The sequence below is a fragment of the Triturus cristatus genome, chromosome 6 (assembly GCF_964204655.1).
Source record: "Triturus cristatus chromosome 6, aTriCri1.1, whole genome shotgun sequence".
Taxonomy (NCBI): domain Eukaryota; kingdom Metazoa; phylum Chordata; class Amphibia; order Caudata; family Salamandridae; genus Triturus; species Triturus cristatus.
The window spans coordinates 1,173,784,596-1,173,856,684 of NC_140589.1; positions in this window are offsets into that span (position 1 = coordinate 1,173,784,596).

The following is a 72,089-nucleotide window of genomic DNA, read 5'->3' on the forward strand; positions in this document are numbered from 1 at the left end:
CCTGACTCCGTAATGGCTTACACATGAGCAAGGTGTCTGCGAGACTGAAAGGATTATAGAGTGCCCATGAGTGCGGCCTATTTTTTACTAAGGTAAATATGTTTGGATAGTGCGGTGAGGCTCTGCCATATGAGGGAAACACACCCCCATGCCAATAATCCCAGTGAAGCAGAGCAAATGAAATATATATATATATCTATATATACATTGCACATTGCACTTTCACACATGGACACACTCTTAATTAATTGGAACAACAACTGGCCATGTTATAGGTATAACACTAACATGCTCATGATTCATTCTCTTATAACCCTTAGCATTCCAGTTGACCCTAAAAGAGAATTGGTTAATGCACACGCACACTCTCATATTTTAGAACATTTCATTACTGCACTTTCTGTACTAGTGAACCTTGTATATTGATTATAATTGTATCAGTCAAATACATGAGGCCAAAATACACACATCTATGTGGCCATATCAATATAAAAGGGAAGAGCAACATTATGCTACTCCAATCACCCCTCCGATGGAGATCAGGCCCTTACAGATAACAATCAGATTCTTATCATATTATCATATGAGACCAATAAAAACCTTGTGGTTTTAAACAAATTTCACCTATACTCCTCTAAACGCGCCATCGTCATACCTTCTCTGGCCGTCCTCCAATTCCACATCCACTCTCTTTCTCTTTGATTCTTGTGTTCCTTGTGTCACAACATTACCTCAGATATATCTCAGAGAAGCAGGCACACTATTTGCAGATACTTCCTAGTAATGATTTTAATATAGAGCATTTTTTAAATTGTGTTTAAATTGTATAAACTGTTAAATACTTGGGGAGGCTTTCGAGTGTGGGGATTTTACCTTAGTCACTCGCTCAGCTTAATGCAACTCTCCGGTCCACCGAAATCGTTCAGACAATTGATTGAGTGGAGGGAGGCTGCCTTTTAGGTTCCTTCAAACTTTCTGGGTGCCATCAGTAGCGCTCTACTTGTTGGGCTGTCGGGGGCAAAAAATCACCACGTTCGTGAATGCGCGCAGCGGGCACGTGCAATGGGCGTGTGCAGCGGGTGAGTGCAGTGGGCGCATCGCTGGCGCACCAATGGCATGCCTAAGGCAAGCCCGTCTGCGCCAGTCCACGCCTGGACGCTGCCAACTGCCAGGAGATGCTGCCTGTCTTCCCACAGGTATCTCCTCACCCATGTTAGGCTACTCCAGAGAGCTGCTGTAGGAGCTGGGGTATTTGGCCCCTAGCGTGGGTTGCAAAGACAATCCCTGAGTGGAGGATGGCATCCTTCAGGGGAAATGCCCACAATGTGGTTGGTCGGTGGCCGAGCAACAGCAAACACTGGGCCCCATACACCTCCCCCCTACAAATAATCGATTAGGTAAGGAACAGCCCTTCAGGGTAGAGAAGCAGACCAAGGGAGGGCAAGCAGCCCCCTTTCAGGAGCTGTATCTCAACGCTAGATCCATTCCAGAGCATGTGGCAGAAATCTGGGATCTGTTGGCCGATCTAAAACCAGATATATGTCTCTTCAACGAGACATGGCTGCACAATGATGCCAAACCGTTCACTGGCAATAGCATTCCCTGCTGAATACTCTGTACGTTTGGATAGATCAGGCAAGAGGGGCGGAGGTGTAGCTATTGCCATGCGTCCACCTTATTACATCAAGACTCTGGACACGGTCTCTTTACCCAATATGGAGTTGATGGTTTTCAGCGTGGAGCGGGCTCAGGCAACTGAATGGTCGGGAGCCTTAGTTTATCACCCTCCAGAAGGAAACAAGAAAGAGTTTTGCACTTCACTATTAGAAAGGTTGGCTCCTTACACACTACAAACTGATAAGTTCCTACTGGTAGGGGACTTTAACCATCATTTGGATGTTCTCTCCAACGTAGATTCTACCTGCTTAGTTGCAGCTATGGAGTCATTGGACCTTTCCTCCAGAGTATATAGTCCCACACATATTGCCGGGCATTTGCTGGACACCATTTTCACTAATATCCCAGAATTAGTAGTTGAACCCCCCATGAAATTGGGACCATTTGGCGCTAAGTTTCTCTTGGACGCTTACAAAATTGGCCGGCCACCCTCAAGCCTGTAGGGATTTCTGTAGATCATGGAAAAAGGTGCCAGACTCTGCCTTTAGTGTGGCCCACACCCCCCCTTCGTTAACGAACTGTGAAGATAGTGACACAGCCTTAGAAAGGTTTGAGGCTTCAGTAACCAAAGCCCTAGACTCCATTGCACCGAATAACAGGGTAGAAATTCAGAATAGGGCAGCCCCAACCCCATGGTATTCAGACACTCTTAAGAGAGATGAGGCCATATGTAGAACCAAGGAAAGAAAATGGAGGAAATCAAAATCAGAGAGAGACAAAGTGCTCTATTGAGTTGCACATAGAGCTTATCTAAAAAGCTGCAACTTAGCCAGAAGAGCATATCTTGGTGCCCGAATTACGGAAGCTAAGAACTCTTCCAAGGAGCTCTTTAAGATGCTTAAGGAATTCACTAACCCGAAGGCCAATAATACTCTACCTCTTCTCACACAAGAGTTATGTGAGGACCTAGCAAGCCATTTCATTCAAAAGATTGTTAAAATCTATAGCTCTTTTTGTCCGAAAGAGCCCGATTATGAGGGAGGACCCTCCAGGACAACCCTCTTTTTCCTAGCCTATAATCTTTTCCTGGTATCACTGGGAAGCAAGAGGGCCCCTTACTAGCCCACATGAAATCTAGATCTACACCAGACCCAGTTCCGCATTTCATTATGTCAGAGCTTGCTCCAGTCCCAGCCGAAGTGCTTGCTGAAGTCTGGAATATCTCGGTAAGATACAGCCATTTTTTCTGCTAAGTGGAAACACGCACGCATCAAGCCATTGCTGAAAAAGGTGCTAGTAGATCCTACTGATCTACAAAATTATAGGCCGATCTCTCTCTTCCCTTGTAGCGCAAAGATACTGGAGACATTAATCAATCGTCATCTCTCTGGTTATTTGGAACAGAATAACCTATTGGACCCATCCCAGTTGAGATTCCGGGCTTGTTATAGCACAAAGTCCGCATTGTTGGAAGTCATTGACTCCATAAGGATGTCACTGGACAGCGGGACCCCCTCGATGCTAGTTCTCCTTGATCTTTCGGGCGCCTATGACACCATCTCTCATCGCATCCTTCTGGATAAGGTACGAGAGATTGGTGTCAGAGGCTTGGCACTTAAATGGATACAAAGTTTTCTGACTGACTGAACACAATGTGTCCAGCTAGATTCCTTTGTGTCTCAGACCACGCAGGGGGATAAGGGGGCCCCGCAGGATCAATCTTAAGTCTTAATTTGTTTAATATATATGTGGCACCGCTGGCCCCAATTATTAGAATCTGCGAGTTCGAGACTATCTACGCTGATGACACGCAGGTGATAGTCCCCATAGAGTCTAACCCTGCAGAGAACAAAGCTAAGTTTAAAAACTGCATGTCAAATATAGCCAAATAGATGACGAAATTTCTTCAGCTTAATTCCATCAAAACAGAGATACTGATGTTTGGTAAAGCTGAGGAACTGTGGACTCTAGAATGGTGGTCATCAGAACTAGGGGAGGCGCCCTTACCAAAATAATGGGCAAAGAATGTAGGCATTAGAATTGACAATAATCTCTCTATGGAGGAACATGTGAAGATGTTGTCAGGTACCTGCTTTGGAATAATGCAGATGTTAAGAAAAATCTTTCCTTGGATCCCTCTTATGGCAAGGAAAACTCTCATTCAGTCACTCTTGGTCAGTAGACTAGATTATGGTAACTCTCTTCTAGTCGGAATCAGGGAAGACCTATTATCAAAATTACAGGTAGGGCAGAATACTGCAGCCCGCCTTGCCTTCAATAAACCGGTAGGCACTCCATCTCTACCTCTCCTACGTCAACTGCATTGGCTTCCTATTAGAAAGCGAGCAGTTTTCAAGCTCCTTTGTAACATTTTTAAGTGCCTTCAGGGGACCGGCCCTGCCTACCTTAAGAAGAAACTTAAGTTGTACCAACCCATGCGCCAGGTGAGATCTAGCGATCGCAACTTTCTCTGCACACGGAGAATCAGGAAAGCCAAAATGGGTGGTCGTGCTTTTTCTCATCTAGCCCCCTCCCATTGGAACAGTCTCCCTGATGAGATCCAGGCCTATTCCAACTGGTCTCAATTTAAGAAAATGCTAAAGACTTGGCTGTTCTAAGTTTCTGTTTCTTTTTAGGTGACCGCTAAGAGATCCCCCTAGGGATGATTCATTGCGCACTAGAAATGATTATAATATTAATTTAAAAAGGATCACTTTTAGGCAGTATACATTCATGGCCCTAGTGAGTCAAACCCACGGAACCCAATTCCCCTCCTCAGGTCAGATGATCCCATTAGCTTCACCTTGGCTGAGGTCAGAACGGTAATCAAAGGATTATCCCAAAATAAGGCCCCGGGACCCAATGGGATTCCTCCCCACCTCTTTTGTTATAATATGGAGGTATGGTATCCACTCCTAGTGAGGGTCTTAAATGTGCCAGCGTCATCGTGTATCCCCTCTTCTTGGTCTCGTGTCATCATCGTTCCAATCTTTAAGAAGGGCGATAGGACTGACCAACACTGTTATTGTCCCATATCCCTTATAGATGCCAATGTGAAAGTTCTTGGGCGGGTTCTCCTTAATAGCTGTCGGACTGGGCAGATGCTAATCGAATAATTTTGGAGGTGCAGTATGGGTTCCGGGTTGTTAAATCCACCAAAGACCAGTGTCTTAACCTTTACCATTTAACTGCTAAATACACTTTAGCTAAACCAGGTGGATTTTATGGATCTCACCGTGGCATTTGATTGGGTGAACCGCAGCAAGCTAGGGAAATTGCTTGGTGATTTGGGGGTTGATGTGGCGATAATTAATGTGTTAATATTAAGCCCGGGCGGAGCTGGTGGAGTTGCACTATGTGGAGCTCCATGGAGTTGGGCAAAAACTCCGCTCTGCACCTCCACCCGCCCAATAAATAAATATTTTTTAAAAATTAGATAAAAAAATTACACTTAACTCTATCGCAGCGTCTCCGGGCTGCCCTTCTTCTCCTCGCCATGGTCTTTTCTGCAAACCGAAACCCCTACGTCAGATGTACGTCTTGTAGGATTGCACGCGCATGCGCAGTCCTACCATGACGTATGTCTGACATAGGGGTTTCCTGCAGGAGAGACCACGGCGAGGAAGAGGAGGGCAGCTCGGAGACGCCGCGATAGAGGTAAGTGTGTTTTTTTTATCTACTTTCTTTATTTAAAAAAAAATATTTATTGGGGGGTGGACCTGGGGAGCTTACTCTGGGGCCCGAGGCTGAACTCCGCTCCGCTGCTGAGTCGGAGCTTTGCATAAACGCCGCGTTCTCTGCGGAATGCGGAGTAGGCAAAAATCAGCAAGCTCTGCCAGTGGAGCAGAGTTCTCTGCTCACACTTATTTAATAGCTCTACATTCTAATTCCACTGCTGTATTAGATATACCCTGGAGGGGAATACAACCGATCATTTCAATTGATCAAGCGGGGTCAGGCAGGGATGTATATTACCCCCTTTTTTGTTCACATTGTATATTAATGGTCTAGATGCATCCTTGATGGACCTACAGGCCGATACCCCTAGGATAGGTGCGAGACCGCTCCCCGTTCTATTGTAAGCAGATGATGCGGTTCTTCTCTCGTGTACACCGAGGGGCTTGTAGGTCTTACTTGACTAGTTCATGTATTTTATGAAGGAAATGGATCTGTCGCCGAACATATCCAAATTATCTGTCATGGAAATCGGTAAACAGGGCACCACACATAATTCTTACAAATGTTGCACACACAGTTTAGCTAAAGTCCCTGCTTTATCCTATTTGGGCATCTTGTTTGATGGGAAGCTTAACTTTAAAAACATACAGGAGGGGAAGCTTGTAACAATGGTAAGATCAACGGAAGCAATTGCAAACTATGCTTACTGATTGGGCACTTGTTTCCCGGGGATAATTCTAAACCTTTACAACTCTTTCTGTATTTTCAAAGCTGTATACAGCAGCGAGGTTTGGGAGCACACAGCAGTTAGTAAACTCCAAACTGCAGAAAATAAATATTTTAGAAGCATCCTGAAAGTTCCACCGAGCAATCCCTAATACTCTATACACGAGGAACTAGGGACCAAGTACATAATGGACATGGTTATGTTGGGTGAAGATCGGATCAAATGCGGAGGCAGGTTTAAACAGACTAATAATTTAGGACTGCCTCTCCATTGACCACGCACTTAAAATACACTTGTTAAAATACATCAAGGATACCTTTACAGCCTTAGGAAGAGCAGATACATTTTCTAGATATGACAAGATGAAGCAGTGGGATAAGAACATCATTAAAGAGATGTTTTATAAGCATACCGCAGCTCACCGCTAGGCACAGGAAATCAGAAAACCCTTGGTAAGAGCGCACATTTTGATCAAATCTGTGCAAGTATTGGAGCTCTACTTATCTGTTTTAACAAGTGCGCACATCATCTATTGGCTTACCCCTCTGGTTTTGTTTTACATACAGAAGATAGAGGTGCCTGCGCTACAACTCAAGGTCTCCTCAGAATACCGTTCATTTTATCTTCTTTTGTACATATTTCTGAAATCCTAGATGAGTGTTTCTCAAAGGTCTTTTAAAGGAACTGGGTTTTGGACAGGTCTGTGTTGCCTTATTGTTTTTACAGCTTTTACCTAATGTTAACACCCTTTTTGTGTTGAGATCTGCCGTGAGGTTGAGATGCACTAGAGGTGATTAATGGTTACCTCCCTCTGCCTATTTTCACATTGTCATGCTGCTACAAATGTAATGTACCCTTGCTGCTGAATGTGGTCCATTTATGTGTTACCTTTAGTCTGTCAATTACTGCTTGAGGCTCTTCTTCACCTTTTGCTCTATTCTTTTAGCTGTTTTGTTGGATACTATGTAAACCTGTATATATGACCATAGTGTAGTTAAGATGTGGATTTGATGTGATGATTTTGTATCTTTTTTAAAACTGTCTCTTTTTATGGCTGTATAGACTGCTTAACAAAGAGTATTATTATTGTTGTCTAACCTGTGTATATTGGCATCCTTTAAAAATCAGGACTAGCAATATTGCACAAGGAACGATAATCACAAAAGGTTTCAAAATGGCATCTGAAAACCCACTTCCCAAGTTACCAAAGCACTTGCCTATAGCAGAAAACCCACTTCCAATGGCTTTGAATCTTTCTTTAGCCCAGATATATTCTTTATATATTTCTCTAAATTCTTACTCTCATCTGGAATATAACTGCAGTATGCTGAACTTCGAGCATCCGACTGACTGCGCTCTCTTTTGCAAGCAGAGCTCTAATTCAAGACTATTCTGCAAACCCATAGACCTTATCGCTCCCAACTATGCATACAAGCAGGAAAGATTTTTCAGTACTAGTGGATAACTTATCCAGAAAAGTAGACACCTTTCCTATATTTAAATCATTCAAAACTACCCCCATAGATAGAATCATGGCACCAAAAATGTCTCCTTCTACTTCTGCTGCAATGGTACCGCTCTTAGATCACAATTTCTTTTCCAAAACAGGATCTTTAAAATGTTCAATATGATCAATCTTTGGAAAAACTTTACCTGAATAAAACGTTCCATGTGTCATCTTGAAATATGCATTCTTTCCACAAATTAAATAAACCCAGTGAATCACAGGATTTTGTCCTTTCAGGTAAGGAGAATGCTTAGCCTTTGCTCCCAAAACATGCTCGCAATCACTTTCTCCTTGAAACAAAGAATCAACATAACTTGGATCAACATGTATCCACAGCTTTCCCTTATTTTGCCAATCTAAAACCAAAGCTGGAAATGTCCCCTTCTCTTGGTGTTCTTTTTCTTCACTGCTCCACTTATGATCTTTCCAGTTTATGACTGCATATTTCTCCACCTACCCTCTTCTAAATAAAAATAAAATCTCCACTTCTGACAACAAACAGGTCAAATTATTATATGAACATATGCTATGTTTAATGTTTTGAGTGGTACATAATATTTGCCCGCAAATTCAGCATAAATGTTTGATAAGAGGAACTTGTTAAAGAGCAACATCATAATACTATGAATAATAGTTAAAACTACCCCCGCATAAAATAGACTTAACAGGAGACTCCAAGAGATACCATATGTCAAGGAAAGGTGATGATAGTTTAACCCTCTGAAACAGAAGCAGGTAATTGGGTACAAACATAATCTCTTACACTAATAGTGTCTACATATTCATAAAGCAAACTAAAATAAACATTTATAGTATAATCCCCTTTAGACCCATTTGTGTGTAACTACAACGCCCCATACTCATTGATCTCTATCTGTAGGATGTGATGTAGTAGGGGCAATAGTAAACCTAACTTCTAATGTTGTATATGTGACTCAATAGAACCCTTTAAGTATAATTATCAATATAACAACTACAGCTATTAATATCACTGTTATGATGTGTCTATGCAATTAATATTGGTATTGGCTTTCATTTCGGTGTTGGAATCTAAGTCTAGTGTTGAATATAACAGCTGCAGAGGTTTCTCTGTCAACTTCCACCTGTGCAAACAACAAAACCAATGTCCAAATGATATCAAGATATATGCAATGTATTCATGAGACTTCCGTAGCCCTTTCTTACCTATAAAATTATGCAATGTCTTTGATAAGGTATGATTTAATTCAATTCACTATCAGTCTCAGAATGTAATGTTTTTGTCCATCAACTAGCACAGGGATCTCAATTGGATGCAAGAAGGAAAATTCAGCCACATCCAAAAGAAGATATTTCAAGGCACTCACTCTTGTCAATAAAGAAAGTTTGAATGTAAGATCAATCTCGAGATGAAGTTCCTGTTGTTTCAATTGAATTTTCACAGTAATCCCAGGACTTGCTCTCCCTGTCATTTGCGAGGAAATATATCCATTCAGGAAATGCATATCTGCAACTCTGTACCTTCACTCTCTTGAATCTTCTAATTCCTGACTCTTCCCCTCCTTCACTCAGATCTGAATCCTCTGTTTCGTCTGGGACACCTGGAAGACCACTTTCTCCTTGTGAAACCAATCTCCCTCTCTCCTGCCTTTCTCAGCCACCACTCCTCAGCTGCCCCCTCCCCCCCTGGGATTCCTTAACATTGGTACCTTTATCACGGTCTGAATCGGATTCTTCACTAGCTACTGGGTTTAGTTCTCCTTCACCAGTTTCACCCTACAATTCTCAAAGACCCTCGTCAGGCTGATCAAGTGGGATTTCAGTTGCTGAATGATCCCTCACAGCTCAACCAACCTCCTCTTTTGGTCTTGTGACCACCACAGGCTCTTCTAGGAAAGGTTCTGGTTCTGTTATTTTTGCCAAGGGGACATGGAACTCATCGAATGTGGGCAGCATAAATCCATTTATGGAGACCTACTCATTTTACAGTGGTTGTCGTCACTAGAATGACTTGTAAGGGTCCATGTCACACGGCTCTACGCATGACTAAGGTCATGGTACTGCTCCTGAAATGGCAGGCTGTAGCAGCTTTAACCTGGTGAGACACAGAAAGCATCACATCAGTGAGTCCCTTACAGTAGTTTAATATCAAGTCATATGTGATATTAACCAATGAATTGGCTGGCCCAGCTGACAATCTCATTGCCCTTCCCATGAGGATCTCATGAGGAGACATTCCTGTCCTATGATCAGGAGTGTTGTGCAGACTCATCAGCACAAGTGGCAAAGCATATAGCCATTTCAATGGTGTTGAAGCACACACTTTCACAAGTCTCAATTTAAGTGTTCCATTGACTTATTCCACCAGATCTGAAACCTCAGGTCGGTAACTACAATACAGCTTTTGGTCAATGTGCAGCGCAGATGACAGCATTTTCAACACTTTGCTATTAAAGTGTGTACCTCTGTCAGATTCCAAAGAAGTCAGAAAGCCAATCCTCAGAATCAGCTGCCTAAACAACAACTTAGCTACTGTGAGTCTCTCCCAACTGCGTGTAGGGAATCCTTCAACGTATCTTTAAAAGATACACACAGCGACTAGCACGTATCTTAACCTATTGCACACAGGCATCTCAATAAAATCTAGCTACATCCTTTTGAGAGGACCACCTGACCTCCCTATATGGCTCAATGTCACTGCAGTTGTTTTCCCTACATTGTTCTGCTGACACACAACACACCTTTGGCACAACACTATAGCCATCAGCCTAAAGTTTGGGGTTAAACAACGTCTGCCGAAACAACCTCACTATAGCATCTCTCCATACATGTGTCGGGAAATGACAGGGTTGTTTCAATGGAGGAAACAATCTGTCTGATAACACATGCCTGCCGTGTGCCAAAACCCAGATTTCGTCTTCATCCCTCTTAACCCAACCTGAATTCACCCAACTCTGTTGTTCTGACTCGGCCATTTCCTCTTGCAAGTGTTTAACTTCTTCCCAGGTATCAGCAACTGTAAGTAAAAGGTTGTAATTTGGTCTCAGCTGTTCCTTTATTCACATACTCTCGATTGAATCTACAAGCATTGCAAGCATAGTATCTTGTGGCTTCATCAGCATTTTTGTTGCTGACAGTAACTTAATAATCTCCCTTGCAATGTTCAAAGCATTTCACGACTGCAAATTGCACAGTCAATTTCAAACCCCCCAACAGTTTTCTCGTCAGTTTACCATTAGGGATAGGGGACCCTGATAATGTCATCAATCCCTTCTGAGACCATAACTGTCTGAAATCATGAACCACACCAAAGCCGTACTGACTATCCATAAATAAAGTCACTCTGAACTGATCCGACACAACATGCTCTAGTAAGACCCATCAACTCACCCACTTGTGCAGAGACTACTCATTGTAACCAAGTGGCTTCTACCACTCCTGAAACAGTACAAACTGCATTTGCATCTCTCAAATTTCTTTCCGGGTTTTATAAGCATGAGACATCCATGACCATTATGTAATCAGATTCAGATAGTGGTTCACCCTGTATATCAGATTGAGGCTTGGTGCATAGTTCAGTGATATAGATATGGTCATGCTTGATTTCACCTTCCTCATTTTCAGTGTCAGGAAGAGGCAACAAAGTGGCAGGATTTAACACCAAGCACTTTTTCAAAGTTACATTATTGGCCACCAGTATGGTCTGCTCATACCGGGCCAGATGGCTACTGGTCAGATGCTGTGTCTTCATTCCGATCAAAAAAATCTCAGCAGAATTTGCAACATACACAGTTAAGGGATGACCCATCACTCTATTCGCATACCTTTCGATGCAGACACCAGTCGCCGCCACCGCTTTAAGGTAACCAGGCAGCGCTGTGGCCACTGGATCTGACATGGCTGAAAGGTAAACAACTGGTCTTCAAGCATCCCCATGGTTCAGCATTAACACTGAAAGAGCACATCCTTCTTGTTCACCACACAAGAGCGAAAAAGCTTTGTTGTAATCAGGCATTGCTAAAGCCGGAGCATGACTGAGGCTTTCTCTCAAATCCAAGAAAGCAACCGGACTATCAGTCAGTCAAAATAACTTTATTCGATTCTTAAGAATCATAAAAGTTTACATGTGTACATAGTATAGTTCTTAAGAAAACCTATACAAAAAAGACTTTCACAAAATACATGATCGGACTTTAAAAAAATAAAAAGATTTAGTATTTCATCACATATATCAGACTATCATTGTCCGAAGGCACCAGATCCAACACATCTTTGTGTGTTAGCCTCTGTAGAGGCTTGGCTACTAGGGAAAAGGTAGGCATCCATTGACATAAACAACAACAATAGAACCTGATCTGCTTGGGCGAAACTCAAATAGTTTTTGAGCATGGATAGTGGGAGTATATTTTCATCCTACAAAACAAATGCGGTAAGATGCTTGGTAATTGAATGTGAGGAACAGCAATACTTTTTATTAACTTGCAGCATGTTAAAGCACTGATGCGTCTTCAATGATATCGACGATGATCAACATTTTGCGTATCACGAGCGGATGCAGCTTGATTTGGTCTTAATAGATAATAGAAGGGGGTGCAGCCCCAGTTCAGGATTCGCTCAAAAACTAGTTGAAATGTGTCCTTGCCATTTTCAGCAGTACAGTGAGATGGCAATTAAAGGAATCTATAGTATTTTCCAACAGCATTTCAGCCGTTTGTGAGTCAAGGATAATAAAGATGGATGGCTGGTTAGTTAGGGTTTTTAATACGTCTTATGGAATGCAGACTTGTGTGAAGGGCGAACAGCTGGACAAATGCAGCTTTGTTTTCTTTCCCTTTTCATATTAAAAATTGGTGCATGACTAAACTGCCTTAATTCAAGGTGCTAATGTTTTTCTTTACAGCATATAGGCAACGTATGTGTCCTTTTATGAAAGAGGGTTCTGAAGGTTTTAGAGTCCCTGGTTGACGTGGTGGATAGCTCGTACGAAGGGCCTTGCCTACTCCGGGTAAATATGTGTCCTATGGGTGTGATGAGGTATAGGTTGAATGTAATATTAAGAATACTATACTGGCTGGATGTGCTTTTAATGAACCTTCTTTGTTTAAACAGTCACAGAGTGTTCGCTATACGGGTCAAGAAAGGGTGGACATAATCCCCGTGCCCTGAAGAAATTGCCACTACAATTAACAGGCAAGGAAACATGTCGGCCCATCATTACATGGTCTGCAAACATGCAGTATGTTTTTCTGTTTGAATAAGCCCACAAGTGTATAATAAAAGTGGCTGTTTGGTGACTGTGTGGCTTAATTCAATTTTAATTCACACAGGTGTGATTTGTGTGATTACTTTACACAGGTTCACCGTTCTTCACTGTTTTTCTGGACACTAATTTTTTGTTTTCTCAAGGTAGCAACCTATGATGAGAAACGTGGGCATGACTGGTGATGTTTAACCAGAAAGCCGCCCTTTGTGGTGCGCACATGAGGTGCTACCTTGTTTCGCTCACATTTTTTCTACATATTTGTGCACAATTAGTGTGGTATACATACCTGTTTATCTGTACGGTAGTTTGCTGTAACTCAGTGACTGTTTACTCTGAAGTTTGGTCTTTTTAAATCATAAGATATACGGCAAATTTGAGTTGGGACAACACCTCAAAAATGAAGGGTTGTTCTGTAGGATGAAAATATACTCCCACTATCCATGCTCAAAAACTATTTGAGTTTCGCCCACACAGATCAGGTTCTATTGTTGTTGTTTATGACTTTGAGTGGGGGGCAACCTGATATGATTCGGCCCTCTAGAGCTCCTTTTTGTATGAAAGGTATCCATTGACGACAGTAGCCTACCATTCCCAAAAACATCCTGACTTCTTTTTGTGTCATTGGCGGATTCATTTGCAAGATACACAACCTCTCTCAAGCAGCACTGTAGCTTTTTTGGGGACACTGTATGTCCATTCTCAGCCAAGTGGTTTCACAGGGCAATAGTGTCAAACTTGGAAGCTTCCTGCATATCTGATGCACTCAGCAAGTCATCAATATATGGCACCAGCACTGAATTTTGGGGCATGTCCAAAGACTTCAGATTCTTATAAGGATATGATTGAAGGTAGACGGACCCTCCGTATACCCTTGTGGAACTCGGCACCATGCCAAAAAATGATTGCCGAACTGGAATGCAAAAAGGAACTGAGTGTCCTCATGAAATGGTATGGAGAAGAACACCTGACATAAATCAATGACAGTGAACCACTCAGTCTCACATGGAATCTAAAATTGTTTTACAGCAGGATTCGTAACCACGAGACAACACAGGATCACAATATTATCAATTTTCCAGAGGTCCTACACTATACAATACTTACAGCTGGGCTTCTGCAGGCCCATAATGGGAGACTTACAGGAACTTGCAATTATTTCTTTCAATGCACCTTACTGGATCATTGTCTGAGTTACCAAGATGATTTCAGCAGTTGTTTCAGGAGTCAAATTGAATTGTGGAGTTCTCCGGTAGTCTGCCTTTGGCTTAATTTGAATTCAGATAGGCTCAACTTCTATAATAAGTCCAATGTCCATTTCAGTTAAATCCCAAACCTCAGGTCTCACTGAGTCTCTGAGGTCCAAAGGTAGGATTTCTGTTGTTATCATTGAAGACATTTAAAGAGTCAGATTCTGAGCTGCCAACTTAAAGGCAATATCCTCATCATGCGTCTGGAACTTCATTATTTTGGAGGTACAGTAAATGGGGCAATTCAATTTGCACAATAAGTCACACCCTAGCAAACTTGCATGACTGGAATCACAAACTACAAATTAGTGATTATCCTCAAAACTCCCTATCTTCATAGGTACATCTTCAGAAATCGGGGTTCTCATTTGTTGATTAGCAATGCCTACAACTTGGATAGTCTTTCCAGAGAGATGTAGGTTTGGAACTTTCACTGTTCTTAAAGTAGAACGAGTAGCACCAGTGTCGATCTAAAGCAATCTGTTGTGTCAATTCACCTCAGCATCTTCATATTGGGCACTATGGTCTTCCTCCAAGACTGCGCAAAGTACGTAATCTTCCTCCCCTCCTCATGCACCATCGGGCAGGCTGATTGATGACTCTAGCTCTATCCATCTCAAACAAAGGAAATTGCTGATATAAATTAACATCCTATGCCGTATTATGCTTCTTATTGGGACCATATATGTGGAAAATTTAGGACCACCAGTAGCTTGCTGAGGCATTGGGGGTTGGGGAACCTGCATCACTCAGGTTGTGGACTGGTAAAGTTCAGAGATCTCAGTCTAGGTACATTTTGTTGCTGCATATGATCATTCTGAGATGAACCAACCCCTGTATTCTGGCTTTGATTTACAGAATTTTCAGGATTAAAATGACATTCGTACTTCCAAAGCCCTAACCTATTGCAATAATGACGCAGAGTAGACTTTTTCAATGTAGCCACATACATTCCAATACATGGCTCTATAGGAACACCACAACCTCTACCTTGCACCTAAAATCAACCTCCACTCTGCATCACTGGAGTTCCCCGCTGATACATTCCCTGCCTACATAAGGGACATTTCCCCAAAATGGTACATTTTGTATTCCCGTCTGTACAGCTTTCATTTGTGCTACCAACGATATCATAGAATTTTATCCACTGACTTATTCTGCCAACAAATCAAATGTTGTATCATCATGCTAATTTTAGGTCTTAACCCTGTCACATACATGGACACAAATTGTTCCTTATCTTTAGGTTCCAATGTAAGCATACCACTATACTGTTTAAAAGCCTGCAGCAATCTCTCATAGTAGACATGAATTGTCTCTTTTGATTCCTGTATCATACTGTGAAGGAGTTAGCTACTTTCAGGAATCTCCTTAAAACTTGGCTTTTTAATCAATAATTTAGTTTTCCTTAGCTGCTTCTTTTATTCTCTTTTCTCATTTGTATTTGGGGTTGTGTGTGCGGTTGCAAGCAAGGCCTCTTTGATGCACCGGGACACACTTCTGAGTAGCTGTGCGCAATATAAATGCCTTTATTCATTCATTCATTCATCATATAGTCAATCTTGACCCAACCAATATCTTGAGGTTGGCACCTTGGACTTCAACCGTGTCATTGCCTGGTCGTAATTACCCATCACTATAAACGAAGGACCATTAGTCACAGAATCTCTTAGTGGTTCTTTCACAGGCCATTTCATGACTATCTTACATGCTGTCCATAGATTGCTCGGAACCATATTATCAAACAAAGTTGTCAAATCAGTCCAAAAAACATTTGCTATTTTCAAAAATTGCTCAATCTGTTTATACCACTCCACAGGCTTCTCTATTAATTTTGGAAATGTATTAGTAAATGCTGCAAGATCACTCCTACTCCAAGGTACATAGACATACCCTCCACTAGGTACCTCCCACAAAGGGAATCTTGCAGATCCCTGTTCTCTACCTCCAGGAGGAGGAAGATCTCCTGTCTTTCTCTTGGGTGTCACCCTTTTGGACCATTTAACCTCCCATTTCTGATACACTCTAAATTCTAATACTGTCAATCAATTCTTGAATATGCATTTTCATTCCTGGTATAATCATGTGCTTTATGTCCTTTTCACTAAAGGCCAGCCGATGGCTCTTTTGTAGAGCCTTTGTCCATTCCAAATTAACCTCATACTTTTGGGCTGAATCAGATAATTTATCATGAGCTTGTCTTGTCCTTCTAGTAACATCCTCACACATGACCAAAGTTAATTCAGTTGATATGTTTCTATTCGATCCACTGCAAAACACCCACTAATCATCTCATCCAATTCCAATTCTAACTTCCTAACATCGACCAAATTCACTTTAAATGTGGGCTGTAGAGTTTCCTGAGTCACTTACGTACTCCTATTTGATGTGACATTAATAACTATTGAAAGATCTTCCAGTTCCTGGACAATAAGACCAGGATGTTCATCCTGATGTTTAGAGACCATAATAGGCCTGCTATTCAGTATGTTTATAGGTGGTTCACAAATAAGTAAACTCAAGTGTTGTAACCCAGGGAAGGACTTCAAAGGTCCAAATCCATCCTGATGCACAAATTGATCCACACTAGCAGCAGAAGGAGAACTTGCATCAATTGGGCTTCACACAACAAATTCTCCAACTCTCTGTCTCACATGTGCAACTTCTGAAGTTTGCTGTTGAGCCGGGGTGACTAAATTCTCTATATCATCTCCTCCCAAACCAGGCTTATATATCGAAAACCAAGTCCAATCATAAAGGGAACCATAAGTGCATTTGGATAGCACAACATGTGGTGGTCCCATAAACGCAACTCCCTGAGTTTCCTCCCATCGTATTTGACTTACTGTAACAGTTTCCCTCATGCTCAGTTCTTTCTGCTCAGGAGAAACCCTTATGATATCAGAACTTGTACTCACTGGTGGAGTGGGCCCTCTCATATTTTCTCTCACAACATCTCCCTCACCATCTCCAGTTTGGACTTCACTATACGACGGTAATCGCTCAGACATCAATGCATCTAAAACACTACCACTACTATCACCATCTTCAGCCATTTCCCCCACTTCCTTAATGTTGACCTTCCTTTTCTTCCTAGTTCCTTGTCCACCTTCCTATATTCAATATAATTTCACTCCTATCATTTCTGTTCTGCATTTCACCTTGTCTCTGCATAATTGCACACTGCCTTTCTCAGTAGACCCTGATATTTTTCCCTTTCTATCGCATGGGCTGCACATTTCCAAGCATTACGCACTTCATATTCTATGCGTCTAGCTTTGTGGTTTTATTTAATCTAATATTCTCCTCAAATTTTCAATGAACCTCACATTAAATGTGCCATAAATTGGGAACGAGGGAACGATAATACATATTCTTTCTCAGTGATCGTGTGACATTGTTCAAGCCTAATACATGTATGTAGCCCTATATGTATCACCATATAATTGCCTGCGATACCTCTGGTGCAGCCTCTCTCCCCCTTTAAGAGGTATTTGCACATCTCCTCTAAACAAATCTCATACAACTTGAAAGCATTTCATTTTTAAATAAGACTGCAACTATTTTTCAGCCCAAATGCAATGTTCTGCTACCAAATTTCACTCCAGAACTTGAACCAATAATAGAGCAGCACCCTGTGATGTGGACAACCAAAACAAGTGCAGATTCACACCAACTCACCTGTCTCAGTGCAGTACACTATGGCAACAGTCTCACTCCTCGCAGCAGTGCATCCTCCTTCACAAATTCATGAGCACACTATCTCATCAACCTGCTTACAGCAAAATATAATACAACAACAGCGCATAACAATTGTCTGCTTCTCTAAAGAAAATCAACAAAACACCATCACACAAGAGAGACCAGAACAATTTTTCCTATCTATGCCAACAGACATACGAATGAAAGCTCGAATGGTGGGGTATCACCCTAATCAATGCAGCTTTCCCTTGCGCATAGGTCTGACACACTAATCGGACCTCACTTTTATACCTAGAAAAATGTCCCTATCTTGATTGGGCTTGTCAACAGTGTCTCACAACAAACCCCATAAAACTTCGGCAAACAAATACAATACAGCTTTTTTACAATTTTATATCATACCTGGATTTTAGGCCACATTGGACCTAATAAAAACTTTCCCACAATAAACACTACACTCACACCACCAACCAACCATTATGCAAAATCCCCGTAAGACACCACACAATTCCCATAACACCGCAAACTAAGCATAATGCATTTACACCCAACACTATTGATACTCACTCCTTCACTGTTATAACTCGTTCTCAAACCTCTGGATCATTGTTGATTCTTCAAGTCAACCCATAGACGTCTGAGGCCAAATTGAATGTCAACTACTCTAAAATGGGACAGTTCTTAACCCCTCTACTTTAGGTACAAACCGTTCTCTTCTACCATCCAAGAACACTCTGTGGCAATTCTTTTGATTTTTTTAAGTCAATGGATCTTTGTTGTACACTTAGAAGGAAAGGTGTTACTGACAAGTTTAGATGCAAGAAACGGTGTGAACAATGTGATCACACACGGAAAGTCAAATTCCATATCTTGAAGTTGAAAAAAAGGATTTATTATAAACTCAAAGCAATATAAATCAATTTGCAAAATATTCTGTAGATTTACAAGAATATTAAGGGAAGACCTATTTGGGGCACAATATTGGTACTTAGCAATAAAGAGCAATTCAAAATCTCCATAAATGGAATGCAAAAGATTAAGACTAAAATCTGATCAGTGGACAAATGATTTTGATCCTTCTACCCATACATAGAAAAGATTTGCACCAAATACCTATCCCTACACTAAACTAGGATGTAATGTAAAAGCTAGGAATCGTGTCAGCATCAGAATCTCAGTAGAATTTCGGTAAAGAAAAGATCATGTATGTCATAAAGCCACAAAATCAGAAGTCAGTTGAGATCTGCAAATTTCAGATTCTAAATTCATCTGTCTAGCTTCAAACTAAATTGACTAATAAGAAACAGACAGGAAGTTCAAGACACATGATCTTACATCATTCAACATTGTTATTTCCATTTCCCATGAACTGATCCTTGCTTGTCTCCATGGAGGCGCGTTTGCAGAGGGGTGGAGAAAGGGGACGTGGCCTCTGACCACTTCTCAGCAATTCGGCTGTATGGGGTTTACTGGAGGTAACAGGAGGGCTGATTGGCCCAGATGGACCTCCAGCAGCAAAGGGGACTTCATGCCCCAACCAAGTTCATGCCAAGAGGTGCGTTTGCACAGTGGTGGACAAAGGGGGCGTGGCCTGCTATCAGAACTCAGCAATCCTGTTGTATGGAACTTACTGGAGGTTACAGGAGGGGTAGGTGTCCCCCAAGTAACCCTCCCCCTGTCCAGACCCTTCCCTGGGAGGGTCTCCTGAATCGTCTCAACTCATTCATTAGGGCTTACCTTGGTGTGGGTCCCGAGATTCATCATGGGATAGGATTCAGATCAGGCATCACTTCTTCTTCTACCGTCTGGGCACTCTGGACTTTGTTTCGGCTTGACTTCATCTCCCTTCCAGTCTGCTGCATCGTCTGGGCCTGTGCACCATACCCAAACATTCCAAGGCCTATGGGCATCAAAAACACCTGAAGGAATCTCCCTTGGAATGGAGGAGCCACTCCCCTGCATTCGCAGGAACCGCAACTAAATCAACCGGTCTGCTGATGATGAGCTCCTCCGGACTCTGGAAGGTTCTGCAACACAGGTGGTAGGTTTGCACAGCTCATGAGGCCTAGCCTGCCCTCTCACCAGGTTTGAGGCTAGTATCCCTCGTGGGGCTTGCAATAACTGACCGCCTGTGCACAGCATCAACTTGCAGTTGCAAAGGCTTGTTGGATTCCTTCCAAGGAGATCTTCAGGCTCCAAGTAGCCCCAGGATCGAGCACCTCCAATAACCAGAATCTGCAGTCACGCTGCATCGTGCACATCGTTGCCTGCATCTTTTGGTGAGCTGCTTGAGGTCCTCTCGCGACTCCAGAGCCTCCGGCCTTTGGGTCCATTTGAGGGTCACCTTTGTTTGTTTTGGGCTCCACTGATTGCTCGGGCCTTGCCCTAACTCCCCTACTTGTGGTGAGTCCCCTCATCCTTGCTGGTCCCGACGTTGCTCATTCTTCAATTCCTGCGTTGGTTGCATTTGCCAACGGTTGTTGGCGCTCCCGCAAGACACCAGCCCCTCAGCACTCAACATTCTTCGTGGGACAGATTGTGCATGGCTCCTGGGCTTCCTCAGTATCACCTGGTCCTCACAGCTGTAGAGTCAATGTCATCGTCACCAATCCTGCAACACCTGACATCAGAGGGCATTCGTCTTCCAAGTCTCCTGGTAATTTCTGAGTGACATAGACTCTGTTCTCTCTGCAATCCACCTTCAGACTCCACCGGGCACTTTCTCCTTCTTCACCAGTGGCATTTTCCTGAGGTCCTCTTTTGGGTTCGACAGCGTTTTCCGACACCACTCCACACACATGTTTTCCATGGAGTTTCTTCAGGGTCCACTGGGAAGGGTCCTTAATTTTAGAAATCCAACCACAACTTACACATAGAGTTGTATGGAGCAAGCAGTCAGGTTCCCACACTGCACACGCTCTCTATGGTACCCATGTACCTAGGGCATAGGTACCCCAGAGGTCCCCCGTGGGCAGAAGCAGGCATTATACCACCCATGGGAGACCATTCAAAATGGAACTACAGGCCTGCCATTGCAGCCTGTGCAAGCTGGTGCTAGCACCACTTAATAAAGATATAGGATTCCTATATCTAGGGTTACTGCACTTAAAACCTATAAAACAACTCTATAGCAGGCCTTTGTAATCCTAAAGGCAGGGTGAGGAGATGCCCCTGCAAGAGCAGAACACCCCTACAGCCTACAGAGTCCATTCTCCTGGGTTGTCAGTGAAGCAGGGGCACTGCATGATTACGTGATGAACATCTCGAAACTGGCTGCACCAAATCCTATCATGTTTGGTACCAAACACATTGGAATCATACCCCCACACCATGAACGGTGTGGGAGGTATGAGTCCAAGAGGTGGAAGAGCCCTGCGTTAGGTTCTCAGTGTTCCCGGTACCAGCCTTCTTGACCCAGACAGCACAGAATGGTTGCTTCCGACCAGAGACATGATTCTGCCCCCTCCTGCTGCTGAGCCACACTCGAGCAGGGGGAGGCAGAACAATAGGCATCCTGTCACAGGGAGGTGTGCATCGTAGCCTGCGTCTATAGGTGAGCTGCTTGAGGTCCTTTCGCGACTCTAGTGCCTCTGGCCTGTGGGTCCATTTGAGGGCCCCCTTTGTTTCGTTTGGGCTCCCCTGATTTCTCCAGGGCTGCCATGACTCCCCTGGTTGTGGTGAGTCCCCCTGGACCTTGCTGGTCCCAACTTTGCTCCTTCTTCAATTTCTGCGTTGGTTGCATTTGCCAAGGCTTGTGGTGGTCCCGCCGGACACCGACCCCTCAGTACTCGACATCCTTTAGGGACAGCTTGTGCATGGCTCCTGGTCTTCCTCAGCATCATCTGGTCCTCACAGCTATAAAGTGAATGTCATTGTCACCCATCCTGCTTCATCCGACATCGGAGGGCATTCTTCTTCCAAGTCTGCTGGCGACTCCTGAGTGACATGGACTCTGTGTCCTCTGCTTGCAGGTACCTCTCATCTAGAATACACCTTCAGAGTCTACTGGACACTTTCTCCTTCTTCAGCAGAGGCACTTTCCTGAAGTCCTCCATTGTGTTCGACTGAGGTTTCTGACACCACTTCACACGTAAGCACCTGGCTTTCCACGTGTAGGTAACGGGCATACTAGGGTATCCATGGTTGGTGCGGCTCTCCAACCTTCTGTCTTTCCCAGGGTTTCTTTACGGTCCACTGGGAAGGGTTCTTAATCTTTAAAAATCCAATTGCGACTTACACGTAGAGTTGTACAGAGGACGCGGTCTGTTCCCACACTGCACACGCTCTCAGTGGGGTCCCTATCTACACACCTTTGGTTGTTCCTTGGGTCGCCAGCACGTCTATTTCCTTTCAACACTGTTTTGACCGAGTCGTGGTTCTTATACCACTTTCTTAGTATATGTTTTGGTCCCCCCCTGGGGTACACTGTGTATTGCATGCTATTTACTGTGTTTCTTTGCAAAGTATTGTGTGCATTGTGCGCATCTCCGGGTAGGAGATATTTATATGTGTGAGAGAGTATTGTATAAGGAATACATATTTTTATAAATACTTTTTTGGCCTCTTTTTCACTTAATATATACTATAAGATTGCATTCTGGTAAAACAAGCTGCTTTACACTCCTTCCGGACTAAGCCTGAAGTCTGCTCTCCACAGCTATCACTCAGAGAGATTTCTAAGGTTGTCTAAGACCTCCTAAATCACCATATGGGTTCTCTGAACTGGTGCAAGGTGCCCACTTACATTAGTGGACATCATATACCAGGCCAGCTTCTCACAACCACACTGAAACAACCCCAGGTTTCAGGGTTTTTATAGTTAAAAATTAGCATTTAAAAAACTTTAGAAGTTCACTGAACAAAACAAAGGTTACAGGGACATTATAATTAAGGCTTCCTGTTTTCCGTATGTACGGACATTTTCAGATAAATACAGACAGAAAAGAATGTGTTTTCTGTCTGCATTTATTTTTAAAAGTGGGTAAATACAGAAAAGTGTGCTTCTTTTTTAGTGACTCTCCGTACTGTCTTTCATGAATTATAGCCCAATAGCTGAGCAGATGGACAACATGGGAAATTAAAAACAGGATAACATTTCTTCAAATAATGGGATATGTCAACATATATTTGTGGTATAATGCTAATATTTAGTGGATGTTTTGTTACGTAATATTTGGCAGCTCAAATAGCTCAATCATGACAGACATCAAAGTGAAAGTTTGTGTCTATTTCTTAAATAAATATGGAAATGTACAGTTTTACAACTTTACAGATACACAAAACACAAAATAAATATGGATAAATTCAGATAAAATGGCCCAATAATAAATATGGATAAATACAGACGGAAATGTAACAAATATAAATATCAGAAAACCGGGAGCCCTAATTATAATTAGGCTGACATTCCTGAAAAATGTAGCTGTTATAGTTAGCTGAGCTAACGGTAACTTGCGCCCCGCAATGCACTGTTTATGACCTCAAACATTACATCACTCATGACTTGGTCAGTGATATCACTGATGACATCACTGATGACTTCTCAAATCAAATCAAAGCATTTTAGGAAAAACAATTGATCAGAATTACACACAATTTTGCAGAACTGTAGATCTTCACTTGGAAAGTGTGCTTTTTGTCATTTCGTGTGAATCCATTCAGTGGTTTTTGAGAAATTATGGTTCAAAAGTCAGTTATATTTGCTCAAGACCGAGTGGTCTCCTGTTGATCTGTCTGACAGGCCACAGTATCAAAAGAAATGTTGCTGCCTCCATTTGGAAGAGTCAAGGACTAACCCTCTGTGTCAAGAGTTTAGAAAAGAAATGGTGCAGGGTAGGGGTATTCTGACCCACTGGCCCAGGGGGACCCCCCTGCAGTCATATTTAACAATTATTTGTGTTTTTGTGTAGTGGGCCCATTTGTACTCCTGTAGTGTATGAGCCCTAATGTAGCCCAAAATAGGCTTAGGTAGCTGCATGACCTTTTACCTTCATTTGTCCTACCTAGCTCTACATAATGGCTCTGGCACTAACCTTTTACCTAGTTATGTGTCAAATAAATGTTGTGTGGTTTCTTCGAAAACATGTCTCATTTTAATGCATGAGGATTCTTAGTATCACACAGCAGTATTTCCATCTTCTGTATAATAACTCAGTCCAAAAGTCACTGCTATCATCAACCTTGAATTACAGGCCCATAGTACCATTACACATCTAGGTGTAACCCCTGAGGGTACCTTTTGGGTATAAAAGAACCACATCTTCACAGGGAAAACCAAAGAAGAAGCATCTGCGCTGACACAAGACGCTGGGCTGTCTGCTCACAGAAATTCAAGCATGCCGTTGTCGGGCATCCCTTGCGGGGTATCTAAATCGAGACCAAGATGGGGTCCTTTTTTATCTCCCATCAGATAATGGGGGTTGGCTCTTTCATAGGGGGATTCTTGGCTTTTCACCCACATACCTATTGGGTACATTTAGGTCCACTTAGATTGGGTCTGCACAGTAGGAGTATGCCTGATTATTGCCATGTATCTATATGGCAAAATATATTCACTATTTTAGCATCATGGTAGAACTCTACCTTTCATTTACTCTGTTGGTGCTCGCTATCTTATATATCTGTTTCTGTCTAAGGATTGTCGCAGCAAACATGTTTTACAATAGAATGACACTGGTTCAATAAATGCTCATTGAGAATGTCCCCATATTTTATTCTATCTATCTCTCTGAGACTAAGCGAGCACGAGTGACTGAGCAAAATGTGCTGTACTGTTTCCATGATACCTGAGGGGTCCGGGTTGTCATGTTTGATAGTTACCAGAGACGATTCACTCCTTGGTAAGATTGGGGGGGGGTAATTGAGGCACTGTAGATTCAGATTCAGAAACTTTATTCGGATAACTTGGTATCCATAAAAACACTACAACATAACAAATTAAAATGACAAATGGAGAGTAAAAATCCAGTAGCAATAGACAGCTAGCAATAATATAAAATATCAATTCATACATCAATTTATGCAAAATATCCATACATAAATATAAGAGCTCAGGGATTAGACATTGTCTTGCGTGCTCGGCTGGCAATTCTCAAAAACGTACTTGTATGGAAAACCAGCTCTTCATCGATCAGAGTAAGTAACCACAAGTAGGCATTATCCAGGCTACTAGGCCTATTCTTTGAAAAAATTGATTTAAAAGCCACTTGGTATATTTAAATAGCACTTACAAAGAAATAAAAAATGTAAAGTTGATTGACCGCTCACACCATCAAATGGACAGTGTACATGATTGAGATTGGGATGGTAACCAAGAGGAAAACTTAATACAAATTTAACAGTACCTGCTCTAAGTCAAAATACAAGGCTCCTTTCCCAGTGACTGATAGGTAAGGTGAGATAGATAGGTAGGGGATGCCTATGCTGTTCTATAGTCATGTAGCTGAAGGCAATAGATTTTTTAGATTCCATACCAATCCTTTCTATATTGTATAATGAATAAAGTGCACTTCTGAGCTCCTTTTTATGCAGAGTTTCAGCTGTACTGGGATTTAGAAAAATACAGCCTTTATTAATACTACATAGGCTTTGGTACACTCCAGACAGCCAAGGGATATCCATCCCTTTCTCACACTTAACACAGTTGCTGATAATCTCTCTAGTTAAAGAAGCAGCCTGGTTCTTCCAAACCGATAACCAGAAAAGAGCAGGGCGGGCACTTATAAAATCTTCGATATAATTTAAGTTAAGTACCCTGTGGCAAATGTATTGTGTAGTAGAGAATGGGACACCCAACAGCTTCCTGCAAAACCTATTCTCTTCTTGCTGGATACAGGAGTTATCAGCTCCATACGTGGTTACTGGGACTCATTGTGATTTAAAAAAATTTAAAACAGCTAAAATAGAACCTGTACTCTTTGGGCGAGGAAGACCAAGAATTGAATTGATTGGCTTTGAGAACTTGCTTCTGGATTGAGTCATATGCTCAGTCCATGAGCCGCTCACAGCAAAGACCACCCCAAGGTAAGGGAAGGTGCTAGTACTTGTCAGTTTTTAACTGCCCACAGTGATAGAGCTGAGCTGGCATTTCCCAGGGCAGGACGACATTATAAAAGATTTTTTTAAATTGACACATAGGTCCAGGCTATCCATATAGTTAACAAAAGACTGTACTAAGATGTGCAGGGAGTTCGGAGTGTGGCCTATGAGGACCGCATCATCTGTGTATAACAGTACAGGAAGAGTATTCCCATTGATTTTGGGGACATCTTGGGTCGTGGATTTTAACATTTTATTCAATCCGTTAATGAAAATAATGAAGAGGAGGGGGGCCAGAACACATTCCTGTCTGACCCCTCTTCCTACCTTAATGGCTCTAGTGACCTCGCCCCCACAACCAATCCTCACCTGGGCCCGTAGATCTTTGTGAAAGAGCGCTAAAAAATGTACCAAAGGCTCATCTAGTCCATAGGCCAGGAGGATAGACCAGAGCTTTGACCTATTAACAAGGTCAAAAGCAGAGGACAAATCCATAAAGGCCAAATTGACTGGAGAGGCCCGCACAATGGTATATTTTCCAATGACCAGTTTAAGATTTAAGCACCGTTCATTGATGCCAACCTTACTACGGAAACCTAGTTGACAGGGCTCCAAAATGCCACTTTCCTCTGACCACTCCAAAATCTTATTATTTAAAACTCGGCCCAGTATTTTTAAAGTGTTGTCGATCAGGGAGATAGGTCTATAAATATTAGGTTGGGACCGGTCCCCCTTTTTAAAAATCGGAACGATGATACTCGTGGCCCAGATGCTAGGTATCGGAGTATGCGTCAAAATATTAAAAACATTTAAAAGGAGAGGTGTCCAAAAATCTGGTTTCCATTTGATTACCTCTATGGGTAACCCATCAGGGCCAGGGGCTTTATTTCTGAGGCTCTGGTGTATAGCTTCTTCCACCTCAGGCAGAGTTATCTGTATGCTGGACAATGGGTCTTTAAAAAAGAGCAACATATTTTGGTCTGCTGTGAGGGATTTTCAATCTATGGGCCAGCTATTAACCTCTATTAGCGGTACTATTACGAGCGAGTAGTGGGGGGGGGTGGCATACATTTTTGAGAAGTGGTTTTTTAAAGTGGCAGCCTTAGCTAGAGCTTCACAGCGATCATTTAAGAGTGCTCCTTTACGGTTAGCAATCGCTGTGTTATACCTCCGCCTAGCCATTTTCACCTCTGTCGTACACCTTGGGTTTGACAATAAAGTGCTGCGCAGATTCCTATTCACCTCAGAACACTCAGGGTCGAACCATCTCAGGCCTTGTTTTGCCACAAAAATGGGTTTCGACAAAAGGGTTTTGGTTGCTAAACAGAGTTTAGTAAAATCCTGGACTACCTCTGAGTGCGGGTCCAGAGTCGATAAACATGAATTAATAAGGTGCATATTAGCCTTCACTAGTGACTGAAACAGTTCGCCACTATCCACACCCCTCCATGTTAATCTTAAATTGTCAGTTGAGGGCATTATATTTCTGGCCCCACATTCAGAAGAGAACATGGGTGGAGAGGCCAATCTCAATACTGTTTGGATTGGATTGTGGTCCCCATGGCTCGTAACAATAACTTCTGCAGCCATTAGGTGATCCGCAAGGAGGGGGGAAATGAAAATAAAATCTATAATTGAGGAACAGCCCCTTCCTCTGAATGTTGGTACTTGATGGTTAGTAACGTGTGAAGCACCCACAGCATCCAAAACGTTGACGAGATTATACAAGCTCAAGAATGCAGCCAACTCTGTACCCCTGCGAGAGGGGGTCCTATATTGTGTGTGCCTACACCATGCGGCGTATCTATAGGTTTCGCATTAAAATCACCACCCAAGAGAATGCCAGTAATCCCATCTGAACCTTGCTGGCAGTCTAAATTAGAAATAACATCAAAGAGCTCAATAAAATTCCTATTGGGGACAGAATGAAAATCATTATTGTAAAAAAAGAGACTCTCCTTTTGTAAATGGAAACTTGGAAGTTGCAGCTGTTGGTTGATAGAACCTTAAAACTCCCTCCAGCAGCAATATTAATCCCAATGAATAGGCCTCCCGATGGTCGGCTAAATTTGAGAGTGGGGGCAACTATGCTAAAACAATGAAACCCCTCAATATTTAATTCATGAGTTGCCCAGGTCTCTTGGAATATAACTACGTCTTGTTCCACTATTAAACGCAGCCAATCTGGGTCACCAAGCCACGACTGTAAACCTGCTACATTCCAGCTTAAGACACTCAGATCAGTATCAGCGTTGACCTTATTTATAGGTTGCTGCTCAACTGACATGATGGTGTGGGCTGAAGGTGTAATACCTAAGAGATTTTCTACATGATGTGGTTGGTCTACCAATAAAGGTGGTTGTCAATCCTGAGCATCCAAATTAGAAAAGGCCTGAAACCTATTTGTTACCAAAGGTGGTGCATAGACATTCCTAGTAGGTGTGAATTGTGGTTTGTAAAAATAACCTAAGAGAAGCGCACAGATAATAGAGCTTTGTGTAAATGGTTGCTCACGGATGCTTAATAGGTGGCGGACCATGTGGGGCCTGCGAACATTAATAACAATACAGTCACCGCTTATGTTCTTGGGAGAATGACCAACCCACCCCACTCATCTAGTCATAAGAATCTCATTCATGTCAGAGGGGTGGAATCTTTTGTGTTTACTTAACCAATCTACAGACTTGTTACGTAGGTCAACCCAAGACTTCCTCTGGTCCCCAGTAAGATTTGGGACACCAGCCAGAACCAACACATAAGGACAAGAGGCTGGGGGTAGGCTCAAAATATCGACTTAGGGTCTCGGGCACCTACTCCTAGAGCAGTCCGTGGAGCTCCTACCTGGGTCACTTAAATTAGTGCCAAAATGTTGATACTTATGATGACTACTACCTGGATCTAGAGTATTTGCATTAGGTGCTCGGGCATGTCTTGCAAATTCCTCTGCTCAAGACTAGGATCTAACACGGGAAGTTTGTTTGAGTTACGGCATGTTAAACAAGAAATGACAGATGGAATGTCTTTATGCAGAATAGAACTTGCCAATTGTGGGTTCGACCCAAGGTTATTAACCAGCGGTATTAACAAAGTTCCCCCTCCAACGTCGTCAGAAACACAATTCACCTTGCTGCCACTTAAATTAGCTATTGCAGAGTCTATGTGTTTTAGCTTTCCCCTGAGGAGATCAAAATTCTTATCAATCATCTCCTTAATATGAACCAGTGCTGTTTTCAGAGCTTTCTCTTCAATGCTTACAAGAGCAACGTCCCCAACAGTGTCTGCATCAATTCCATGTCTTGCTTGGTGAAAAACGGCATCTGTCTGGGTACCCGTAGAGTTAGTTAAAATGGCTGCATGATCAGTTATGGGACTGACAGATCGAGGGTCCTTTGTACTTTTTGATTTTGAGGTTGCTGTGCTCCGCTTCTATTTAATCGGTGGTGCTTTCACCTTGGTGTTTCTTTGGGACTTAGCAACCTGTGCTCTGGTAGTAATACAAAACACAACTGGGGCAGCCAAATTAGACAAATCTAGATTTGGCGGAGGGGAATTTGGGGAAACAGAACGAATCATAATAGGCGGTGACTTTTGTGGAGTTGAATGTGGTACACTGCCTGAATTGGGGCCACCTAGTGATAGACGGGTCTGTAGCGCTGTGGGGTCCAAAGAAAGGCGGCGCTCGGTCATTCCAATTTCATGGGTCAACAGAGATTAGGCTCTAATGATGAATGCATCTAAGGTTTCAGCTACTCCTCTACGTTTATTCATGTTGTAAAGACAAACTCAAGTAGCCCAGATGCAAAAGGACAATACAAGACAGGTAGCTTCACAATACCTGAGGGCTTGAAGAAGAGATCAGATGCCAGGGAGTAGATATCAGAGGGGTGGCCCAGCCCAGCCTCTTCTGGGATCCGATACGTGTGACGGTGGTGTCAGGGCGGCTGGGAGATTGAGTGCAGCAGTTCACCTCATGGCATGTGGCAACCTGTAGCAACTTGTGTAGCCGTTCCCCTCACGGCGTTTTGGCTGCAGGCAGGAAGTAGGTGTCGTTCCCCTCATGGTAGCGATCCCGGTGCTCTCGAACCTCCAAGCGTCCCGTGCTGCAGGGGGTGGGCGGAGCTTAAATCGTGCATCCCGGCGCGAATGCAGCATCACGGTGGTGTCAAGGCAGCTTGGAGATTGAGTGCAGTCGTTCCCCTCACAGCGTGTAGGCTGCAGGCAGGAGGTAGGTGCCGTTCCCGTCACAGCAGCGATCCCAGTGCTCTCGAACATCCAAGCGTCCCCATCCTGACCATGCGCGCGGCTGCTCAGACTGAAGCGGCGCACGCGCTCTGCGGTAGCAAACCATTGAGGCACTGTAAGCTAGTTGGTCTACTGTTGAATATATCTTGTGGGTGAGTCTGAAATCAGTCTGGACACCAATCCCATAGTTTATGTTGTCTAAACATGCAGATCCTATATAGATTTATAGGAACTACACAACAGTAGGGCTAAAATATGTTTACAAAATGACATGCTCCTGCACCCAACAGCATGCCACATATGGCACTGTGCAGCAAGCCATTGAATGCCTGCAGTACGGCTGTGCACAGGGACCAGACTCAGGCCAGTAAAGTAACATTTATGTATGGTACTAAGATCTTACTTTACCTTAAAAAAACAAGAAATTCACCGAAAAGACAAGTGATGTTATAGTTAGGTAAGTAATATATGCTTAGTTGATGTAAAAACAAAGATTAATGTTACAGTATGGTCTTCTACAGTTCTAAGATTTTAGCTTTTATTAAAAGAAACATAGGAATTAACATGATGAAATATGTGAGGTCATTGGAAGTGCATGTGGGGGCACAAATTATACTTGAATATCAGTGTTTTTTGTTTTCTTTTTAGATAATTTCCATTCTAGTTTTCTGCAACAAAATGTGAAATTAAGATGCAAGTGAAATGGGATATCTCTTTTTTGTTTTCCTGTAATTGTAATAGTATTGTCTTTAACCCTATCGCTGCTAGGCCTACCCCCCCCCCCCCCTTGCTAAGCGTTTTTCTGGCTATTTAGGGTAGTTTGTGATTAGGCCCCTGTAACCTTTTGTCCACATAAGGTATCCACGCCAAATTTGAGTCCTTTTCTTCCAACATCATGGGGATTTCAAAGGTTCCCAGGGTTTGTGAATTCCCCTGGAGGGGACCCAGAAATAAGCTCAAATACAGCAATTTTTTTTTTAATAGGGTAAAAGTTCTGCAGAAGAAAGCATCTGTTTCTTTCCTGCAAATGTTATCAACAAAGAGTTTGTGCTGCTGAAATCACCATCTTCCCAGCTTTTAGGGACAACTTTTGTAAGAAAACCAAAATGTTCTACATAGTTTTGTCATTTTACTGGGACATAGCCTATTTTTGCTACTTTTTGGGCTTTTAAGGTAGTGGTAGAAATGGGTGTTTAAGCAATTTTCGATCCCAGAAAGCTATACATTTCTGAAAAGTAGATATGATTTTGAATTTAGCAACGGATCATTTGTGTAGATACTTCAAGGTTTTTGTCTAGAAACTAACTATTGAAAGTAAGAAAAACTGAAAATGTTTTGAAAAAAAGATCCATTTGTGTCAATGTTTTCACCTATACCTTTTCTTTCACCTATACCTTTTCCTAAGTAAGACAGATTTTTGTAAGCAATGCACCGTTACATCTACTGGACCATTTTGGTTGTGGGGATATATAGGATTTGTAGGTTCACCAAGAACCCAAGGAACCCAGAGCCAATAACTGAGCTGCGTCTTGCAATGGTATGTGGCAATTCATTTGGTAAAATATAAAGAGTGAAAAATAGGTATCAAGGACACCTATGTATTTCCGAAATGGGAACAAAATATAGAGTTTAGAAACAGTAGGTATTTGCACATCTCGGAAATGTGGGTACCCATACTAACATGTGAATTATACGACATTTTTCAAGTGACTTCTTTTTTACACATTGTTTTTCATTTGGAATGTAGAAATGCATAGAAAGTCAATAGGTAATAACAGTTACTCTACAATTCTGTGTTACCCTAAATCTCCCGATATAAATGGTACCTCACTTGTGTGGGTAGGCCTAGTGCCCACGACAGGAAACAGCCCAAAACACAACGTGGACACACCGCATTTTTACAGTGAAATTAGACACTTGCCTTGCTGTGGATTTTGAACCTGAGCTTAATTGGCACCTAGGGAAACCTAGCAAACTTATCCTTTTTTTTAAACTAGACACCCAAGAGAATCCAGTATGGGTTGACACGTATGGCTCTCACCAGGTTCTGTTACCCAGACTCCCTTGCAAACCTCAAACTTTATTAAAAAAAACATATTTTCCTCATATTTCGGTGATGGAAAGATCTAAAATCTGCATGGATCCACAAAATTCCACCCACTCCGCATTCTCCATCTCCCAATAAAAATGGTACCTCACTTGTGTGGGTGGGCCAAGTGCCGGCAGCAGAGAAAGGGCCACAACATATTGTGTAGACATCAAAATTACCTATTACAAAACAACCTGGATTTGCCAGGGAGGGCACCTGGGTTTTTAGCCCCGGGCTCGGCGGCCATCTAGGGAAACCTTGCAAACCAATATGTTTCTAAAAATTAGACACACTGCGGAGTTCAGGGAGGTATGGCTTGTGTGGACCCTCAAAGTTTTCCTACCCAGAAATCCCCTGCAAACCTCAAATTTAGCCTAAAATATCACATTGTTCTCAAATTTCTGTGTGGAAAAGTTGTGGGATCATCGGCTGATGCAAATATTCTACCACCTAGCATTGCCCCAGGTCTCCCGATAAAAATAGTACCTCACTTGTGTGGATGGATCAAGTACCCATGACAGGCAAGGGCCCAAAACGTATTGTGGAGATATCAAAATTACCTATCACAAAACAACCTGGCTTTGCAAGTGGGGGCACCTGGGTTTTTGGCCCTAGGCTCTTCGGCCATCTAGGGAAACTTTGCAAACCCACATGTTTCTTAAAACTAGACACCTTGCGCAGTCCAGGGAGGTATAGGCTGCGTAGATCCCCCAACGTTTTCCTACCCAGAATCCCCCGAAAACCTCAAATTTAGCTGGAAAAAATTACATTTTTCTCAGATTCCTGTGTTGGAAAGTTGTGGGATCACCAGGTTGACACACATTTCCTACCACCCAGCGTTCCCCCGGGTCTCCCGATAAAAATGGTACCTTACTTGTATGGGTGGGCCAAGTATCCGCTGTGGGGTGTGGGGGCATGGCATGCCCATTTTGGGAAGCCACCCACCTGTACGTTTAAAAAACAAAAAACATTCCTGGGGGGGGCAGAACGACTGTGGGATGTTTCTGGGGGGCCAGGGGCATTGCATTGCCAATTTTGGGCAGCTCCCACCCCTACATACATAAAAAAATACTCATGCCCATCAGCTCATTTCAGTTTTGGTTTCTCTGATATGACGTCAGCGCGACGTGCATACTGATCGTCATTGCAGAGAAACCAAAGATACAGCCTCAGGAGCTGGGGAAGCCCTTAACAAGCTCCTGAGCCTGTTGGTTAGAAAAAGAAATCCCTCTGGTGGCCACGCAAGAGGGATTTCCAGTGCATTGTGAGAGGACGGCCGGGAGCCATCCGACGCACATGAGCAATGGTGCATCGGGCGGCTCCCAGCCGTCCAACACACCGAAGGGGTTAAGTTATTAGTTAAAATGTTTTCTATTTTTCGTAAAAGAAAACACATATAAATATCACTTGAAATGAATCAAAGAAGGAAATTTGCTAGAAAAGAATGCATTGCAGAAGGTATCAAATATATCATTAACTATTGGTTCTATGGAAACATAAGCATATTGTTAAGTAAACTAAATGCAAATTTATTTGAAGAACACTACAAGGAATTATAATGATTAAATAAAGTACAGTCTAACATTAAATTGTAGAAATAACATCTACACCAAGGGCTAAAGAAACAAAACCAACAAAAATGTACTACAGTGGCATCCACTTTTCTTTGGTTAATTGAGACATCCAAGAGGAATTAGTCAAAAAATGTGTTAAATTGCACCAGATTTTATTTCTTTCACTGGCTAACTCTTAAGGTCTCACATTACGTGTATCTAGTTTATGTGTGGGGCATATTAAATTCCACCAAGCTATACAAGACATTTTATCTGCTGATTTCCAATTTGGCATAATAACTTGCAATGCACTAGCAATGAGTAAATCAACAAATGGAGCCAGAAAAGAGTGAATACTATAATATTCATGACAACTGCCTAAACAAATATTGATATGGGAAAATGGTATATCACTACCACAGATTTCATTAATCTTTTTCCAAATTTGTAACTAAAATTGATATTTAACAGGGGATGTATGACGGAATAATTAAAGCCTTTACAATGAAGACCTTTGGAACACCTGCATTACGAACTGGGGTGGCGAAGTGAGCTAAAGAACGATGATGGATTCAACCCAGATCTGTGACTGGGGGTGAGTGTCTGAAAAGTTTCAGAGCTCTGTCCATCATCTCCTTGTGTTTGCTTTTCTCGCCCTGAGTTGGCAGAGTATGCCCAGACATGGGTCTTTTGCTCACTTTGCCACTGGCTTCCAGCTAGCCTAGCTGATGAGGGGTGCTTCCTCAAAACGAGTCCCAGAATACTTGATTCCAGTCCATGGAAGACCTGACTGGGTAGTTCAGGAGTGACTGTTCCCATGAGGAATAGGGTCAATTTGGATATGGGAGGGTCTGAACTGGGGTGGCGAATTGAGCTAAAGAATGATGATGGATTCAATACAGATCTGTGACTAGGGGTGAGTGTCTGAAAAGTTTCAGAACTCCGTCCATCATCTCCTTCTGTTTGCAATGCTCTAACAATGACATTATTTACTACGAAATACTTTTTCACACCACCACATAGGTAATCATTGAATATGCCGTTACCACGAATTCCACCCTTACTTTTTCCATACTTACATTTAAACGGCGAACAGTTTTAAATAACAATGATTATGTTGTTGTGAAACGTGTTCTGAAAAATCCTGTCAATTTCTGTAGTCCTACCTATTTTGTTAATTATTTCTTTTCAGGCAAAGTGTATTGTATTGCAGAATGGATCACTGTCTGCGCTCCCAGCCTGCATCTCTCTGTCAAGAACTGACAGCAGTCCTGCATGTAAACATCTTAGAACAGTAAGCATTTAAATGTTTTAAGTATGTATGATGAACATGTGGGAATCCTCATCATGCTGTTCCTTTGCCACTTTATTTAAGATTAGTCAATTGCTTTGATCATGAACAGCATTTGGCTTAATGTGGAAAGTTTTATGCTATGCACTACAGTGTGCTATTACCAGCTGTGAGGGTAAATTGACTACTTTACGGGATGCACACCCTTAGCCCTTAATCTGCCCCTTCATAGCTGTGAACCCACAGACACACACCAGGCGCAACCTCCATCATGTTGTTAAGTAGCTTTGTCTCAACTCTGTTCTTAGCACCTCTGACTTTTTTCGCAGCCAAATTCTTTTTTTTTGTAAAGACAGGAAGCACACCCTTACCCTTAAAATACTGCACTTTCCCTAACTCTGAGCCCCAATGTGCACTATCAACAACATTCAAAGTGGGCTGCATTAACAGAGCATTGTTGCGAATTAAACTCTATGCATGTGACTCACAACTAAAATCTCAATGAGGAGTTGAGTGTCATAATACTTTCTAAAGTGTGATATGCTCCCTGTATCTATAGACAATTCTTTTTCAGTTTAAAAATTTCCATTGTAATGTTTTCATACTCGGAAAAAACGGCATTGTAATGATATTTCTCTCTGGATTCAATTTTCACTATAAAGACTTGTACTTCTAAAGCCTTTGATGCAAAGGACGTTTCCCAGAACAGGATAATAAAAAAAAAAGTATAAAGGTATCAGCTGTTGTTTGACATGACCTGCAATCTTGTAAGTAATTTTAATATTAAATAAATGAGCAGGTTTATATAAGAACCTGTTATAAAAGGCCAACAATGTCTGGGTAGTAGCAATGGAACATAAGGTAGAATGAAGCTCGGTTCAAATCCTATCCCACTTATCCAGGGAAAGCTCACAATCCAAATCTCGCTCCTACTCTAGAACAATTAAACATACTTTTCTTTGTTATATGCATTTAAGATATGTATAAAAGACGAAGCTGAATTGCAACAACAACTGTCTTAGCACCATTTGATTTCAATGAAGTGCTGTATATAGTAGATGGAATGCAATTTACAATCTAATGGGGAAATCTGACAAAATATTGGAACAAAAATATTGTGCTACATAAATATTGTGTAAAAAATATTGTGTACTCATACTTGTAATGGTAAGTTAAAAAATATAGGAACAAAAATACAGTTCACGCTAATATCGTAAATAAATATACAAAAATATCATTCACCATTATATATAGTATAAAATAGTAAATTCAAAATATTTCAACATTTGAACATATAAGATTAAAATAAAGTAAAATAAATATTTTTACTTCTTTAAAAATATATATGCATAAATACTCATATATTAATAAAAATATATATTTTAATTTATATCACATTTCGTTAATTATTAACATAATATTATAAAAAGCATATATATATATTTAAATAAAACATACAAATTATAAAGCACAAATTCAAAACATTACACAAAATGACTAAAATAATTAAATATAAAAACTATAGAATTTTTAAAAATCTATTAAACATTTTACAAAAAATATAAAAAATATATATATGAACAAATAGCATAAAATTAAACATGAAAATTAATATGTCTACAATCTAAAAAATAAGTATTTAAATACAAAAATAAAAAATTCACTAATTCCACTCCAACCTGAGCAACAGTTGGGAAAGCATTGAAATTCAAAGGGGTCCAAGTCTGTTCAACAGTAGGGAAAGCATTCGACTAATCATAGGTTAACTTTACTATTCCAACTCCGCTCTGTGCAACAGTAGGGAAAGTGTTGGACTTTGCAGAAGATAAAATGTACTATTCCAACATCAGTCTGTGCAACAGTAGGGAAAGCGTTGGATTTTGGAGAGGCATTTACTATTCCCACTCCATATGTACAACAGTAGGGAATGTGCTGGACTTTGGAAACATACATTTTACTACTGTACATTTCAGAACATTAGGGAAAGCTTTGGACTTCAAATGGGTTACATTTTCTATTCCCACTCTAGTCTGTGCAATGGTAGGGAAAGCATTGGACTTCAGAGGGGTTATATTGACTATTCCCACCCCAGTCTATGCAAAAGTAGGGAGGGTACTTTACTATAACCACATACCCTATTTTAATAACCTGATTAGTCGACCAGAAATATATACAACTCCGAATATAAAACTGATATATATAAACATAAACACAGAATTATACAATTTACATGATTATTAAAAATTGTTATAATTTATTTTGAATTATAAAAAAGTTATTACTTTTATTATTCAATTAATTCCCCACTCAATACTCCCACAAACCTAGCATCCAATGCTTAGAATATAACTAAAATAAAGAAGTATAACGCAATTACACATTTAATCATCAATTAAATATTTATTAATACATGATTAATTATTAATCAATTGTCACTTAATTAACTTCCCACACAATACCGCTTCAAACCCAACAACCTACACCTAAAATATGACTCTAAAATATCAAAATTAAACAAATTACATAATTAGTTATCAATGAAATAATTAATACTAAATGAAATATGAATTATCAATTAAGTATACTTAGTTAACTTCTTACCCTGTACCCCTAAATACTTCACTACCCATTACAACACTATAAATTACTGTAGTGAGTTCTCTCTGAATACGTACAGGCATTGTTAAGTTAGCATAACCACGTTAGATGTTAGAAAGCCATCTTTTTGCTTTTGCACACGGCACTGCGTTTACATGTTATTTCTTAAAACAAACTGCTGACTCGAGACTTGCTTCACACAAGCGCGATCTGTTGTTACTATCCCAAGCTCTGCGCAGCGACCTTGGTCTGTACATGGTGTGACAAACAGTCTGGGTTATTACACAATGCATGTTTTTCACTCTAGGTTGATCGGCCCACTATTTAGCCATAACACACGCGCAGCTGCAAATGCCTGAAAATTAGTGCTTTTAATATCACAGACATCATGTTTATTATTCAGACCGAAGACGAGCCTTCCTGCGAGAAGACTCCTGATGCTCCTGTGATGTGATTTCACTAAGCTGATCTTTGAGGTATGGGGTCCCCTATTCAAGCCTAAGAGACCTTCTATTAGCATAATAATAATATTAGCTTCTTAGTAAAGGGAAGGTGGTAGTATCCACTGTCATTATAATATGATCACCCCTTTTATATTCTATGGTATTGTAACTATGTTACTGGTTTTGATATTAATCATTTGTCTGCTTGTATTAGCCAAAGTACTGCATCTTAGGACACGTGGTCTATAAAAATAAATCCCTTTTATTTACAACGTGTCTCTGTTGATTATTGTTGTGGACTGATGTGAGAATAATATACGAACAGGTATTTCCGATTCCCACCATTCCTGAGTATGTACTGAGTCGCTTGTTCTGGGTTGTCTACACATTGGGACCGCCGAGCTAAATCTCGGATAACGAATGGGACACTTATGCTAGCCGGATACTGGGTTCTGGGTTCTGAGGTGAGTTTCTGGTACACCACAATTCACTGAGGTCCTGGGGTTCTTCGCATAGTTCTGTGTATCAGCAGAATCCCTGCAACATGGCGCACCTAACGTTTGGTCTATGAGTTGAAACGCCTTAGTAGTGCTTACATTTAGTCCACAGCACCATCGTTCTTGTTTCCGGATAACAAGTCTGACGGATTTAAACCTACCTAGTTCTATTGATATAGGTTCCTTCAAGCTTGATCATTAAAAAGGTTATTGAACCCTTGTGCTACTGAATACTTGAAGTATAGCTTGTCCTTATGGCAATTAATATTGCGGCGCATAGCCGTGCGGCCCTGAAACGTCACTTGACGCAGTATGGGGTGCCGGACGCGGGCATGGACGTCATCTTTGTGGTGGGAGCCGATGCGGCTCACCCCTTTGAGTTGTTCTACTCTTGGGTGACGATTCCGGCAGTCAGTGGTAATGATAATACATTTCATTCTTACACTGCCACTGCCGTGCCTGCCGCCTATGCACCTTATAGGACACAGGAGATACCAATATCTGCTTGGCAACATCAGATTTGGTTTAATGGCGCCCTCCCCCATGTGGTTATACCGCCGAGAATGGGCCCTTTATCAATTGCGGGGGCCACTTGGCCGGTACTAGCCGGATTTACGCCTCATCCCCGTTACCTCACGGTGACGGTGGATGAATTGCGTGTACTACACACTGCCCTTATAACGGTATATAGGGCGTTAGTGCAGTATGTGTCGCGCACTGTACAGGCGGGGGCGCCTGTTAGTGCGGGACAACCTAGTGATCGTCACGCGGTGGTCATTAGTCCTGTTATGGTCAATTCTGTTGTGGGCAAGCGCCCCCTCACAAGGGATGATTATCCTTTTTGGCTTGCTGAAAAATTTGACCAAATAGAGGCGGTTTATCCGCATACAACTCCTGTGGAAAAACACAGGATCCTCACCATTAGTTTGCCTAAAGACTTAGTTCCCCATATAGATGACTGTGTATCCTGGGGTAAGATTTTTGCTGCGACGTACGCGCAGTGCTTCGGCACTCCGTCTATGTTACAGCTGCCCTCCATCATTAAACAGGTTCAAGAGGACCATGGAGCGGAGTCTGCGATAGAATTGGGGATGCGGCTCCTCGGAGATTTTGGCCTGGTGGCTACCATGATAATGGGAAACCTTAAGGGTGATGCGTTGCACTTTCAGGTTCGTAATGAACTGAAGAAAGTTGCTGAAGAGGACAAGCCGCAGGAATTTGCTAAAATAATTGCAGAAGCATATCGTGATTTGGGTCGTAGCTCTTTAGGAGTTAAGCCTGTGATCAAAAATCCCGATTCTAAGCAGCAGGGTAAGGCAGAAACTTTTGGTAAGGATGGTCGGCCAATTTTTCCAAAACAACCTTGGCGGACTAAACAACAGGGGAAGCAGCAGCAGAAACAGGGCTCTCGGCCTGCCTCTCCCGTTCAGTCAAGTAGTGAACGCACTTATGATCTGCGAGATCGTGCTACTATTAAGTCTCCTGATAGATTTCAGGTTTCTGAACCGCGCTCTCCTCGTTCTTCACAGGACACATCGGCTACACAGTCTGGTGGCGGAGGCGGTGGCAAAGGTCGGGGTGCTCCACAACAGCGTGACCAACCCCGACAGACTGAGGGTAAAGGCAAGCAGGACGAGTTTGCTCGACAAAGACCCCCGTTTCAGAAGAAGAAAGTGGCGGCTCTGACGGCAAAATATGCCTCAGATGGTGCGGACACAGCTTCAGAACCGGACATGGGCGCTGACGCTACTGGACAGCGCGGCAGAAATTACCATAGTCCGTCAAGCACTGCGTCCATTTCTGGCGGCGACAGCAACTGATGTGTTGGTTACTGTTGAAACAGCTGACACCAGAGTGGCTCCCCCTGATAGACTTTTTGAAATAGTCTTATTAATAGAGGGTGACATACAACGTACTATAAAAGGGATTTTTTGGGATAATCTGACCACCACCTATGATATCCTCCTAGCGGAGGCAGATTGGCCCCCGGCCTTCATTTTGGAAGCTCCTAGAGGGGAGGAGAAAATCCTCCCGTCCTTTGCGCACACGGTGCCTAAGGACCAAGCTGAAATGTACGCTGGTGAGTGGGCGCTGGCACTTGCGCCAGCGGTGTATCGTACTCAGGTGGGTTGGGACCGGTTGTCCCCCTGCCATGAGATTCCATTGCGGTCTATGCCCCAGCCACAGCCCCAATATCCCATGCGTCGTGAAGCTAGACCTCACGTCGCGGCGATCCTTGAACAATTGGAATATCAGGGTGTAATTGAAACATGTGTGTCCCCTATGAATAACCCTTTATTCACTGTAACGAAGCCTGACGGCTCGTACCGTTTAGTTTTGGATTACCGGCACCTAAACTCTCATTGCCGGACCTGCGCGGTACAAAATACACATAGCTCGGCTCTAGTCGACAGTCTCGTGCGTAAACGGTTTAAAACGACACTTGACATTTCCAATGGCTTTTTTAGCCATAACCTGTCCACACTGAGTAGCCAGTGGACAGCGTTTACTTCGGGCGGTAAACAAAAACAGTTTACGAGATTAGCCATGGGCTACAAAAATAGCCCTGGCGTCTTTTCCGCTCGCGTGGTTTCTCTCTTAGAAAGAATAGACCCCGAGGCATACTCCTATGTTGACGATATCTACCTCACGGATGACGAGCTGTTGCCGCATCTGTCTCGAGTCGACAATATTGTAGTGAGTTTTGCTGACTATGGCTACAAATTCAATTTTGCGAAGTCTCACATCGCGGAATATACAGTGTTGTTTTTGGGCTACGAGCTCAATAATGAAGGAAAGGGATTAGCTCCCCACTTTCTGGAGAAGTGCGCATGCTTGAGTGCGCCAACGACACTAAAGAAATTACAATCTCTGCTGGGCTTTCTGAATTTCGGCCGTACCTACATTCCTGATTATGCCCAGCGTATCAAGCCGCTTTACGCCTTGGTACAACCCACATTTTCGAAGTCTAGCTGGCAGCTGGAACATTCTAAAATTTTACAGTCTTTACAGGCTGACCTTCTTGCTTCACAATATTTGCTGACACGTGATAACCGCACCAACCTGGTAATAAGAATAGTGCCAGGCGCCGTGGGTTTCACGTATTTGACGTTTAATGAGGGCGATACAGTCCCCATTGCGTACAAATCCCACTTGTACACCTCTGCTGAATTACGTTTTTCCGCGGTCGAAAAAGTTCTGACTGCTGTACAGATGGCGATCCTTAAAGAACGCGCACTGTCACATGGGAAACAGATTCTGGTTGTAACACCCTATCCCGCCTTAGAAGCGGTGACAAAGGCAAGTGTACCAAATTCTAAAGCTTTGCATCCCCGGTGGATACAATGGGCCACAACACTGACGTCGCCAGACGTCACCTACATCTTTGATGCCTCATTACAGACTCAAGAGTTCTTGCAGTATGAATTCGTTCATCCGGCTCCTCTGTCTTTGCGCCCGCTCGAAGAATACCATTGTGTCATATACACTGACGGGTCTGCGCAGCCCGCAATTGGATCAAAGCACGCCTACTCAGCGGCTTGCGCAATTGTCGTAGGTACTTTCGTAAATGGTGAATTCCAATCTGATGCGGTGCATACGCAGTCATTGGGCGATTGTACCGCGCAATTGGCGGAGCTTCGGGCTCTAGTGCTTGCACTGGAGTTTGCTGATCCCCGAGTCACTACTCTAATAGTGAGTGATTCTTTTTACTGTGTCCAATCCTATAATGACAATTTACACTTCTGGTCTCAGAATGATTATCGAGACACAAAAGGTGGCACAATTAAGCATAAAACGCTTTGGGTTCGAGTGGCGGACTTTAAAGAACGTCTCCCACTCGTGAATGTAATTCACACTCTTGGTCACCAACGACTTGGTGTCCATGCTGTCGGCAACAGCTTGGCTGACGAGGCAGCAAAAACAGCAGTGGCTACATACTTAGTGGCAGCAGTAACCAGATCAAAGAGTAAGATTGATGATGACATCTTGGCAGCTATTGCTGCTACAGAAAAGGGAGGCGATTACCCGAAGGGTTTTCCTTCTCGTTACATTTACCATTTAGGTCCTGATAATGTCCCATTAGTGAGGATTAACGACGTTGGTGACAGAATTATTCCCAACGCGGACTGCAGACCCGCACTGATTCTGGCTGCTCATGAGGGGTTGGCGTCAGCCCACGCCGGAGTGTCAGCCACTATATCTCTGCTACAACAACGTTACTGGTGGTTCGGTTTATATAAACAAGCGCGCGCTTATGTTCTCGATTGTGACATTTGCCAACAGATTAAACCTTCTACTGTTGCGCGCCCATCACAAACACAGTTGTACATATCCAATAAACCATTTGGTTGTGTTTATTTGGATCACTGCGGTCCTTTTTCTTCTGATACTGCGTACAAGTACATCTTGGTTGCAGTGGATTCGTGCACACGTTTTCTGTGGGTATGGCCACAAAGGAGTGCTGACTCGCGGACTGTCATCAGAGATTTGCGTGTCTTTGTGGGAACTTTTGCGTGTGGTACCTTCCATTCTGATCAGGGCCCTGCGTTTGCCTCTAAGGCTTACAAGGAGGCTATGAGAAATTTGGGGGTCCTAGTCAAATTTTCGTCCCCCTACCGACCTGAGGGTAATAGTGTGGTGGAGCGAATGAACCGTGACTTAAAGCAATCATTGACAGCCCGTGTTTTAGGCACAGGCCGAAACTGGCTAGCCCATTTGTATAACGTCCAACGTGCACTTAATAATCTCCATAGAAGGTCTCTGGGTGGGCGGACCCCGTACATGATGCTCTTCGGAATCAGAATGTTTGTACCAGACCTTGATGGTCTAGACATGGCGGCGTCGACCGCACCCTTTGACGTAGATGATCACTGTGCTGTTTTACAGACTCTACAAGAAGCCAGAGACACTCTATCGAAGGAACACTTGCCCTCCACATCTGAAGTTGAAGTTCAGGTTCCGGTAGTCGGCTGGCTACCCCGAGTTGGAGATCTGGTCCGTGAGAAGGTGGAGAACAAGAAGGAGTTCGGCCCCTCTTATCGTGCACCAGTTCCAGTGCTTGGAGTGCAGGGTACAAGAACAGTCATTTTACCTCCACTTCCTGGTCGCAAAGAAAACAGGTACATCTCTATTGACAATGTCAAACTTCAGCGAGTGGCCGATACTTCTTAGCATGACTCCAGCAGTTTCATGCCAGACGATGCAAAGAAATTCAATGTTGACTCTTGCTTCTAACACCTTGCCTGATGTTGCCATCGAGATGCAAATGGTTACTGATCCCTTGTTGATGCCATCGGCAGGTGGTTTGCCCGAAGAAACTGAGTATGCTTATCCTACACGTGGTCCCTCGCCTGTTTTACAATCTACGGCACTTGGCCAGTCCCGTTTCTCCTTTGACACTAACTCATTGCCCTCAAGCCCCCCATCGAACATTGCAGTTTTTTTCAGCTGGTTTAAGAGACATTTTTTGATTGCCCCTTGGACATACATTTGGCTGTTGCTTTTCAGTGTTTTTTTATTTATGTCCATTGGATTTGTGATAGTTTTTTTCCGTCTTGTGGATGGCCACTATCTGAGTGAGAGATCGACAATTAGACTTATCAATGGAACTTTGGCCCCCCACTCCTCGTCCCACATCATGAAGAGGGACCAGACTTTTGTGAATATTACTGCCTGGCCCGTCTTGGATGGAATCGCATGGGATGCTGTTAAATTCCAAATTCATGGGCCTACAGAGGTCATTAATGTACCTAATGTATTTCGTGTTTCTATGGGTGATGTGGTTAGGCAGAACATACGTTCTGATGATTGGGATGTACACGCCATTGAATCACTGTTTTCTGATTTAAAATATTATGCCGCTTTTGATGCTGAAGATTTATATGAAAATGCGGCTAATTATGCGGAACAGTATTGTTTTCAACATTATGGCAATCATTTCCTGCATAAAGCTAATACATTTAGAAATTTTGTAAATTATACCCAATGGGAACACTGTCCTACTCCCGAATTCGGAAGTTCACAAACACTAATTAACAAGTATTCATATTTTACCGATTTCAGTGTTTCCAACCCGGCAGCGTTTTATTTTAAGGTGCTGCCTGAGTCTGCCGCAAAGGTTAGACTGACACACACGAAGCTACTTTATTCTAAGTCCTTTATGGACGAGTTGTCAATCAAAGGTTATGATGTATGGAAGGCTACTATTGATCTAAAGTCGGTTTGGGGTTCCAAGCCGTGGCAGGTACAGGGTACAGAGGCTTTACATCGTGCCTGTCTTATACCAAATCATATTTTATTTTTAAATTCATCCATCTTCCAAACCACCTGTTTTGGATTGGCTACTTCTAAACAATTAAAGTCACCTTCTGTGCCAGATCTGGGCGCTTATCCCAATTGGGATAACCACACAGATCTGTCCCTTGCTGCTTTGCAATCCTTAGTTTCAAATACATCTTTCAATATTTCGAAAGTTAATAGTGAGGGTTGGTTAATTTGGCAAAGCAGTTCAGATATCTGTCAACGACGTTTTCTGGGGCTGACACCGGGGTATACTCAGGAACGCGTAGACCCTCGGTTTGAGTCGTCACATACTGTAACTACATACTCTGTGGGCAAGTTATGTCAATCTTGGCTGCAACATTCCACTTTGGCGTCTGTCAAAGTTCATTTATCACAGTTACATGACAAAATGGATTTGAATGATTTTGTTAAGGGTCCTGTGGGTGGCAGAACCAAGAGGTGGGCGTATGCTATTTACAACGAAGTCTGGAAGTTGTCACAGATTGAGGCGGCTTCCAGATTGCGAGCTATTGACCAAGCAAACATGGAGAAGGTTTTGGCCGTTATAGATAATAGCATTAGCACTCTCTCTTCTAGGATTTATACATTAGATAATATTGTTTCATCAGTTGTTGATATTGTGCATGATGATATGTCTGTGTTATATCATGGTCAAAACCAGTTGCGTTCTGTTATGCAGTTTGCATGGACATTGCAGACTTTAAAGGCAGGGAGAGTCCCTTGGGACTATCTTAACACTACATCGTTATTCCTTCCCTTTAACCTTACTGACAAGCAGCGATTTATGTCCATGAAGGATGCTACATTTTCATTGTTACATATTGAAAAATTAGAACCATTGCCTTTTTCTGTAGCGGAGATCAATTCAGCTACGTGGTTAATCCACGGATTGATAACTCTCCCGTTTGCACTTTTTAAGTTTACGTCTTGTATGAAACATTATGCTTTGGGTAGATATGAACCGCTGGGCACCGCTTTCATACATGAGGTTTGGTCCCTCCCCTTTACGTATAGATGTACTAGGGACGGGACTGAGGTTTATTTGAAGGGCGAGGAATGTACCACGTCACCTGACCATTCCTTGGTATGTAGGCACATTCAATTACACGGCGCATGCAATGTACAAGCACCGAACTTAGCATGCATCTTACGGGGTGTCCCAGTGCCTGTGATTACGCCTTCTTTCACACTGCTTGCTAACGGTAGTTATTTGATTTTGAATAGTGAAGCTTGCTGTGGGATGTTAGTGGGAATCCCGTATATTGTAACTGTCTCGCAGAAAGTGGTCTGCTGCAATAATGTTCTCTTTCCACCCCCGCATGGGCGGCTGGATGCTTCCATCTGGCCTTCGATTCCAACCTTGAAAGCAGAGTTCAACAAGTTGAGCAGAATAAGAGCCCTATTGTCCCAAAAAGAGGTGTCTTTGACTTCATCACGTGAAACATTCGACCTTCACGTTGCTAATACGCGCACTGAGGTACAGGCGCTTCTGAATACTGACCTCCCCCTGCATTTCGGCTCTTTGATCCAAACTATTTTCAATGCCTCGTCCACGACCGGCCTGGCTCATTTTTTTAAACTTGTGGGCTCGGGTCTCGTGACCTCTTTCCAAACTATTTTTGGTGTGGTTCCGGGCTTTTTTCATTCACTTTTCTCGAGCATCTTTGGAGGTGTTCCGCTGCTTCTGGCACTAGTGGCGGGTGTGCTGCTTTTCCTTTTCATACTACGGAATGGCTGCTCCTTCTGTGCCACACGTGCACCTGTCCCGCCTGCATCTTCTTCGGGATAGGATGCTTGACTTTTATGGAACTCTGCCATTGGCGACGTTAAGCCTGGCATATGGATTATCTTTCCGGTATTGCTACTTCACCTGCGTGCAGCCTGTGCTTCACTGCCTGGATTGTCCCTTTGAATGGCCTTTGGATTTGTGCTTGACCAGCCTGGTGTCTCCGGTGCCGGATTTCGATCGACTAATGAGGCCCTTAGTGTCTCACGAGTTGACCTGTTCTGGTGTCCGGATAATGGCTTGCGGAGCGGCACATGGGATCCTGGGTAATTGGGACATCTCTACAGCTGCCTACAACTTCTTGGCTATGAGCTATTTGGAGGAACATTCCGGATGCCCTCTGGTCGTGCTGGAAGCTCCGCTGTTTAACGAACACGTGTGTTCCTTCTCGTTGATGGATTGGATGGCTGAGACTTTCGCTGGCCCTGCGAATGATTTTTTGTTGGAAGCGGTTGCCACATATGCTGCCTATACATTCATGGATTGACTGCACTATCGTCCTTGGCGCCTGTCGCTCCTGGACAGCACCCTGCCGAGGCATTTACATTTTTCTTTTTGCTCTCTCCCTGATGGTTGTTTTGAGTTTTTTTTTATTGATTATATTTTTTTTCCGGACTTTAACTCATTCTGAACCTTTGGATTGGTTACACCTTGTTCTGCTCTGACGAAACTGAACTCTGCGTTCTCTCTTTTCTTGCCTACTAAATAGTGCTTCGATCAAGGGGGCGTGTAGTGAGTTCTCTCTGAATACGTACAGGCATTGTTAAGTTAGCATAACCACGTTAGATGTTAGAAAGCCATCTTTTTGCTTTTGCACACGGCACTGCGTTTACATGTTATTTCTTAAAACAAACTGCTGACTCGAGACTTTCTTCACACAAGCGCGATCTGTTGTTACTATCCCAAGCTCTGCGCAGCGACCTTGGTCTGTACATGGTGTGACAAACAGTCTGGGTTATTACACAATGCATGTTTTTCACTCTAGGTTGATCGGCCCACTATTTAGCCATAACACACGCGCAGCTGCAAATGCCTGAAAATTAGTGCTTTTAATATCACAGACATCATGTTTATTATTCAGACCGAAGACGAGCCTTCCTGCGAGAAGACTCCTGATGCTCCTGTGATGTGATTTCACTAAGCTGATCTTTGAGGTATGGGGTCCCCTATTCAAGCCTAAGAGACCTTCTATTAGCATAATAATAATATTAGCTTCTTAGTAAAGGGAAGGTGGTAGTATCCACTGTCATTATAATATGATCACCCCTTTTATATTCTATGGTATTGTAACTATGTTACTGGTTTTGATATTAATCATTTGTCTGCTTGTATTAGCCAAAGTACTGCATCTTAGGACACGTGGTCTATAAAAATAAATCCCTTTTATTTACAACGTGTCTCTGTTGATTATTGTTGTGGACTGATGTGAGAATAATATACGAACAGGTATTTCCGATTCCCACCATTCCTGAGTATGTACTGAGTCGCTTGTTCTGGGTTGTCTACACATTGGGACCGCCGAGCTAAATCTCGGATAACGAATGGGACACTTATGCTAGCCGGATACTGGGTTCTGGGTTCTGAGGTGAGTTTCTGGTACACCACAATTCACTGAGGTCCTGGGGTTCTTCGCATAGTTCTGTGTATCAGCAGAATCCCTGCAACATTACTATTGACAATTAATTTAGAAACTATAAATCACTTAAATTACAAATTATATTTAAGAATATTGTCAGCAATTATAAAAATAATATTTAATATATATAACATTAATATATGAACCTAACATATCTATAAAACGATATTTTTAACAACCATATTATTGAAAACAATATAAAAACACATATCTTCTTGAAAATGATATTGCTTACCTAAAAAAATCAATATTCTAGTCAACAATATTTCTGCATCACGATATTTATGTATCACGATATTAAAAACTCAATATTTGTGTATTGATATTTATAAATCAATATTTTGTTCATCTTGTTTTGAACACTTTGGGGCTTATTACGTTGCCTCTGACCAACACCGTCTCGGAATCAGGACCCACCGACCTCCAGTTGGAGCTTCTGACGCCCTGTTTACGATGCAACCGAACACTGTTCAGTCGCATACTTACTTTTCTCTATGGGAGCTTGTATCATGCCATAAACCAGGTGTAATGCAGGCTTCTATAGATAAATGTGTGTGTGTGCAGCCGCGGCCCGTGCAGGTAAGAGTGGTGGGGCCGGGTGGTGGAGGATTTCGACGGACAATGATGAGGGAAAATGTATTATTTATTTAATTTTCCCTCGTCCTCGTCTGTCGAAATCCCCCCCTCCCGGCCCCACTGTTCTTGCCTGCATGAGCTGCAGCTGTGTGTATGTATAAAACCCTGCACCCTGTGGCAGGTGTGTGCCTGCCACATAGTGCAGGGTTTTACAGGGGTGTATCCTAGGTACCCTCTCAACCACCAACCGTAGACCACAGAGGCAGGGAGGCCATGCTAGGGGCCCCCAGAGCCGCTTTCTGACAGCCTTCCCATGTCGGAACAGCCAGCATGGAAAGGCAATCGTAATCCCTATGGTGGAAACACCGTCCATAAGGGATTATGTTGCAGTCTGACCAGCTGGAAGACTCAGAGAGCCGGTCGAAACAGAGTCCAGATGACCAGACGATTTCGTTCTGACCCTAACATCGTAATAGGGTGGTCTGACTGCAAACCGACCGTGTCCGTGGGAAAACTTCTGACCGCAGTTGGAAAGCTTTGGACTAGCAGTAGGAGGCTTTCTAAACAACGTAATTGGCACCTATATTTCTGATTTGTCCAGTGAGATTTGGTATTTGTTGGAACAAGAACATTTTTACCCCTTCTTTTACAAATAATTCCTTTCAATTACACAAACTCCAACACTGTTTTAAAGTTTTTAAGATTACTTTATCTCACAAATTTTGAAGCCTTTTTTAAGACAAACACAAGGAGATGATGGGCGGAGCACTGAAACTTTTTAGACTCTCACCCCCATTCACAGATCTGTGTTGAATCCATCATTGTTCTTTAGCTCACTTCGCCACCCCAGTTTACTCCCAGCCGTATCCAAATCAGCCTTGACCGTGCTCCTCATGGGAACAGTCCAGCCCGAACTGACAAGCCAAGTCTTTCCTAAATGGCTAACAAGTATCCTGGGACAGGTTTCTATTTTAAGACATCATGGAACATAAAAGCAAATGTTTCTCACAAGCGGTTTATGGCATTATAATATGATTACTGTTAAAAACAAGCCGATATTTTGGAAAGTTTAGAAAACTTGTGTTATTAATTGACTCTCAGCTGTTTCATGATTCTGTGATTATCCCCCCACCCGCATTAATAAATATGATTTGTCCAATTCATGTAGAAAACAATAAGTTTTTTTAAAATTAATTTTTGTATTATTACAACCCCTAACTAGAACTTCATTTCAACCTATGTATTTCTCAGTGAATTTATATTTATATATATGTACAAATGTATTTGACTACCAAAAAGCAACTATTTTAAATTGGGGAGCTGTTAAGCAACTGAAAAGGTAGGTAGACTGAGTAAGCAGATGTTGAATGGCGATGATGTACTTATGCAGACTTTGCTCTATTTAACTATTATTAGCCCCCTTTAAAAATACATTGTGCCTCAAATTACTGAAAACCCACACCTTTCCTCATATTTTACCCTTCTGATTTCACCCCTGCATTAACATTTTAATGATCATTTACTTTAGCCTACTCGTTAAGAAAAGTTTTAAATTCAATAACTCCTATTTAAAAAATGGCGTTAAGGAGTGCCTCATTATTGTTTTGAATATGAAATGTAAGCCTCCTATTTGTTCCTTAGAATGCAAGGGTGACGCTATAGTTGATTACTATTGAGTTAAGTGACAGACTGCTGCTTGTGTTGGTGCATGTTTCATTCTGAATGTCACAATGTTTTACTGACATGCATGAGAAAGATATTTGAGAACTCATTGAAAATGTGTTATCATTTTAGCTCTCTAGAGCAATAGACACAATTTCTATGACAAGGCAAACCCCCATATTGTGCACATTCTTAAATTAAATGGTTTAGGTTTTCCAGCTTTGATTCATAATAAATATGTCCTCATTCTAGCTTTCTAGAACAATGACCAATCAATATAGCAAAATAAACCTCTTCATTTTGTTTATTCCCTATAGGAAATCTTTAAGTTGTACCACTTTGATTCCATCATGATTACATCTGGTGTGCAACAGTTTTGTCAGGAATACAGAATGATAGCACTCTAGGTGTTCGTTAGACAAAATGTGGAAGCTGCATTAGATCACTGGGGAATCAACCGGTGCAGCTGCTGTTGGAAATAGGTTTCACTCAGCATATTAGACTTTGTTCTCACACAGCTGAGGCAGATATTGTGAAAATATAGACAAAGTGCTCTCATTTTAACTTTCGGAGCACCTTTCATAGCCTCAATGAGATAATCATGAGAGAAAACAGGTTTCTTTCAAACATAATTTTCACAGCATGAAAATCAACTTAAAACACACCACAATTCCTAAAACTAGCATGATACAACTAACACAAAACACAGCTGAAAACTGTTTTACCCTTATATATGCTCCTCCAGCCGCGGTCGGTAGTAGGAGTAACTGCAGGGCGGTGACGTGGGGAGGGGGAGGGGCAGGGTGGGGGGTAGTAAACTGTGGATTACGGAGGTTTACAGGTAAATTAACATATAAATTAATAAAACGAATTTCGTTGCGTGCACTGCATCGCCAAATGCGATGCTGTGCACTCAATGAAATTTGTTTTATTAATTTATATGTTAACTTACCTGTAAACGTCAGTAATCCATAGTTTACTACCCCCCACCCTGCCCCTCCCCCTCCCCACGTCACCGCCCTGCAGTTACTCCTACTAACGACTGCCGCTGTGCTCCTCATCGTAAGTCTCAAAACTTGTCATTCACTAAAATGCATTTCAAAGGGGATTGTAAAAAACTGTCTATTTTTGCATGGTCACCACAGACATTTAGCCTTTTGCTGGGTGCTATATTTTTGTTGGCTTTAGAACTCTGTGCACTTTACTTCTACTAACCAATAGTAAAATGCCTTTTTCCAGTCTTAATTTTCTAGAGACTAATTTGCTTTGGCTCTCTAGGTTCTCCCATCCACTAATTAGTCATGAATATGTGTGAATATTTTTGAAATGCCTCAAACGAGCAAGCAATAGATTGATCTGAATTGGCATACATGACTCCTCTGAATACTTAGGCTGGGGGATAATTTTCTTTCACACTACAGTGTTAAATATTGTTTGAATGTTAACTCCTACTTGGCAGGTCTGCTGGGTTCACATATAACACTTGGGGCAATGCTTGTGGATCCTTGGTCTGTTTGCTGCAGGGCTCTGCTATTTTCCTACCAGTCTTCTGTCTTTTGTTTGTTGTGTGCATACTGTCTGCCTCAAACTGGATTTTTGTGTTATTGATATATGTGGGTGGACCCTAGGATTATTATAGTACACTCTCCATATACACATCCAGCCTTCAGAGCCCAAGCACAGTCTGGCCGAAGACATTCACCACATTGCAAATGTCCAAAGTGGGTAGAGTTACTCATTACCCCATTGGTTAGGGCATGCCCAGGTGTTATTCTTACCCACTAGCTAGTACCAAGCACAAATAAGGCACCTATTGCAAAACAGTTCCTGGACCAGGGAAAGATCAGAAGAGGATTGAACCTGCTGTCCGTGATATGAGAGGAGCCCTGAAGGTACTGGATCTACTCCATGTTGTACCTAGGAGAAAGAAGTTGACTCTAGTGGCATACATGACAAGCTGCAAGAGGCCTTTCCCTGAAAGTACCCAGCTGACCAGTGGTAACCAGACCTGGGTTGGACCCTGCTTTTGGCCTCTGCCTGACACCCTGTGAGTCTCCAAGTGCATCCCATGAGGTCTGGAGAGGCTTTAGAAGTGTACTCCTGTGATGGATTCAGAATTAAAAGACTGAGGGCCTGATTTAGATCTTGGCAAAACCATCTGAGGACCACCTACAGTTCCATAGGCAAAAGAGGATATAGGAGGGACTCCAGCTAGGATTACCACTGGCCTAATCACAATCTGGCTCTCCATCAGCACAACTATGGCAGACATATCTCCATACTTGAGTTGGTGGATCAAAGGAAATGATGTACAAACTTCGTCTTGAACCTAACTGTCTACGTCCGCCTTACTGCTGCAACTTGACAACAAAAGTAATCAACTCCGTTGTCCCCGGGATCAAAGATAAGCTTTTTACACGTGTTACTATGAATCATGTGTTAACATTTCCTTTAGCCTAATGTATTTTTACATTGCCCTCACACACAATTTTATCCTTAAGTGTAATACATTGGTGTTCGTTTTACAACTTATCAAAGTAAAATGAATACACCTGTATTGAAACAGTCTTATTTTGGGGGTTTTGTGATGGTTGTGGGTGTAGTGATTTTGGTGCATGTGGGTGTACATTCAATAGTGTGTATGTGTGCTATGCTATATGTACAAAAAGAGGTAAGACACATTACCTGCATGTATTTTTAAACACAACCTATTTGTATAGATAAACATCACAAAAGTGGTATTTACCAGTCTCCACTCCACCAGGGACTCACTCCACTAGGAAACAGGTGCTGGGACAACGCCAGTACAAAATAAAAATAAAAATCGCCTCGGCACAGACCGGCTTGCTTGACGGTGATGGGGTTCTGCCACTAGCAAAGGAGTCTGCTGCATCAAGGGAGGTGCTCTGCTTACCTGATGGCAAACAGTCTGTTGATGCAGGGGGCGATTCAGCCAGCACACATCTAACTACAGCGGGCAGGACTCCGTCAGCTTGAGAGAGTACATGCAACCTCCGCCACAGAGGGACGACTGGAGCCCCACCAATATATAAATCAGGCCCTACGCCAAAGGCAAAATCTTTGACCAGGATGAACTTGGTTGGTGTATTCGACCTGCCCTGCATCATGGTGAGCCATAGGTGTGTCACCTATAACCCGATCTACCGTGACCATGAAAGTTCATAGGTGCTTTCTTTTTTTTAAGCTCTTTCTAAATAAAACTAAAAAAAATCATATCTCTTGTTCCCTTTCCTGGGTTTTGTCATTATGGTGTAATTTTGTTAATTAATTTTTACTTTTTAAATGTTTTGGTACTACATACATATTTACACATTGCCTTAAAGTAAACCTGTTTGCTCTGTGCCATAGCTACCAGAGGGTTGAGCTTAGGTTAATTTAGTGACTTTGAGAGTTAACAATGACAAGGGTAGCAACTATTCCATAAAATGAGTTGTCACACACCCAAATCAACAATCCAAATTCTTACAGGGACTGTTAGACCTGTCAACCTTAGGGTTGCTTTCCCTTCAACATTTTGCCTGCTTGCCTCCAATTTTGCTGAATTCTTTTAGTCGGCCTTAGGACTCTGAGCAGTTTACGACTGCCAACCAGCGCTAAGGTACATGTGCTCTCCCCCTAAACATGGTTTGGTATTATTACCTACAATTAGCATATTTAATTTACCTGTAAGTCCCTAGTACAGTGCACTAAATGTGCCCAGGGACTGTTAATTAAATGCTACTAGTGAGCTGGTTGATTGATTAAACCACCCATGAAAGCATCCCTTTAGACATGTATCAAGCCTGCTACTACAGAGACTGTGTGGGCAGGTTACACTGCCATGGTGACATCGCACTTAAAAAGCTCCTGGCCAATCCTTAAGCTCCTTGTTTTATTACATATAAGTCACCCCTAAGGTAGGCCCTAGGTAGCCCACAGGACAGGGTGCTATGTAATCAAAAGGTAGGTCATGTACAAACATCCAAATATGTTTTTCACTACTGTGAGGCTTAACATTAGGAAATCTTTATTACACTTTATAAGCTGTAATACCTTATTGAGAAGGAGTAGATCTGTCATGTTTCTTATCACTGTAATAGTACTGAAAAATTATCTTTACTGATAAAGTCAAATTTAATATTAACCTTTTAAAAATGCCACTTTTAGAAATATTGCATTTTACTGCTCTTGGACTCGTGTGCCTGGAGCCTGTCCAAAATACACATCTGGGGTAGGTGACAGGTGGACTATTTGAATTCTGTCTAGACAGCCACACACAAAGGTGTGACTGATGGGACATCCACATCCTGGGCAGGATAGGAGATGACACACCTGCCCCCTGTGGTGAGTCTGGAACCAGGGCAGGAACAAGGACCTCTGTGCACTTCAAAGACTCTTTATTTAAGTCACCCACGCTTAAAAGGCATCAATGGGTATAAGAACTGGACTTCAAACGCTACCTCTTCAGCACACTACTAGGCCTGTGAAGCACACTGCCAGGAGGGAGGACTGCTGTGCTACTAAAAAGAGGTCCACTTTGCTGGAATGCTGCTCTGGAAATACGGCTTTTCTGCTTGGCTGCCCCGCTGCCTGCTAATCTCTGCCCTAACTGAGAAGATCTGGGCTCATCTCACTTGAAACATGAGTGACTCCAACGGCTTGATAGCTTGCCCCTGATCTAAGTCACAGGGTCATCAAAGACTTCAACTCATCCTGCTACAGCACCTGAACTTTGCTTTCTGCGAGTCTTGCTCTGTAAAGTGGGGCCAACTAAGTCCTGGGCTCTTGAAAGTGAGTATAAAGTGCTGCTTTAAGCAGAATCAATGCATCTACACAGATCTGCGGCTCGGAAACGCGCATCTCCATTGATGCTGACAAATTGCTGCAGTCTCAAGTATCAAATACCTCCCTTCGCTGACTGCCTGGTGCATCTCCAACTTTGCACGGCTTAGAACCAGCGCATCTTCATCAATGACGATGCATCACTGCGAGGATTGAGTACATTGCTTCCTCAGCTGCTTATACATTGCCTCCATTCCTGATGCATCCTTGACTTTGGTCAGCTTGGAACCAAGGCATCACAATGATCATAAGGATTGATGACAATGTATTGCCTCCACTGATCCCATTTAAGGTACTTTTTCAGCATGCCAAAGCTGGTCCCTGTATCCAACACATGCGCCATCACAGTTGGCCTAACCCTTGCTTTAATAATTGTAAGTACTATAATTCAGTTTATTTCTTAAAAATGAATTACTCTGGTTATACCTATTGGATTACTGTCATTTTAGTCTTTTTGTGTTCATAAAATATATAATCCATTTTCCTAAACTGTGGAGCTTTTTTGTGGTGTTTTCTCTGTGTTACTCTTTGAAGTATTCCACAAATACTTTACATATTGCCTCTTAGGTTAAGCCTGACTGCTCTATGCCAAGCTACCAGAGGGTGAGCACAGGTTAATTTATTGTGTGCATCTGACTTATCCTGACAAGTATTGTTGTTCCTGGATATACATGGTGCATACCGCTGCCAACCAGAAACCCAATTTTTAACAGAGACCATGTCCTGTAATGGCTGCCTCAACATATTGTCCATGTGTGGCCAATCAATCAAAGGGGAGTCACTTTAGGACCACTCAACATACCTTTTGGAATTAGGGGTTGCTCACTTTGTCCCTTTTATATATTGTTTCAATTACTTTTCAGGACCCAGCAAACATGTCCTTGAGTTCTGCAATGGTTGTCACAATATGTTGTCTAGGCTGTGGTGAGCTGATCAGGATTTACTGGTCAATTTTAAAGCGGTCAATTAGAGTATATCCAGACATCAACAATCCAGATATCACTATCTTTTTAAGACTTTCATAACTACCCAAGCACATTTTTCAATGTGGAATTCTCAAAAATGGCTGAATGTATTCCCAACAAATAAAAAAATCCACACTATCTGAGTACACTTTTAATTTTCTGCCAAATTTGGTATTATTCCTTCAGCTGTTTTTTTCTGTACCACTTCCTAAAATTTCTTACGGGAATTAACATGGGAAATTTACAATATAGGAGGCCTCCTTTTTTCTTGAGCCCTGTCCGCCTCACTGATCGGTGCAAAACATTTCATAAAAGAGCTCAAGTGGATGAACATTTTTTTGAAATGTTTTGTGAAAATGTGTCTAATGGAGCCAAACAGCATGATCAATTTTATAGGGGGGCCAACCTTCTGAGCCTCTATGAGGTCCAGAGAACTTCATCAACCAGGGCCAATAGTAAATGAAAGGGGACTGTTAGGTCTGTCAGAAATACTTTATACCAGGCCTGCGAGATATGTCAACATCCCCGTGGCCTGTTCACCAATCATGTTATGCATTTAGGCAACAGTCTGTAATGTTTATTCTTTATTTTGCCACACTTTGAACTGTTTATTTCACCAATGCTTGTTTTAGTGTTTGACCATTCATTGCATGAATCAGTGCTTGTTAACTGATATCCCCCACAAGAAACATTGGTTCTTTTGTGTACAGAGGTGCTTTTATGAGCCAGCGCTCATCGGCTTTGTTTTCAGGAAATCCTTCGAGAAGGAAACGTGCTTTGCAGAAGTCACGTAACTAAACACACTTTGCTAGGACACGAGTGACAACACTCTAGGATTGGCTATATATAGCAACACCCAATGCAACGCGGCGCTTGGCTTTTTACCTTCTACCTGGTAACCGGCTGATTGACAGCGCGACATTTCTTTTTGGGATTCCTTCTGCGCGTCAGCAACATTCCGGGAAACACAGTCTTCAATGGAAACCGGCTTCAGTGAAGAACATGAAGAACAGCGGAAGCAAGTCAGCTGAAAGCTAAGTGTCCTTTTTCAAGACTCCACCGTTTGATTGTGTGTTTGGTGGAAATGACTCACCGGTTCTTGGAATAACTTCTTAGTTTATGAGAGTGCTTTTGTGGAAATACTCTAATGCAATTTAACCCTGTGCACATGTAACTTTGATAATGCGACTCTGGTGACGTTTAGACTTTATTAAGAGACAAACTTGGCATTGAGTCAATTTGCTAGGCACGTGACTTTGGTGATAACAGACTTGCCGAAAAGACATTCTTGGCATTTGAGTTAATTTGCTGAGTGCATAATAAGACCAGAACATTCCTTAGATTTAAGGCATGCTTTTACATATAAGGAGAGAGTGCTTCAAAATTTCTCACATTGGTGTCAGGAACAAAGACATGAATGTGTAATACACTGTTTTATGTTTTATAGATTATCAATCGTTTTAATTCCAGTATAATTACCAAGGTTCCAGAGAGAAAAGCTTACTTAACCATTAGTGGTACTAGAAGCACATTTAGCAACATACACCATTGAGGTAACTCCTAGGATTACAAACAATTCTTAGAATACATGGGTATACTGTGAGGTTATCTGGTTGTTAACATCTTCTCTTGCCTTTAGGTTAAAGACCTTTGCTACATCCGCTCATCAGAACTTGGATCCTGGCTGGCCCAATTGGCAGACGGTAGAATTGTCTTCTCTTCTTTGTTTCTCTCTCATCCCAAATCCCCTTCCCTCTTGGAACATCTGCCAGGGCTCCTGTGTAATCAGTAGCTCTGAGAGTTGTCCTGAATGGGCTGAGGAACTAGCATCGCCTCCACCAATGAACCTGGATTTTAGGTGAGTGGCTGGTCTCACATCTGACATAAAGCCAAGCCACAAAAAACAAAGTCTGTCCGGGCAATGGATTCCCGTGTAAACCGGGTCATTTCCTTGCAGGAATTATCTAAGGCTTTTGAAGGGTTACAACATGAGGTAGCAGTTTTGAAAAAACCAATCATGCTTTACAATGTGAATTACAAAGATTTATACCACAAGAATCACCCTGGGATAACACCACAGTTAGGCCTAAAGAAGTGATAAAACCACCACGTTTTCAATTCTCATCAGCAGCCACAGATACATTAAGGTCTCAACCTGTTACAGTTTCTGTTACTACTCCTACTCCAATTTCCTTAGCTCCCTCTGAACGGTTCTTTGGGGATCAAAGAAAGTATGCTATCTTCATGAATCAGTGCCAGTTGTATTTCTTGTGTCGACCTTTGGCATTTCTTGATGATGCGTCAAAAGTGGCGTTCATCTTCTCCTATCTGGGTGGAACCACGGCAGCATGGTATATCCCTTTTGTGGAACGAGATGATGCCATCTTACACAATTTCCTTCAGTTTAAAGACACTGCGCAAGCTTTTTGCTAAACACCAGTTTGTCCAAGCAAGTGACAATGAACTTTTGAACTTACGACAAGGAAAACCAGATTTAACTTCACTTTTCTATCGCGGTCTCCACGATGAATTGAAGGATGTGATTGACCCTCCTACAGATTGCAGGGAATTAATTTACTTAGTGGTCCGGCTGGACCATCGTCTTGTGTGAGAGAAATCTTGGAGAATTTACACGCATGGTTATAGTAAAACAAGAAAAGAAAGAACATTCCAGTGTTGGTCCTTCTCCCGATTCCTCTGAATCGATGCAAATCGGTGGGGTTTAGAGGATCTCTTTCGAAAGATGAAAAAGAGCGCTGAAGATGCTTAACATTGTGTCTCTACTTTGGCCATCCAGGACACTTTGCCTGAGATTGTTTCGCTAAAACCACCTCTCGAAAGGCTGTTGGTCTCACAGACACTCCATTACCTGACATTGAACACTCTCAGTCAGAAAACTCCCTGGCCCGATAAGGAATGGGACCCCCTCACCATCTACATTGAGCACCACGGTCTTGTATCATTTTTTGGCAAACACCACAACATCTACTCCACATCATCTTATGATTGTTACTTTGGTTTTTCCCAATCAAACACGAAAGGTAATACCTATTCTATTAGATTCCGGAGCACTCCTAATATTCCTACTATCAAAAAGAAATCCCCTAACCAGTGAGAGCAGTTGATGGCTCTGAGTTATCTTCTGGTTTGATCTTGCATCAAACAACACCATTGACCATGCTCTGTGTAGATGGACCTTATAGATACTCCTGTGTTTGGAGCCATATTGGGCATCCCATGGCTCCAAATTCACAACCCAAAGATTGATTGGGTTAAGCACACGGTCACATTAGATTCTGCGGAGTGTTGGCATTCATGTTACACAAATAGGCAACAACCAGTTACCCCCTTGCATTGTACTTCCACATTGAAAACTCACAACCTATTCTGGACATAGAGACTACTACCTCATTACCAAGAATTTATGACGATTTTCAGGATGTGTTCTAAGAAAAGCAGGCTACTCAATTGCCTCCCCACAGGTCATATGACTGTCATATTGATTTGGTTCCAGGAGCCAAGTTACCGTGCAGTAGAGTGTATGCCCTTTCAGAATCAGAGACCCTTTAGTTTAAAGAATATCTAGATGATCTCTTACTAAAAAGGTTTATAAGACATTCTACCTCACCTGTTAGTTCTCCACTTTTCTTTGTCGCAAAAAAGAACCAAGAACATCGCTCTTGCATTGACTATCGCGCCATAAATAAAGTCAGAGTTAATAACAGGTATCCCTTCCCATTAATACCAGTTCTACTGGATCAAGTGCGTCAATCTACCCTCTTTACCAAATTGGATCTGCGGGGTGCATATCACCTGATACAGGTAAAGTCCGGAGACTAGTGGAAGACAGCTTTCTGGACCAAATTTGGTTTATTCGAATACACCGTAATGCCCTTCAGGTTGTGTAATGCACCCGCAGCATTCCAATTTTCTATTAATGATGTCTCACAAAATTTCTTGGATGTTTTTGTCATCTGTTACATTGATGACATCCGTATTTATTCATCCTCAACAGAAGAGCATATTGGACATGTTCGAGCAGTGTTGCAACGAATGCGAGAACACCACCTCTTTGCAAAACTAGACAAGTGTGTCTTTCATGCCAAAAATATTACATTTTTGGGTAATGTGATTTTTCAGGATCAGTTAAGGTACAAGCTATATTACGATGGAAAACACCAGGATTCCTAAAAGACATACAATGATTCCTGGGCTTCGCCAACTTCTAGCAGCGATTTATTCCCCAATTCTCTTTTGTTGTCTCTCCCATTACCCATCTACTAAAAAATGAAGTAAATGTCATTGGTCTCCAGAGGCAGAACAAGCATTTCAGATACTGAAAAAACTTTTACTGAAACCCCCATCTTACAGCATCCAGACCCATCCCAACCTCTTTATGTGGAGGCAGACGCTTCCCAAGTGGCTGTCAGGGGAGAAGAAACATTGTTTACATTGCAGTGTTTACACCGCTATACCTTTACAACGCAGGTATTACAACGCAAGTCATTACAATGACTTGCACTGGATGGTGCTCTAACCTAAGGAATAGTATGATTTTCTATTCCAACACCTTCTCTACTGTACATAGACTGGAGTTGGAATAGTAAATCGTACTATTCCTAAATCCAGCACCCTCCAGCGCAAGTCATTGTAATGACTTGAGTTGTAATGCCTGCGTTGTAATGGTATCACGGTGTAAACACCGCGATGTAACGTTGTATATTCTTGGGGGAGTTCTTTCTCAAAGAGATCCTGATTCGGAACACCTGCATCCCGAAGCTTACAATTCTAAAAAACTCTTGCCTGCTGAGCAAAATTACACAGTGGCTGAACGTGAGCTATTAGCCATAAAGTTGGCATTTCAGGAGTGGCGACACTATTTGTAGGGGTTTGTCACACAGTCACAATTTATTCAGACCATTGCAACCTCAAATTCTACCAAAATATTCAAGGCCTTGACACCACGTCAAATCCGTCGGCTCTTGTTTTTCAATGAATTTGATTTCATCATCACCTACAGACCAGGGAAAGAACAACAGAAAGCTGACACTTTGTCATGGTTAACTTATCCCACCATGGAAACTCAGTTAACCACTTCAAATCCCATAATTCCTGAGCATAAAATATTAGCTCAATGTACTCCCCAAGATTTCTTAAAAGAAGTACAACAGGCACTACCAACTGAATCATTGCCCCTTGAAGTCATAATGAAAAAAGATCTAGCATATACTAAAAACCGTTTATATATCCCTATGCAACCTTTATGTACTCTTGTTCTAAATTGCAATCATGACACAGTTCTTGCTGGTCAGTCTCGTTACAAAAAGACTTTAGAACTGTGCCAGCGAGACTTCTGGTGGCCAAGAATGATCAATGATGTTATTGTTAAGATTATGTTCAATCATGTTCCACCTGTACACAATCAAAGACTTCTCACGTTACTCCTGCTTGGTTATTGCAACCCATGCCCATACCACCCATGCCCTGGCATACCATAAGCATGGATTTCGTCACTGATCTACCTATGTCAAATGGGTATTTCATCATATGGGTGGTGGTGGTTTATTTAGCCAAAATGGCACATTTTCATCCATTAAAACACATGCAAACAACAAAAGAATTAACCACTTTGTTTATTCAACATATAGTTAGAGCACACAGACTCCCGACCGCCATTGTTTCAGATCGAGACGCCAAACTCATCTCCAGATTCTGGCGCACTTTAACATCTGTCCTCTTCCTCCCATCCTCAAACTGCCAGACAGACGGAAAGGATAAACCAAACAATGGAACAGACTCTGTGTTGTTTTCTCTCTACATGGACTAGTGAATGGGATAAAGTATTGCCTTTGGTGGAATTTGTGTACAATAACACCATGCATTCCGCTACTGGGGTATCCCCCTTCTTTTGTCTGTTAGGATATCATCCCTGAATGCTCCAAATTTGGACAAACACCTAGTGTAGTGCTGGAGCGGGTAGTACAACATTTTGTATACCCCTCCATTTCTGCATGTTTATATTAATCCAAATAATCTATTAATTGTAATACTATTAATCTATTTGAAGTGATAACTCACCAATTATATTAACAAAAGAATTACACGTGGAATTTGCATTTGCATGACTAAATTAACTGTATACTAATATATGTACGCATACTAATGGTAGAAAATTAGAATATTGCAAGATATATGTTGCTTTTGTGACGTAATTGTAAGTTGCACCAGATGACATCACTGGGTGAATATAAATGCTTTGAATGTTGCTATCATGTTAGATAATTACTCACACATAGGGGAATTAGTGAGGGTTTAACATTTTATTAGCCATTTCAATGTTTTAATTACGTTTTATGTTTGTTTTGCTTAAGTTGACCATTTGGGCCTAAGAAAAGATGGCTGACTGAGACACACGACGCGACTACTACCGCTTCACGAGGTTTCGGGTGAAGTGCGCCTGCGCCACCGCCAGCAACAGTGGCCTCGTCCTGACCCCAGGCAAGATGTACCCATCAAGGACACACTGGGATAATTGCCAGATTCACGAAACAAAGGACTGTCTTTAAAACCGAAACCAGCATGTGTGATGACTTAACCTAACGGACTATGTGAGAACTTTACCGAATGACCCCAAACCAGCCAATCAGGACTGCCTAAAACTGATTTTTGTTACATTTTGATGTTAGTTTCATTATAAAAAGTGGGTAGACAAAGCGAATTAGGGATCCTTCTTTTTGAGCGAACTTTCCTTTTTCCTGACGTTATGCTGACGGAGAGGACGGTGACACTGCTGGACAGCTGTTATCCTGAATCTTTGAAAGTCTGAATTGCTGCCTGACTTTGATGATTTAAAGACTTTCCACGACTTGATTGACTTAGAGGATGTCTAATAGCCAGATTAAGTAAATATGATGTTTGGTGATTTGGTTTATGATTTATTAAATTTGCAACTAAATAGATAAACAAAATTATTATTTTAACAAACAAATGTGTTGGGTGATTTATTTAGAGAAATTAAAATAAGATTAAATGTAGATTAAAGAATTGTGTCACCAAATATCCAAAACAAATAACTGATTCATCGATTAAATGGAGGGAATATCTCGAGGTTCTGAGTTCAATAAAGGTACTTAATGTATGTTCAGGTAAATTGGGCTGTTTAGTGGAAAAGGTATTCCTTTCATGTCAGCGTTTGGACAATATATCTCTCCCGTGAGAACGGATCAATGAAGTGTGAGTGTTGGTGTTATGGGCCCCACCAATGAATGTATTGAGTGAATGTGCTAGTGTGATATTTGATCTGTGACGAAGGAAGGATTTAAAATTCCACGCTGCATCAGTTTTTCTGGTAGCAGTATGATGGTTGTTATTGTTTTGGTTTGGTGAATATAGCTTGTAAATTGCTTATTGATTATTGGTTATTGATTGATATTGGTTTATGTATTAACACTCTATGTTGAGTCGCGTTGAGTTCTATGTTGTTTGCACGGCTTCTGGGATGTAGGAAGTCGGAAGTTTGTAACGGTTCCGTAGTAGAGCAGAGGTAAGCGCTGCTCTCGGGAAATACGGAATTGTTGTTGCCCTGTAGGGACACGGGGAAAAGCATGTAACGATTGAAGTTGCACAACGCATTGTCTGAGTTCGATCCGGTGACATCATCGCATGTTACCATTAGAAATATCTCATGTATGAAAGAAGTGTATGGTAGCGAAGGGCACCTGTGAAGTTTTGGTCTTAGGTACCAGGTGTCCAAATGGCACTCCGATAACGCTTATCACTAGAAAGGTAATAGGTGCTCCCTAAGCTTGTTAGAAGGATAAAGTAGAGGGAAGTGCTGCTTTATCAACGTATGTCATAATTCTGTAGTAGGACAGCCTGTTTGCTGTTCTCGGGAAAGACAGGATTCTGTGTGAATGAACTATCTTTTCTTGTGTGAAAGTGCGTGAATGTGAAGGCATTCGGGTTAATTGTGAAACTCTAGTTTTATTTCTCAGGAGCATTGGGTCTCCAACCAAGTGTCTTAAATCTGGAGAAACGGTTAGCTAATGCCTGTTAGAAGGGTAAGGTAGAGGGATGTGCTACTTTATCAACGGAAGTAACGATTCCGTAGTAGGGCAGAGGTAAGCGCTGCTCTCGGGAAAGACAGAATTCTCGTGAGAAAGGTCTATTGCTATTCCTTGTTTAGCAAAGCGGACAATGGTGGTGTTTTTGTGTCGTTACTAACAGAATTGTAAATTTGAAACAAAACTTACCAAGTGAATCTTGTAAAGGAGGGGTAGACAGGAGCAGGAGCTGTGGCAGCGGCTGCCGACGTCAGAACGACCGCGGTGGGATTGGCCAGTCAGTCAGAAACGTAGAACGCTCCGGATTGGTGCGTTAGTGTACGCAGCGCTAGCAGTGGAGAATCACGGGGCGACGTAGACGCTCCGGATTGGTGCGTTAGTGTGAGTCGTGCTGAGATTGGAGAATTACAGAGTGACATAGACGTTCCAGATTGGTGCGTTAGTGTGAGTCGCGCTACAATTGGACAGAAAAGTGGTACGGTCAAGAGGAGAACCTAGAGTTACATGAAAAGACAGAAAAGATGTATTACGATCCACCCAAAAACCAAAAGAAGTCCTGGTTCGGTAGAATTAAAAAGTGGTTTAAAAAGGACAAACCAATTTGTAACTAGGGAAGGACAATTACTTCCTCCACCGAAATCCCCCGTATCCTTTATGGTTGCGAAATATGGATATCACACCTGTATTTGGTTTGACAATTGGGTCAAGTATACTGAGAATGACGGAGTTTTGGCTTTTCCAGAAAATGGTTCATTTAATTTGGCAGTTTTGAGAAATTTAAGAGAGAAAATGATGAATTTAGAACCAAGACCCAGACCGACACAATTTGAAGCATTGACAGAATGGGAAGATGAGATGCATGACCGAGAAAGACAGAGAAGTGGCAGTAGGTATAGGTACATGCTTGGTAGGTCATATGGACATGAGAATCATGATGATTGAATGAGAAGGTGGCGGAATGCAAGTATGACTGAGGGTTTGTTTCCCGTAAGAACTGCAGGAGAAAATGAAGGAAGAAAATGCACAGAAAAGAGACATAATGTGGAAACGAGAGGGTATGGAGTGAATGAATCAGAGGACGATGTTCTTGAGGGCATGTTCTATCAAAATCCACCCCCATATCGGCCAGAATCAGAAATATTAAGACCAAGTGCCCCAATGAAAGAAACTTTACGAATCATAAAATCAAAACCAGAGTTCCAAGATTTGGGAAAAAAACAATTCCATTAGAGAGGTAGTAAAGAAGTCCGGAAGTAGAATAAATGGTGAGAATTCAGCGGAACTAGCAAAGACAACCTTAGAATTAACAGAGAAATTAAGTGATTTAACCAAAAATCTGGAAGCTGTAACAGTTCCAGTAATGATAGGTCCAGTAATGCCTATTTTCGATAAACAAAAATATGTCGAACATTGTTTAACGGTCCCTTATAAAAGCAATAAACAGGTTGAACAGCCAAAACTGAGTCAAAATGACAATCCATGGAGACAGACAATAAGTATGATTGAACCAAATGTTTCAAATAATCCGTTTGTAGGCCAGAATTGTGCAGAAAGATGTATAACAACAGTGGAGTCAATATCAGAAATACAAAAGGATTCTGGACAAGGTAATGTAGAGAAGTCAGTAGGACCATCTACAGAGGAATTAAATGAATGGTTGAGAAGCTTGCAAAAGAAAGACAAAGAATCTCAGTCAATAGATGTGGCCAAACTACGAATGGTACTGGAAGAGTTAATTGTAGGAACTATCCCTACGGAGAAGTTAAAAACCTACCAGGATGAGGAGTTGTTATTTCTGTGTAAAAGCATAACGTGGAGAGCGAAAAGTCTCCATGAAAGATTAGAAGAAGTAGCAAATGAATTGGGTATAGATATTGAAAAGGTAAAAGCCCTACAGAAACCATATCGAATAGATTTCATTGAAAAGGACATTTAAAATATGAATACCACAGGACAAATAAGTCAGATTAAGGAAATAATTATTTTGTTGAGAAAATGGGGAGATGTGGACAAATGGAAAAGTAGATGGTATCGAAAACGAGATGATGCTTCAGATAAAACTTTTTCAGCTTTCCCTGTTAGAGAAAAAGAGAAGGTAATAACAGAATGCCCTATGAGAGAAATTCCAGGAGGAGGATATGTTCATGTCCCATGGACTAGGCAAGATATTTTGTCATTCACAAATGATTTCCCTCGACTACGAGTGGTATAGACAGGTAGACAGATTTGTGAATTTGTCCAAAGTATTATGGATTGATTTAAACAGCCTGTCTGACATAATAGTACCAGCAGATCTATGGACAGAGTGCAAGATTATGATAGATTGCCAACACAGGAATACCCAAGACATCCAAAAACAGGGGCTCCAGACCCCGAGGTAATGAAGAAATATGAACAGGTTATTGCCTTTCTGAAGAATAAGGTTCCACCTAAAGAGACAGATTGGGTAAAAATTGACAGAACGCATCAGGAAAGCAAAGAGTCATTACATGCATATTATGAGAGGTTGATTTTGGCCTTTAAACAGTTTAAAGGATCTAAGTCATTTTGTATACAGGATCGTATATGGTCTTCGTCCAGAAATTAGTGAGATGATAAAACAGCATACTGTAGATTGGCAGAATTAGAAAATAGACGAAGTACTGAGACATGCTAAATATTTCAGCGAAAATTTAAAGAAAAGGCTATGTGGGCACAAGTGAAGGTAGCAGAGGGACAGGAAGCACAATTAGCAGAACAAGCGAATAATACAGGATCAAGACAAAAATGTAGTCCTGGGAAAGGTAAAGGAAATATAGAGGAAGCTAAGAAGAAATTTCCGTGTCATAATTGCGGTAGGATAGGGCATTGTAAATCCGAGTGTAAATTTGCCCCAAGTACTAACAATGAAAATGCATCATTGAATCCACAGGTGCAGAATGAGGTGAGTGGTCAACCGCAGCGACAGCAGCAGGTTGTTACCCAAAAGAATCAGGTGCCAAAACCGCCTTTTCCACAGAGCAAAAATTCCCAGAGGTATAGTAATGAAACGGGATTCTACAACAGAAAACAGGTAAATAAACCGCCGCGCGCTAGCGCTGCTTCGCAGTATTGGCTGCAACGCACTGAGAGTGATTCAGAAGAAAGTTATTGACGGTGCTGAAGGGAGGAAGAAGAGTGCGTACTTGGCGCAACTCTAGAAGTAGACCAGTCAGGTCCATTTGTAGATGGAAAGATTAATGATGAAAGCATTACTTTCCTAGTTGATACTGGTGCTACTCGATCAACTGTCAGATCAGCTGATGTTAGGAATCTTCCTCTCTCGGATGAAACGATCCAAGTAGTTGGTGTATCCAACAGGCAGATTAAAACTTACCTTACAGACCCAGTGAAAGTTAGCATAGGGAAATTTTCTGAAATGCACCGCTTTGTCATGTGCGATACCAGTCCTGTGAATTTGTTAGGTAGAGATTTGTTGTGCAAAATGAACTGCACTATATTTTGTACCCCGGATGGGATAGCATTTGAAACTCCGGATGAAGATGTGCTGTATAAAATCACAATGACAAACAGGGAAAATAAGGTTATTGAAACCTTTGCTGTATTTAACCCTGATGAATTACCTAAAGAATTCAAACAATGTGTTAAGGCAGAAGTTTGGGATTTCACAGGAGAAGACGTGGGGTTAATGAGAAATGTAGATCCAGTAAAAATAACAGTAAAAGAAGGAGTAAGTTATCCAAATGTCCCTCAATATAAATTGACACCTGAAATAATTGAAGGAGTAACTCCTGTGATTGAAAAAATGATAAAACAAGGTATTTTGAGAGAAATAATGAGTACTCCATGTAATTCACCAATAATGGGACTGAAAAAGCCTAGTGGGAAGTTCAGGATAGTACAAGATCTGAGAAAGATAAACAAGATTGTTGTGTCATGTTGTCCCATTGTACCAAATCCATCTGTGATTTTATATCAGGTTCCCCATGAAGCAGAATGGTATACAGTAAATGATCTATGCCATGCTTTCTTTTCCATCCCATTGCACCATGACAGTCAGCCAATTTTTGCATTTCGTTTCGGCGAGCGTATTTTGGCTTGGTGCCGAATTCCACAGGGGTACACAGAAAGCCCCTCGATATTTAATCAGCTATTGAAGAAGTCTTTGGAAAGTCTAGAAATGCCCGAAAATTCAGTGTTAGTCCAGTACATGATGACCTTCTTGTGGCGTCAAAAACCCGTGAGGCTTGTGAACTTGATACGATAGCATTGCTGAATCATTTGGCAGATGGAGGACTTAAAGTGTCACCATCAAAATTACAATTTTGCAAGAAAGAAGTACAATATTTAGGACATCACATTGAAAAAGGACTGAGAAAAATAACAATAGATAGAATCAAGGTCATAAAAAGAATGAGTGCACCCATGACCCAAAGAGAGGTGAGAATGTTTCTGGGAATGGTTGGATATTGTCGTCAATGGATTAGCAATTTTTCCTTGATTGCAAAACCTTTGATACGACTGACAAGAAGTGATGTGAAAGATCCCATTGATTTGAATAAAGAAGAATTGGCAGCATTCAAAAGATTGAGAGATGGGTTGTTTGAAGCACCTGCATTAGGTATGCCTGACTATGAAAAGGAGTTTGAGTTGTATTGCAGTGAGAGAAATGGATGTGCGCTCTCCGTGCTAATACAGAAGGATGGAAAACTGAGGAGACCAATAGCATATTTTTCATCAATGTTGGACCCAGTAGCTGTAGCCTTACCTGGGTGTTTGAAAGCAGTAGCTGCTACATGCCGAAGTTTGGAACAGAGTGAGGGAATTGTGATGGGATATTCTGTGAAAGTATTCGAACCTCATGATGTGGCAATCCATTTAACAAGGAGTCACACTCAGTATATGACACATAGTCGGCTGACTAAGTATGAGAAAGTTATACTAGGTGCCACAAATGTAAGTCTTGTGAGATGTTTGAATGTGAATCCTTCAACATTACTGCCTGATGCTGAGAATATGGAAGTCAGAGATAAAGCAGATCATGACTGTCTGGATGTACTTGATTTCTGTACAAAACCTCGACCGGACATAAAAGATGTACCCTTACCAGAAAGTGATTTTGTTCTGTTTGTGGATGGGTCTTGTTTGAGGACAGATGATGGAGTGTTAAGTGCAGCCTATGCGGTATGTACGGTTGCAGCAGTGATGGAAGCATCATATCTGAAAGGAGTAAAATCGGCACAAGTAGCTGAACTTGGAGCTTTGACTAGAGCATGTAAGATTGGAAAGAGTGTGAGAGTGACTGTGATGACTGACAGCCAGTATGGATTCGGAGTCGTACATGACTTCGGTCAAATATGGCTGCAGAGAGGCTTTTTGACATCAAGTGGAACTCCCATTAAAAATGCTGAAGTGGTTGGAAAATTGCTTGAGGTGATACAGTTGCCTAAGCAATTGGCTGTTGTGAAGTGTGCTGCCCATAGTCAAAGTGGTGAAGTGGTGATAATATATGCGAATGACATGGCACAATACTGTGCACGAAATCAGAATTCCATTAATCAGTCTAAGGAAAGAGAGGTGATTTCTTGCTCTTGAATGTTTACTAACACTGTGGGAACATGGGAAGAAGTAAGAAAATTGCAGGAAGAAGCAGGAGATGAGGAAATGAAGCAGTGGGTAAAAGCGGGATGTGCACCCAGAGAGAAAGATCAGGTGTGGGTCTATTGAGATGGAAGACCAGTCATGCCTGATAGCATGATGTCTGCCATGGCACGGATGTATCATGGACAGGGACACATAGGGAGAGATGCTATGGTCAGGTCATTTAAATAAACCAGGTAAAATGCAAAATTCAGACTTGTAGCAGAAAGTCTTTGTCAGAGATGCCTAATATGTCAGCAATACAATCCAGGAAGAAAGACAGTAGTGAGTTTAGGAACAATAGGTCGAGAAGGAGGACCTTTTACCACAATGCAAGTGGATTTCATTGAGATGCCTCCCTGTAACAGACTGAGGTATGTTTTGGTTATGGTCTGTCTGTTTTCCAGATGGGCAGAGGCATTCCCAACAAGAAGAAATGATGGGATGACAGTGGCAAAATTACTTTTGAGGGAATTAATCCCTAGATTTGGGTTCCCAGTGACAATTGAATCAGACAGAGGAGGACATTTTCATAATGAGAACATAAAACTGATTTGTGAAGCATTGAATGTACAACAAAAACTACATTGTGCCTACCGACCAGAGGCTTCTGGTGTGGTGGAACAAATGAATGGTACTATCAAAAACAGGATAGGGAAAATGTGTTTAACCACAGGTATGAAATGGCCTGATGTCTTGCCTATAGTACTCATGACTATTAGATCAATTCCAGATAGAATTACAGGGTTAAGCCCCCATGAAATCATCATAGGACTAGCCATGTGGCACGTGTTTATACCAGTCAACAAACTGATGACTATAACTGATGGCATGGTGTTGGAATACTGTAAAAGCCTGGCTGACACAGTTCATTCTGTGTTTCATCAGGTTGGAGCGGATGCCACCACCCTTGAAAAGAAGCCAGCCCATGATCTAAGCCCAGGGGACTGGTTGAGAATAAAAGTACACAGAAGAAGAAACTGTTTGGTCCCAAGGTGGGGAAAACCAAGACAAGTCATCTTGACCACAACAACAGCTGTAAAGTGTGCTGGATTGAAAAACTGGATCCATGCAAGTCATACATTGAGAATTCCAAATCCAGTAGACGGCAAGGAGAAGGAGCATTTTGATGAATCAGAATCCAGTACTGAGTCAGATGACGAAGAACCAAAACCAAAAAAAACCCTGAAAGGGGGGAAGCAGAACAAAGTCTAACACATGTTCCAAGAAGTATTTCCCTAAGAAGAAGGTTACAGATTTCCGATACCAGTTCAGACTCGGAGACTGAGCAAGGAGCGAAGTGTTCAAAGGAAAAACAAGAGAAAACCAAAGAAAGAGACAGTGACGAGACAATAAAAGAAATTTGTTAGAAGGAAGTGCCAGATAAAATTTTTAGAGAAATTCCACCTGAAACAACACATATAGATGGACAGGTGCCAGATAAGGAGAGAGAGGGAAAGATTATTGCAGAAGACCCACGAGGAGGTGTAGGGAACTCCAACATCCAGTTAGAAACAGGGACAAGTAGTCAGCAGGAAGATTGCGTGACGGAGGGACAGAAGTAGGGAAAACTAAAGAAGTAGTGGAAAAAGAAACAGTTGAAAGTAAAAAGCAAGTTGAAACAGAGTCAGAAGAAAGAGAAGATGAAATACCTGAAGGTCGAGTTCTAAGAAAGAGAGCTTGGAGAACTGAAAAGAATGATAAAGGAAGTAGATTGAAAAGAGCAGCAAATGATTTGGCCGAATAAAATAAAAAGGTTGAGATACCGACTGACACGAGTAAGTTCACCAAGAGCTGAACAGGTGAATGAAGTGACAAGTCAGGTAAAATCAAAAGACAAGGTAACCACTGAATTTAAAGAGAGCAAAAGAACCAGAAAACCTAACCAGAAGTATAAATCACCAGAATGCACGTATGTGGCCCTGCCTGAAGTAAAAGAAGAGGCAGATAGCCAAGGAAATCCAGAGGTGGTTGTACCAGAAGTGGTTGAGGAAGACAAAGAATCGGAAATCCTGAGAGTTATCTTTTCCGATATTGGAGAAGAAGCGGATGTTCAGGACATTCTGTATACCGATCACGAAAAAAAAAAGAAAAATGATGAAATGCCAAACTGAATGAGTCAAGAAAACAACTGATAGAAAGACAATAAAAATACCGAAAAAGACAA